The sequence below is a fragment of the Epinephelus lanceolatus genome, chromosome 4 (genome assembly GCF_041903045.1).
Source record: "Epinephelus lanceolatus isolate andai-2023 chromosome 4, ASM4190304v1, whole genome shotgun sequence".
Classification (NCBI taxonomy): Eukaryota; Metazoa; Chordata; class Actinopteri; order Perciformes; family Serranidae; genus Epinephelus; species Epinephelus lanceolatus.
In genome coordinates this window covers 25,276,804-25,333,178 of record NC_135737.1, presented here as the reverse complement: position 1 = coordinate 25,333,178, position 56,375 = coordinate 25,276,804, and the positions used below count along the sequence as shown (strand labels likewise).

Sequence of the window (56,375 nt, the reverse complement as noted above, 5' to 3'; positions counted from 1 at the left end):
GTATATATTTTAACCAGATGAAGGATTTTAAGTAATTGGGCGTCTGGATCTTAAGTTAGCAGAGAAACAAGCTGAGCAAACGTTTCCAGCCCCTGCTGTGCCGAACAGCACCAAAGAAAACACTGCTTTTCAATGTGAAACTGCTTTATTTAGTGTTTTTATTAGTTTAAATCACACGGTCAATTGGTTTTGTGGCAGAAGAATCTTTGGTGAATTACTTTGTTTCCTCTAAATAGCTCCTTAACGTCTGGCTTTTCAGTTATCAGAGAAAATAAGTGAGCAAACAGTAGCAGATGCTGGGCTAGCAGCCCCTCCATGATGTGCCGAAATGAGTCGGAGAAACACCTGTTTGTAACGTGAAACTGCTTTATTCAATGTTTTTACAGGTTTAACCTCTGCGGATATTTCAGCTCCTTTTAAAAAATGTCTCAACGGTAAACGCTGAAGGAATTCTAACCGGGAGAAACTGATTGCAATGCAATTGCTCCCTCTTTTGATTTTGTTTCGATTGAAAGTGGAAAAAAATTGCATATTGTGCATTTTTAGTATTTAAATTTTATGCCACGTTTTAGTTTTACTCCACATTACAAAGACAAATACACCTAAGATTCTTTTAACTTTACTACATTCATCTGACATCTTGAATTAAAAGTGTTGCAGATTATAATTGTGAATTCAGCTGCCAGGCTTTTATCCAGACCCAAGAGACGTGATCCCGTCACCCCAGTTTTAGCCTCTTTACACTGGCTCCCAGTATGTTTTAGAACAGATTTTAAGATATTACTGATGCTTTTTAAGGCTCTTTATGGTCTCTCTCACAGCTATACCTCTAACCTCTTAGTGCTGTGCATACCAGGATGTACTTTAAGGTCCTTTGTCTGTTCCAGGGGCCTGGCTAAAAACTAAGGGGACAGAGCGTTTGCTGTCAGGGCTCTGGAACAGTCTGCCCAAGAAAATCAGGTCGGCCAAGTCAGTGATATCTTTTGAGCCCCTTCTTAAAATAAACTTTCATTGGAGAGCTTTTCCTGATTTTAAATGAGTTTTAAGTTAACTTAGACTGTCTTTATTTCCTCAGTTTTATACACTAAAGTGTTTTTATCAGTCCTTTTAAAAGTTGTTGTTTTCATGTCTTCTGTTTTAATTATTGACATGTAAAGCACTTTCTTAGTCTGTTTTGAAAAGTGCTTTATAAATAAAGATCATTATTATTATATCATTATCATTATTTAGAATGGACCCAAGACCACTTTTGGACCGTGACCCACCGGTTTGGAACCATTGCTTTACAGGAACAACTCTCAAAACTAGAAACCACAGGTCTCAAATAGCAGAATTAGGATTTTCTGCACACATCAGCCCTAAAGCTATAGGTGTGTTCCCTGGGCTCAGTGATTAAATTCATAATCAAATCATATCATTTCACATTTAATTTGGTGTCAGTGAGACCCCCCCTTTTTATATTTGCACTCTTCCCACTTTGTATAGCAGCTGCTGCACAGCAATTTCCCTCAGGATAAATACAGATTCATCTTATCTTACAACCCAACGTTTATGTTCTCTGGTTCCTGAATTACTGTCACAGAGACAGATGAAGCAAATGCTACGCCACACACAAAAAAAGGGCAAATCATGATGGCTGAAGACCAGCTGGTAAATGATGCAATCTAATTGATTTTTCAAATAAGTAATCCGTCTCAAAAGCACAAAGGACAAATAAAGATCAGATTAGTTTGGGCATGTACTGTGTACTTCGAAGCACAAATTAAAAGACTTACAAGCAGGAGGGATATAATGATTTGTATGGAGACCACAAATCCTCTGAACAAAGTGATTAGAGTTTCTAATAAATACAGGACTAATGGATTTTTTTTTGTCTGAGGCTTAAGAATCCAATTTTCTAGAAAGTCTCATTTTTGTAGAAAATATGTGCAGCTGGCAGTCCTGAGATTGAGTCCAGCCCAGGACTTTTGTTGCATGACATCGATGCCCTTCTCTCCTGCTCTCCATCCTCTTTTGAACTGCTCTGCTGGCTAATAGAGACAATTATTATGGTGAGTCGAGATAGGGCATTTTTAAGGGAGAGCAAAAGGTGGAGGAGGGGGTTAGGAAAAAAAGAAGAGGAAGGTCAGCAGAACTGCCTGGATCATAAGTATTTAAAACTTTCCATTATATATTTATCTTAGAAATCTTGTATCTCTAATGCATGTAGCATAATGCCTGAGCAGGCATTAGCATGTGTATTAGTCTGCATCACCTGGGGCTCAAACTCATAACCCTGAACACCAAGGGCAAGTCATGACCTTGCTGAGCTACCTGCCAAGTGAGAAAACGTCAACCGTCTACCCAGTATGACTTGGACACTCAGCAGAATTGCATGTGAAGGCAAATTTAAAAATGGAGTTAAAAAATGAGGTAACAAAATTCTGAACATTTCTGCTCTTCATCTATTGAGATGTCTATAATTTATTAAGACTGATGACTGCATAAGTGACAAACTGCTTTGAGATGCTCGCATTTCCACTGACTGCTATAGTTTACGTGATAGAATTCAAATTTTGTCAGAAACTCAGACTTTAAGATACAACTCTGAAATTTGCCACACTAATTCAACCATAAATGTTTTGTCCCTTTGTCAGGAATATTGGGGATTAATTCAGCAAAAAATTGCAGATGTTTACAGTACTGTTTACATTAAAGCATTTGATGCACTGTGGACTCAACTTTAAATATTTAAAAAATCTAGCTAGTTTGTTTGTGCAGGACTGTACGAAGACAGTGTATAGCAAGTTTGGTGTCAACTGAGCAAAAAATGTGTGAGGGGAAAGGTTTAATTAGTTTAACAGTTTCTGAGAAAACAATAACAGACATCTTGATTCCTGCAGCTCAGACGCATTTGAGGATTTCTGCTCAATTGAGGCTACTGTTTGGTGAAAGTTGCAAAGTCATAGCAACGTTTTAAACTTTCGACGGTGGTTGTAGTGCCAACGTCATGACCATAATTAGTCCACAATTTTAGGTGGGGCACTTTTGCTCAGGACTGGATGTATGTGCAAAGTTTGGTTTACTTTCATACATGGGAAGGCAGATTTTATGGTAGGGAGAAGAACATAGGCAAAAACAAGAGGAGACCTGCCCGGCCCCTAATAATTGTGATAATTAACTTAATCCTACTGGGGACTGAGAATTGTTCCAAGAAAAGCTACATGTCATTTCCCCAAATTATTCAAACATTACATCTTGTGTTCTTGTCTATGGTTGTAATAATCTTCCATATCACCCCTCGCATAACAGATTATGGCTAAATACTCTGAGTTTAAGCAAAATGGACAAGACCATGGAAGAGGCCAAAATAATGTGCACAAGTAAGAATACATTATCAGTTGGGTTGCTCAAAAAACTATTTACTGTTTAAGATGTTTAGTCCATGCATCCCTTTAGCCATCTACCCCTGTGCTTCACACCTCAACATCAGAAATAGAAGAAAGTAGGTTTGTAGCACCATCTGTTGGCCTGAGACAAACTCCCACTGCAACACACAGCGAATAAACATGGAAAAAGTGAGGCAGAGCACGGTCTCAAATAAAAGTTTTAATTAAAAAAAGAAAAAAGCTCCAGGTACAATGTCTGGTAGACCAGACCCTGGGTGCAATGCTTTGTGACAAAACAAAAACAAAACAGATGACACATCAAGTTGCTTGTGGATTTGAATATAAATCCAAAAAAGGGGGAATGAGCAGCGACACTGATCAGCAGGAGGAAGAACTCCACTATAAATTTACCTGAATGTTATTTCATGAAATGCTCCGTCGGGGTGGAACAATAAAAAACAGCAACTTGATGCAACAAATGTATACTTACATGTGATCCAGGAAGAAGGGTGAAACAACAACAACAACAAAAAAAAAAGCCCACCGCTGCACTGATCAGGAATCACCAATTTCAAGAAATGTTTCAGTTTGGGCCACTGCTGTACATTTATAAAAATATCTGTGTGTGTGTTTATGTAAGAAAAAGACCAGCTTTGAGGTGTTATTTCTTGGCGAATGAGATCTTCATGGCGTTCGTTTGTGTGATCTTAAAGCCTTGTAGTGCGTCTCGTGCAGCGCCAGCCTGCACTTCATTCTCAAACTCCACAAAGGCGATGTCATGGCGACCAGGGACCAAACGCACCTCCTTGAATCCAGGGAACCTGAATACACAACAATACGTTCACGTTCTGCCATTCCACAAATAGAAAAATATATAAATGCAAAATCAAATGCAGAGAAAGAGTTGGTACTGACTGGTTGAAGAGCATGGAGAGCATGAGTTCGTTTGTCTCCTCTGGAAGGTTGGTGAGGAAGAGGATGTGATTTGGAGGATTTTCTGCAACCTGTGAGGACAAAGGCAAAGAGAGATTAGAATAAAAATACTATTAGACAAAATTATAACATTTATTTTTTTCAAATGACAACATGCTCTGTCAGAACACACTACCTGTTGGGGCATTTGTCCTGGCATCTGTCCGGGCATCATCTGGCCAGGAGGCATGGCACCAGGGGGTATCTGACCAGGCGCCATTCCCGGAGGAGGCATCATACCAGGAGGGGGCATATAAGGTGGCTGGCCTGGCATGTGCATCATACGAGGAGCTTGGGTCATGGGAGGCATTCCCTGAAGAGTGAAGAACAACAGTGATGAGCATGTCAGCAGCTGTGGTGACATGTTTCCACCAACTTAAACATCTGTTTTCCCTTTCTAACACCATCAATGATCTCCACCCAAATCTGGGGAGCCCACATGCTACTGCTGCATGAAAGTCTGGTACGAGTTTTAGATTTAACTGTTCTCTATCCTATCTGTCAGCATAGCTCGATAATGACCAGTGTCAGTGAGAGAGAGAAAATATTTTTTGTAATTTGCCTCTTTTACTGTCATTGTTCATAGTCTTACAATGTTAGTCCAAATCACACCGGAAGTGTGTTTGGAAACACATACTTTGGCCACATTATGAAAGAAATGAGACACAAAATTTATAACAGCTAGGTGTGAAAATACAGTATCTCGGTTTCAGTCACAATTTCTTCGTAGAGTTTGCTACCCTGTCTACATTTATATGTAGGGTCACTAATAACGACTTGGATGTCACAATAGTTTACATGCCAGCAAAGTTACTGGATTACTACAAGATGGCCCACCTACAATATACTCCCATTGTATGAAATGGTATACATTTCCGGTCTCCTAAGTAGGCGTTGTCCCCCGTACCCCAATCAAAGACGATGGAGAACCGCCAATCAAAGACGAGTATCCCCAACCTTGCTTCTGTCAACACGTGTGTACCCTTACTGGCCGTAAGCTAAATAAATAAACGGTCCGTGAAAAACATATTTTTTTCCAGCAGATGTCTCAGTTACAACATTATTGAGCTAACTGGAGTAGTTTCTTGTCGTATCCGACAACGGGAGGCTTTTAACAGATGACGTCCTGACGTTAGCTTTGCTGCTGCTGTTAGCTGTCCCTGTCAGCTGCAGCCACTGATGCTTTCTAGACATCGTGATCTCCCAAAACTGAATAAATACCACACATAGCAACACAAAACTGCTTTGCTAGCCCAGTCATGTTGTAACTAAGATATCTGCTGGAAAAAAATATTTTTTAATCCAGTATCTTTGGCGAAACTGCACTGATTTCAGCACCAGTGAGGAGATATCTGTTGCCAGATCTCGCGAGTGTGTTGTTGAAACTGAGACAGGTCTTGAACAAAGTAAATTTTCTCCTGATTTGTCCATCTGAAATTTGCCATTTTGGTGTTGGAATGATATGTGGCTTGTGATAGATGTGTCCAATATTTGCTTCCGTGACTATGGGGCGAAAGAATCGGCCATAATCTGTAATCACGTTCATTTCTCCCATTGAAGTCAATGGACTCAGGACCTGCTGTTAGTCTCCTAAAGGGGCGTGGTGGTCGCGAACCCCACGTGACACTGATACAGGAAACTGACTCGCAGTGGACCGTCTTGGTTTATCCACCGTCTTTGATACCAGTAATTAAATCCGTTACCAACGTTATTCCTACTAACAGAGGAACAATAAAACACCCATTACTTACAGGCATGGCAGCCGGTACTCCAGCAACCATGGGTGCAGCAGCGCCCGGTACACCCTTCTTAGCCCCGGCTGTGTCAGCTCCTTTGATCTTCTTCTTCTCCTTTTTACGGTCACGCTCCACATAAGTCCCCTTCATTTTAGCTATGATGTCTGAGTCCGTCTTGGCATACTGGATACGCTGTAGGAACAGTAGGACAGTTGAATCTCGGTAGGCTACAGATTTTATGCCTCAAAAGTTGTTTAACTGTGTCAATCGTGTGTGTTATAGGAACTTTTACTCTCTGTAAAGCTTCTCAGTGATCTTGTCTACACTGTGTGATTCACCTACCATGGGTTTGTCGTAGAAAGGAAATCCCTGCATCGACCTCAGAGCATTAGAAGCGCTGTTAACCTCCTTGAAAATAACAAAGGCCTGACCCTTCATCTTTATGTTTCGTGCGACCAAAATGTCCAAAATCTGTCCAAACTGTGAGAAGATGGCGTACAGCGACTTTTTCAACTCTGCAGAAACACAAAACACAAAAACACACAACACAAAAAGAAAGCATGAGTTTGATTAGATGGGCCATCTGTTGGCTGTGTGCATTCAACCGAAGCTAATAAGGCGAGTGTAAACTTACCATCTTTCTTAATTTTCTCATTCAAATTGTTAATGTAGATTGTATGGTTGAGCCGTACATCGGGAGTGGCCATTTTCTACTCTGTAGATGAGTGGCTGGAGAGAAAACAACTGATTATTTAACAGGTAAGAAGCACAATTCTTCATTAGCCGCTAGGCAGCTAACTAACGTGTGGCGAACGTTAAGCTAAAAGCTAACTGCTAGCTATAGCTAACATTATTTAGTCTACAAAAGCCATTTATCGCTAACACCATTGTCACAAAAAACGACTAAAGAGGCAACATAAGTCCATAAATGCTTTGCAAAAGAGCTTAAAACCAAAAACAAAAGATTTAACTAATTACCTCGATGGAGAAAGAAGACCGAAGGATCCTCACCTCGAAGTAATGAATGAAAACCCCAGCCAAAGACGATGGTCTTTGCCCCAGCCTTCACAAATCCCGTGCTCTGTGTTCTCGCGTTATTAACAAACAACACAGGGAGGCATTTCCGGTTTCACGCTCAATTTTATTTTATTTTATTTTTTTTAAGCATACTTTCGGTATTTTAATAGCTGCTGTTACCAAACACGGTGACATGGAGATATTTAGATATCACCACATATTTTGATTGATCAGTCTTTTTTTTTTTTTTTTTTTTACTTTAAAGTCAGTAAATGCAGTGGAGGGCGGTGTGGCCTTTTAACGTACGTGTGTGAACCGACAATACACACGAAGAAGAAGAGCAACCTTGCCATGCCATATATGGGTAAAACACCGGGCTGTTAGCTAGCTGTGCTACTCTGAAAAGTGAGTACAGGAACTAACGTTAGTGTGTGTAAAATATGGCAAGCTAATTACTTTACGTGAACGACAACCGAGAAGACTGTCGTACTTAGGTTTCTACCCAAAACAGCTTTCAGCGCCTAATGAAGATAACTAACTTTCCCCCACCGAGCTTGTTGGCAACAGAGCTAGCTAAGTTGTAAGAGGTAGGAGAGACTGAAGAGTGTGTTACAGTGTTGATGATGAGTGTCATGTGCTGCTGTAACTTACCCCCTTACAAAGATGCACAAAATATTGACTAAGCTATCACTTCTGTCAGGGTCAATGCTAAAAGAGCTCAGACAAGATGTCAATGGAGTGTCCCCCATTACCTCCACCACCACCTCCTCCTCCTCCACCTGCTCCAGGTCCTCCACCTCCTCCAGCCTCAACACCCAAGAAGAAGCTGTACCAGACTATAGCCAGTAACAGGAGTGCTGTGGAGGGGGACTACACAGAGGCCTGCTTACTGCTCAGTCAAAGGGAGAGCAGGTAAGATATACAATGAAAAGACCAACTTTATTTGCACATTTAATCTAAAAAAATGTTTATTTTGACCATCAGATGTTGAAACAAAATATTCCCTGATTTCACATTGGAACACAAACACTCAGTTACCAGATTATTAGACACGATACAATCCAACCCAAATGTTCTGCAGTAAATCCTACCTGCGTGAAGCTTATAATGCTTACTTTTCTGTTGACATTGTCCCAGAGATTAATAGTAATGACTGATTAAAAACCCACAAAAGATTAAACCTGCCACTATTGTTATAATTAAATTAATCATGCAAGTCAATTTCAAGGACAAATGCTAAATATTTTCTTTCTCCAGCTTCTCACTTGTGAGGCTTTCTTACTTTTCTTTGTCTTCTGTGATAGTTAATTGGATGTCTTCAGGATTTTGACCGTTGATCGGACAAAACCAACAATTTGAAAAGGTAGTCTAGGGCTTTCGGAAATTGTGATGGACATTTAACATCATGTTGTGACGCTTCATAAACCAGTGATTAATCAAGTAATTGAGTTGTAGCTCTCGGGGTGTTTATATTAAAAGGTATTACGAATATTTTGCCCACTCTATTTACATATTTAAGGTTGCCACAATATTGGTAACACCTTAATACAGCGTAATCCTGAATCAACACTAACTGCAGCCTCAAAAAAAAAACAAAAAACAGTTGAATCAACATCTCTCTCAAAGTCAACAAAAATGGACTAATATAAGCCTCTCAAAGAATTGATAAGTACGCCTTTTCACAGCAGACATTTTGACTTGTAATGGCAGGAAAAGTGCAAGTGTTGCTAACAACATTAATGATGGCTCTGTTTTAGGAGACTGAAGCCAAAGTAGTTAAATAAAAGACAGAAGACTTGTGCTTTTCTTATTGTGACATGTGAAAGTGTCTCAGATGAAAAATCTCCAATCAGGGCTGTTGAATTTGATTGTACTGGAATAATTTGTATTTATATTATGCTCTTTTTTTCATGCTTCAGATTTAGGAAGGACCTGCAGTGGTTGCTGGTGAACACATATGTGCCCTCCCTCATCCAAAATGGTCCACAGTAAGTCAGTACACTTTGGTGTATGTTAAGTAACACTGTGATCTTTATTTAACTGAGAAAGCATTTGTATAACACACATAAAACTGTAACCACAGTTGTTAAAGGTACAATGGGGCTTTGTGTTATTAGTGTGACCTCAATGCTTTTATGTTTAAATCATTAAACATGACATATTTGCCAGGGTGTGACTGTGTTAGAGTGTTATTCAATTACCTTTCAGGTGCGGTCTGGTGGCTTTGTGGATGTCCACTCACCTTCGACAGCCACAGCTAAGTGTTGATATGGAAACTGTTGTTCAGACGGCACTGAGCAGGGGATACACGGCACAGGGTGAAATGTTTTCAGGTAACAAAGTTTGTTAACTGTAGAAAAAAACAGAGAGGGGTGTTTTTTTGTTATAATGGTTCACCCATTTTTATTTATGATAACATGATTAAAAGTTGAATCCTCCCAAAGGGAAACACATGCCTTGACATCACCAGGTGTCGTCAGAAGGGCAAATCTATTACATTAAAAACTCCAGATGTAGGATGTCATTAAAATGTGGACGGTATAAAAACAGTTTTGCAACTAAAATTGTTTTTTAGTAGTAATTCCATCTTTATGTTTCACAAGCAACTAATACGCAGTTTCACCCTGTTTATGGTGTTTGGTTTCTTGATGTTCTCATTAAGACTTTTATTTTGCCAGCTGACAACATGGCCCTTCTGGCAGAGGAGGTTTGTGGCTGTAAGGCAGAGCTGCTGTCAGGGGGTTTAAGTGGTGATAATGCTGCAGCCATTATCACTCACCTGTGGGGGAGACAGCCTGTCCTCATCCCGTATCCTGGACCAAAATAACACTGCCATGAGAGGTGTCCTGAAGGAAAAGATTTCATTTTGTGGTTGTTTTTGTTCTTTATTTTAACGCTACTTACTTCATAAAAGAAAAGTTTATAATTCAAGGACAGAATTCCTTGACAGTATGTACAGATATGATGAGGACTTCAACCACGAGCCGTGCCAGCGGAGTGGCCACAGGGCGCATTGGGCAGTCGCTTCAGGTAAGACTGGAGAGCTCACTCTTTGAAGACCAATAGAGGTGGTCAGAATGTCTTGAATTAACTAAAGAAAAAGAACCAGGATCAGTCTGTTTTAATAAGCTGGTTTGAGACATTAATGTGAGACATCAAGCACAGCTCAGTTCACAGTGAAGACAGTGAACATGTTAAGAAAAAACTGCCAATGTTCTCGGGCACAAAGCAACAAATCTGAAACATGATGTGGAGAGAAAAATGTTGCGGCAACACTAACACAATCACTACAATGAACAGAGCCAAAAAGGACTATTGGCAGTAGTAGTAATTAATCAAAATATTATGTAAATCACAATATGGCCAAGTGCAATATAAAAATCGCAGGAGCTTCAATTTTTTGATCAACATGCCATTACAAATGAAGCATTTTGGTGCTACAGAGATGCCCTGGTCCACAAATCAGATTCTAGATGTAAGGGAGAGAACTATTCTGGAGGGATATGTTTCCATGGTAACTGAGGTCAGACTACAGCGCTATAAGCATCAACTTGCCACACAATAACCACATCTGTTTGTTCCAGGTGTTCTCCTTGGTTTGGACCAGGGGACTGTGAGCAAAGAGCACATTCAGCCTGACCCCTCTCTGCCCTGGCTCTACCTCGCCGTGGACGGCAGCTCTCCTTGTCCTGTCAGTACCGCAGCAGTCAAAGAGGTTTACATCCTGGCTAAGCAGGGTAAAAGCCTGAGCTACCAACTGTGGAGTATGGACAGTGTGGCTCAGAGCAACGAGCAGCTGAAGACACTGGACCCTCGGAGAGCAAACGATGGGACCCCGTACGTCGTTCCTCAGGGAGGCGTGGAGGCCGGACTGGCTGGACAGGCGGTGTTGCTCCACACAAGGACCCAGAAGGAGTAATGAGTGTGACGGATACAGGGTGACTGATCAACACTGATCCGTTGAAGAGGCATCACTGTGAACTCTCATGCTCCAATATGACTGATATCACAGTTTAACCCAAAGTCTTAAATACAATCTGATGTCTGCGTGAATTGCACAAGTTTTTGAATTTATCCAAAAGTGTTTCAAAGTGTTGTGAATGTCTACATTACAGTATTAATACTGTATGTGCTACAGCTTTGATGCTGGGACATTTTGGATCCTGTTAGGGGTAAATGGTGTAACGATATGAGATGATATTGAATCATTAAGTGTGTACATATTCTGATACACGGGTAGCTGTCTCTTTAAAGGTCTTGTTTGCAGCATTTAGTGGCATCTCACTGAGGTTGCATAACTGAAATTTCTCCAGTGTGCTAAGCCTGTAGGAGAGCTACGGCGGCCGACGCAAAAACGAGAATGCACCTATCTAGAGCCTATGTTAGATTTGTCTGCTCTGGGCTACTGTCGAACAACATGGCGGACTCTGTCGAGGAGGACCCGCTGTCTTTGTAGATATAAACTGCTCATTCTAAGATGACAAAAATACGATTCTTATTTTCAGGTGATTAATGAAAACACAGTAATGATTATGACATACCATGTCTGCCAATAGATGCCCCTCAATCCTGCACACTGGACCTTTAATATCTTCAGATGTATGAGGCCTTTTGTTGGAACTTTCTGGGCAAATTCGTGGGTTATCAAAAATATTGGATCCACAGTGTTGTTACATCAATATGATGGGAAAAAATACCTTTATTTAATTTAGAGAACAGAAATTATCATCTTATTTTTTATCCTTTAAGTTTCTGACTGAATTTCTGGAAAATATACTGCAGTGCAGAATTATCCATGTCGCCCTCCCATGTTATTTAAACTGAGTGCTGTTTTTATGGAGAATTATATGTTCTGTCCTGCAGGTTTACAGTGTGACAAGTCTTCGTTTACCTCTTGGTGCTGCATACAATAACGACTGAACGGATATTATATTTAACTTGTTTATATTCTCATAATGTTGTAGTACTCAAGTTTGGTCTCAAAAGCAGTCTCAAGACTACTACTGGTCATGTCTTGGTCTGGGACAAGGAGGACTCTGGATTACATTTTGAGATCTCAACTGTGTGAAAATTCTGACACATTAAGTTCAACTCTGCGCTGTCTTTTGTTTGTTTTATAAAAATATTTCTCAAAGTACACGTGTACATGCACACATACATTATACATGACAGTAAAAGAGGTGAATGACAGCGAATTGTCATTTGTTTTGTGTGGTTGTTTTTATGGAAATGTTGATGTTTGTGCCTATGATTTGCACTCAGTCATGCACCATTGGCCTCACACTGGTCTGTTTAGTCTTGACTCGGTCTCAACCCCTGAAGTCTTTGTCTTGTCACAGTCTCAGTGCACTCTGGTCCTGGTCATGACTTGGTTTCAGTTAAGGTGGTCGTAACTTAAATTAACGGATATTCAGTAAAAGAAATAAAACACTCAAATCAAGTGTTTGATGTGAGGTGTGTGTTTGAAGAACAAAAAACTCTGAAAGTTCTTATTTCCAGTTTATTGCAATCCATGACTTGGACAAAGTAAGGAATTAATATCAATTTTAACCAGTCTGTGTGCTTTACAATTTTAAAATACACTGCCTTTTTAAAATACAAAATGTGGTTATGAGCCCAGTTTTCTTACTTACAAAGCAGCACCCGGTTTGAAAACCTGATCATTTGCCATTTTACAAATATAGAGGATTTGTGGGCAAGACGTGTAATACTTTGTAAACACCATATCATACCTCTCTCCCAGCATGTTTACCTTTTAAGAAATGGAAAAAAAAAACTTAATTTGAATTCCAATTTCATGAGGTCAGATAACACACATCCAAACAGTGCTGCCTGACACTGTCCAAGACGTCTGTCTCAAGACTGTTACATTCACAGACCTGCTGCATTCCAACCAAGGAACGACAGATATGCTCAAAAGCAGTGACTTTAAATATAGCAATGTTGTTTGTAAACTCTCCATCCTCATACAAAAAGTCAACCCCACAAACCTCGTGTTTAGTGTAGTTAAATGCGAATGACAGCATTGCCTCGTGTTTAAAAGTGACACTGTTGTATTCGATTCGTCATCCGTTGAATCATAAGACACATTAAAAATTTCCAGTCCGAAGATCACATGTAAGCTCAAGTCACACAGACTTATCAGTTTAATCAGGTAATTCCAGTTTCATTTCACCAGTGACACCGCTGCTTTGCTGTGAAACTCCCTGCAAATCTGAAGCAATACTGACTTAAGAGAATGAAGTGATCACAACAAATTATATTCATGTTAGAAATGTCCGCATTTGTAAACCCAGTACTTGACTGCTGCTTCCCATCTTAAGACACACAGAGGCACCGCTTGATTTGTTCAATGGCTTTGTGAGGATCCATAGTGCAACAAATTCCAGACAAACATGGCTGCCAAGCTGCTTACTGCACAGATAAACGAGCAAAAAAACTCACTGCATATCATACAAAAAAAAAAAAAAAATTTAGAAAACACTTTTCTGCAAGAAGTTAAACTTTGGGATTATATGTAGGGTGAACTCTTTGGAAGAAAAATAGCAGGAGTCCACTGCACTGGAATGATCAAACAGCTCTTTAAAAATGCTAGGCACAGAAATTGTACAAACAAGGTAAAGAGGTTATACCAAGGCCAAAAAAATAATTAAATAAAATGATATTTACACACTGAGTTAGTTAACACCTGGTCTGACCAGTGTTTTAGTGTTGCTGTATACTTAAACATCAAATGTAGTCCATCACAAAAATACAACCCAATGCTCCTGAAAGGCTGCGTCAAAAGGTTTCATACCTCTGGATCAAGTTCGTGGTTGTGAGAGTGCTGTGTGCGACTCTAACCAACAGAGGGCGATGTTGAGGAGGGAGATGAGCAACGTTAAGTGTGTCTTTGTAGAAAAACTGACTGTCAGAGGTCTGTACGCTCCACAGTACATGAGATAAACGTTACAATTCTGCATTCAGTTCTCCCTCTTTGTCATCCTACTACTGTTTGCCTCAACTCATCGCAGGTCATCTGTCCCCACGAATGGAGCATTAATGCATGAAGTTGGCCTTTGGCATATTCCACTTTGCAATAGAAATCTTGCGCTTTTCTTGGTTCATCTCCTTCTCACACATGTACAATAAGATAAAGACACTTGGATCATGGCGTGGGTCATAAATATCAAACTAATGGCCCTTTTCTAATCCTTCCTCTGTCAATCTTAGTTTGTGTAATCATCAGTCCTTTTCTTTAACCTCTCCCAATCTTGTATCTCTTCTACCATCTGGAGAATGTCTCATCGCAGTCATCTGAGTCACTCTCAAGGTGTCTGCGGGAGCATACTGCTGAAGATGTCTATGAGGTTGTCCAGTCCCCACAGGTAGCCGTCCTCCCTGTTGCCCTCCACCCAGGGAGTCCTGTGGTCCAGAGTCTGAGTGTCCGGCAGGGGTACCGTCTTCCCAAAGTCAATCATCCACACTCTGGCCTTCCCCGAGGCGTCGTGCACGAACAGCAGAGAGCTGCCCACAACCTGCAATTGGAGAAACCGGTGAGACAGGTGAGTTTAGATGTGCAAGTGATTCGGTACAGGAGCTACTGATGGGATCCTAACACAATATCTTCAACTCGGCCAACGGGTTTGTTTAGAAATGATGAAACTGAGTGTGTGTGTGTGTGTGTGTGTGTGTCTCACCTCGTGTGACTTGAAGAAGTGCGACTGCTCAAGGACTGAACGTAGTTCCTCCAACCGCTTCAGGTAGAGTTTCTGAGAAAAAGAGATGAAGGGCATCAGAAAAATACATATTTTGTTGTACTTCTCTCCTCATTAATTATTAGTCTAAAACCTTTTATCCTCCCTTGATGCAGTTGCTGCTCAATAGATTTTAAGAAATGGCAGCACAGTAAATATGAAGCTACCACCAGCAGCCAGCTGGGAAAAAGGTAGCCTAGTTCCCTCGAACTTCACAACTTCCGTCTACCAACACTTAGAAATATTAGAGCTGGGAGTGTTTAAACATTTTTGATACCAGGAACTTTAAAGTGATACCGATACCAATAGAGTACTTCATTCAAGACCTATCATGGGAATAGAGTGGCATGTAGTATAGCAATACTTTTGAATGTTTTGATGGCATCTCGGCACACTGAACTGCTTCAAATACACTGCGCTTGACTTCACCTCACCACAGACTGTATGGGTTGTAGCTGCTGTGGCAGGAGTGTGAGCTCTGCCACGAAGACAGCTGGTGAGAGTTCGCCAGGCCGCATACACAGTGACAGGGCTTACTGTTCGGAAATGTTAGCTGTGTGATGCTAACTGTTATTAACAGGTTTAACATCAGAGTTGAGCCGTCTCGGCATTGGTGGGACTCTTAAACTGCTGCTGCTGTGTTAGCCCATGCTAACTAGGCAGACATTGAACCGACCATTAGTCGCAGAAAGTGGCTCCGCTGATGGCTGCAACAGAAAGTTTGCTACTCCAGATGGGAGTCAGGACGTTCCAGAATCAGATCCCCGATTACAAAAAGGATTAAATGCAGTATCATTTGACTGGAAATGTTTTGATACTACTTGGCGCTGGTTTATTTCTGTCAATACCTCAAAGGCCCTTCTGTATATCAAAAAGTAACACATATCAGCACATATCTTTGTGTCTGTCAAGTATAAACAACAGTTAGCTGTTATGGGGGAGGTTACGCACCAAACCTAAGCAGGGAAAGATCAAACTTTTCCTTGGGAAAAAAGCCTCCTTGCTGAAAAATTGAGCAGTGACAGCAGCAGAACAAGTAACACAGTCACAAATAGTAACATACCAGAATCTGAGTGTTCCCAGCTACAAAGTCCTCCAAGGCCTGCATCACCTGCTCCCTGTGCTTTGTCTTCTTAAAGTTGGTGTTACAAGTTCCATCAGCTTTCTGTAGAAATAAAAAAAATAAAACGTAAGATATCAAGTTTTGCTCTCCCTTGATTATTTTTTGACCTGCACAAGGACAATAATTAAGTAATTCATTTAAACTTCCCGATTCATCTTGGCTGCAACAAGTTGTTGCCTGCAGAGTATTCAGTGCAGTATTATCAGTATTAGATTTAATCAAAGTTTGTGTTTTGCGAAGGATGCAACAGGAAACAACAACAAATACCAACAAAAATATAAATTCCAATGCCACAGCTTAGTTGCTGTACTTGTTCCACTGGAAAGTAAAGCAGCTGCTTTAAATGCTCGCTGAGTCATAAGATATTTCCATTCATGACAGACTTCATGCAAATCTCCAGTTATTGGTGCGGCCTGATAACCAGCCCTGGATTTATTTTTGAAAGAACGAACAGTCCCCTTTACGGCCACGCATTCAGACAAAAACTTTAACAGACTGTTTTCCATTTCCTCTCCAGAGTGTGTGGTCCATCTAGTGAACAGGCTGATAAATATTTACTCCCACTGATTGATTTATATCTTGTAGAAGTATGTGTTTCTTCACTAGCACTCAGTACTAAAGCCAGGCATGCTCATAGGACTGCGTGTCCAGGACGGCCTCTGACCTTAATGCCTTCGATGCGGAAGCCCAGGGTGGCTGTGGAGCTGAGCGTCTCCCTCCACTGCATGTATCTGGGTTTAAGGACTCCCTGCTGGGCCCTCTCCTGCTCTGTGGGGGCCCCGGGGTCCACTGCCACCATCTTCTCATACATGTCCTTTCGCAAGCGAGGACGCTCTCTGGCTTTGATCAGCTCCTCCTCCAAGTACGTCCTGAAAAAAAAAGCATTAATATTTAATTACAGTTTTTATTTCATTTTATCATTCTGTTATGCCCCCCCTTTCCTTTCTTTGCTGTTTTAGTCAGAGTTTTTCTGTATTCATTTTATGTCTTTGTTGTGCATATTTGTAATTTTCTGATTGATTTAGTCTTACTGTGCTCTTTAATCGTGTGAAGCACTTTGTTGACTACAAATACAGACATTATAAATATTCTTATATACTGTAAATATGATAAAGAAGCAAAAAACTAGTAGGGCTGTCTCCTGAAAGTCAAAGATACCAATCATCAGCTGGAGACCCCTCAGTCAACTGAGAGTCCTTCAGTCAGTGTTCAGTGTACTTCTCAGGACGTTACAGTGCCCAGATTTAGCTGCAGAATGAGCGCTCCTCAGTTTCCCATTACAGGCAGCTGCAGACCCAGACCTAGGGTGAGTCTGAGCGAGATGGAGGCAGCTGCCTGGAGGAAAAGAGATAACATTATCTTCTCCCTTCTGTTTAGAAGCAACTTAATACGGTACAGTCTGTGGCTTTCATTTGATATCTAGTGTCGGCAAAAAATGCTGCACATTTTTGTTTCTGACTAACTTGACTTGTTTACTATATTACGTGAGCATCACTGTCACACTGAACTTCCTGCTGAACCCTGTTCAAACTCTCAAACTCTATATGGAAAAAAGGAACAAATAGTCTCGTATTGACCAGCAAAATATGATTAAACTGACATAATTCTGAGTTGGAAACAGTCCTAAAAACTAGTGTGTATAAAGCTCTGATAAAATCACCACTGCTGTCAACATGATCTTGGAAAATGTTTACCACACAGTTATGTTTTTACACCCTGGATTAAGTCTTACCTGCTTCCCATCTTACAGTCCATGATGGAGGGCGAGTCAAAGTCAGCCAGCAGGTCATCCATCAGGTTATAGTCCTGCTCATCTCTCTTTACTACACCATAATAACCAGGCACGTAGGGGCGCAGCGTGTCCTCCATCAGCTTCTGTAGGCACTGCTGCTCGCACTCGCAGTATCGCTTCAACAAGCGCCCATACTCCCCAGCCTGGAAGTTACCTTGGGGAAGGCCGCAGACAAACTGAAGATTAAAGACTGAAAATAATGCATGTGTGAGGATGTTGTCCACAGCCGTGTATTTATGCTTACCTGCGTGGCCAGCTAGCTGCACCCATGGGTAACGCTTCTTGAAGGACACAACGAAGGGCGACCAGTGAACCATGGTCTTCAGTTTCTGCCAGGACTTATTCTGGGAAAAGGAAATGGACAAAGAACGTCATCCTCCTTGTTACAAAAAGGTGTGGGTCGTCAAGCGAGTGACAAATCTGCAGCTGTGACTAAGCAGTGCGAGGATTTCTTTTCTGGTCACAACAAAAGCAATGAGCTAAATACAGGCAGGAGAATGATTACTCATTAAAGGAAAACATACCCTGTAGTGTGCGCACACACACACTGACACACACACCTCAGTAGACATTGGACAGATTCTCCCCTTTAGCCAAGGCCAGGTGCACAACGTACGTGCACAGCCCATTCATAAAACATTTACCAAAGCCACCACTGTAGTGTCGTAAAACAGAGCCTTACTGTCTGAAACTGTGTATGAAACTGTGTGTGTGTGTGTGTGTGTGTCCTGGTTATCTGCGTTGGGAAACACCAGAGTGGGGACAGTGTGCAACTGGGGCTTTGACGCAAGCACTCTGAGAGGAACATACCATCACTTGATTAGAACATCTGTGTGTGGGAAATCACAACAAACACAGCCAGGTTAGGATGGGAATGTATGTGTGTGTGTGTGTGTGTGTGTGTGTGTGTGTGTGTGTGTGTAATCTTGTCCTTGGCTCCTTCTTTGCAGTCTTTCTAATCACACCATCCATCTGTTTTTGTGTGGTACATTCAAACATACTTTATATTTAACACAGAAAACAGTAGCGTGACAGCGCAAATGAAGGGTTAATGTGAGTAATAAAACATTGGAACAAGAGGCTATAACAATAAAAGTAATCTTTTTATAACTAAATGACTTGTATGAATGGCTGTGCTGCTCCCTGCCAAGCCTATCTCTGCCATGTTTACATGTCAGCCTATCTCTGCTCTCCTCACATGCATTCTTTCCACAGCTGCTCTGTTGAAACTCTGTCACAATAAAACAGTCTTAATGCAACAGAAACTGCAGGCTCTGTGTTTAACTTAGTAGAAGAAGAAAAAACAGACGTTATTTGAGTTTGAGGAGTACTGCTTTGTCAACTCCTGCTGTTTTAATACCCAGAAATTGAGCCTCTCAATCAGCTTCTTACTATAAGCAAAGGAGTTCTAAAAGTTTCTTATTTAGTAAGCATTACGTCATATGTTATTGAGAAAAACCATTTAGTGTTGATTCCTTGTGATGGGAAACTGTGCAACATGCTCGTGCTTCGTCAGACAGCTGGTCAGCGTCAGGATTTCAAAGAGACACGAGGCAGAGAGGAGAGAGTGAGTACGAGACACCTGTGACCTGAGACTTTTAATCCCATCAACAGATTAACCCTAGCATAACCTCTGCCACTGCCAGCGCACTGGATGGTGATGAAACATGGGAACGCCAACTGCACTTCATCACCACGTTTGAAATATGAGATAATTTCCTCTCACTCATTTTGACATGTTGCACTGAACTAACAGGACGCTGTACTTGTGATCCATGCATAAGCATGCCAGGGCATTAAAGGACTTTCAAATTGATCTGCAATTTGCCTGTAGAGCTGCAACAATTAGCCAATTAATCGACAAGGCGATTAAAAGAAAATTAGTTACCAACTATTTTGATAATCGAATGTCATTTTTTCAAATGAAAATGTCAAACATTTGCTGGTTCCTGCTCCTTAGATGTGAGAATTTGTGGCTTTTCTTTGTCATTTATGATAGTAAATGAGGAGTTTTGGGGTTTTCGACTGCTGGTTGGACAATTTTTTCACAATTTATAAATGAAACAATTAATTGATAATCGTGAAAATTATCGGCAGATTAGTCAGTAATGAAAATAATCTTTAGTTATAGCCCTATTTGAAATTCTTAAATGAAAATCAGTAGGTTTTCCATGGTAGGCAGTATGAGTGGGAATCACCAGAGGCCCCATGACACGATATTATCGCGATACACAAGTCACGATACAATATTATTGTGATTTTAAATGTGTTGCAACAAAATATACTGCACTACTACAGTGCAATTTATTACCTTTTTTCAATGGCAAATTATGTCCCCACAGGAAAAGTGTTTCAACATCAACAGTTTTATATAATAAAATAAAGTAGTTACTCTGTTCATCTCACTTCAGTCATTTTAATTGCAGCAAAATGTATCTAGTAGACTTAAAAAGCAAATGATTATATAATTCTAGTAGGCTACCAAAAGTTTAATTTGTATTTGTAATATAAATAATTTATGTAATTAAAAAATCAATACTTGGTGCCTGTGTAACAATACGATATTGGCACACAAAAATATTGTGATATTATGCTGTATCCATTTTCCCCCGCCTCTAGTAGGGCTTTTTTAAATTGTCCACATTCTTCTTTTGCCTTCAGCAGCCAATTTTGGCCTGGTTTGGCCAGCTCCACCTGGAAATCAAATGGCTATTTCCCCTACAATCCCCCCTCTGCATTGATGGGGAGTGTTTTTTTTTTAATGCATACCTTCCTTCTCACCTTTAGATCCAGCTGTATGACACTGCAACCTTAACTCTTGAGAGACTGAAAATAGTCTTCAGAAAAAATATATAAATGTCTTCGCCTTGCCAGCTTGTATCATTTGTTCCCTGCCTAACCCTGTTCCACCTAAAGGTCAACGTGCAATCCACCTTCAGACACTCCACTTGGTCAGTACAGTAAAACTGTCGTCAGCGCTTGGCCTCCAAAGTGCTGCAGTAAGGGATAACGATGAACCTGTTATGTAAAGTTCATAACACAAGAGTCTATAGGACAGTGAGGACACTCCTCGCCCTCTTCTCACCCCTGTGTAGAGGGGGCGAAATACTTACATGTACTGTAGATATGTTTATGTGGGGGTGATTTTCCAGTTTATTTAAGACATGTTTAAGTAGTATTTGGCTCTGAATTAACAAACATATGTTAGCTTTGATCAGTGTGTTTAAATTTGAGGTCTTCTGGGGGGTGCTGGATTTATGCAACTATCAATGAACGTCATATTACTGCATCAGACTGATGCTTCCTGCCTGCTGGACCAACATACTGCACAAGATCAGTTATTAGAAACCGCCAACACTGTAGTCTAAAAATAATCTTGGAAGGTAACATCTGTTTGTGGACAAAACACAAACTGTGTTTACCTATCAGACCACAGTAACCTGCGTTTCTCTTCCTATTTTTACTATTATTAGCTCCATTCCTCCTCCTCAGTGACAGATGAAAGTCCAGCGGGGGCTGACAGGAGAGGAGGGTGAAGCAGACACCCTAAATCTACAGCCTCTCTTCTTTCACTTCTCTTATCTTCATGCCATCAGGCCCTCTCTCTCTAATTGCTTCGAGTTGACAGCTTAATGTGTTGCCTCTGTGGGGTCAAATGTATCCAACTAAAATTACCAGTCACAGCCAGAGCTAATGTTGCTCACTGAGGTGTTTGGACAAGAGACAACCCTGGAAATGAAGTGTAAAAAAGCCAGGACTGTTGTTTCACTTCGAACAGAACAAACTGTGTACCAGTACTGCTGTCTCATCCTGCCTCCTCATCCCACACGGCCCAGCTTTTTAAAACACTGAGGTCATATTTCACCTCTCACAGTTCATCCTACACCATTTCTTTCTCTGTTATATAACTCAGAGATATATAACACAGAGATCATTTCATCATTCTTTGTTTTATAAGCTTCCTCTTCACTTCCCAAAGATGTTCCTCCATCGCGGGATTTATATTCCCCCCACTGCTGCATGTCGCCACCACTTACTCTCAGGCAATCATCATTTTATCCTCCCAGCGGAATTCTCTAGTATTTTCTTCACTGTTTCTTCACATTCTAATCCCCTTTGATATCCATCTGGGAAATGTCTCTGGTGTTCTGGTAGGATCCCAGTGTGGTGCATCAATGGTCATGGAGGACGTCAGGCTGACCACAAGAATGTCTCTTTACAGTGTCCCTTTCTTCACCTTCCCTAACACAGGCATAGACTCATGATCAAGTAGGAGTAGGAGGTTTGAGTAATGTGCTTTGGTGGGAAAGTAGGAATCATTACTGAAAGTATATACTATGTTATTTGCCCCCAAGACTGCTGTAAGTAGTGCTCATGCTAGTTCTTGGTAGCAGTCATTATTAGCTGAAGCTAATCTTTCAAACCATTTGCTTAATAACTTGGCAGCTCAACATAAATACAGTGGATTTTTTTCTTTCTTCTAAATTAGTTTTCATTACAAGTAACTCATTTCTTAGCCTGTAACCAAACAACACTGAATATTAAATGTAATATTTTTGGTACAATCATCTTAAAGTTACGTTTTATATTTGAGGACAAAAGCTAAAGCCTTCAACAACAACATAACTCCACATTACTGACAAGTAAATTTAGCAATTAATCGCTTCAGAATACCTGAACCTGCTTCTGCGGTATCGATATGCTGGTACCAACTGCGCTTTCTCACTTTCTCTTATTGTTAATGTTGGTTACAGTCATTGTGCTGGTCTCTGCTACTGTCCAAGAAAAGAAAAGTCGGCATTGTCATGATATTCTACTATACTAGGGCTGCAACGATTAGTCGACTAATCGATGACTAATAGACTATTAAAATAATCGGTGACTATTTTAATAGTCGACTAATCGGTTTGAGTAATTTTTCATAGAAAAGTACTATAAAAGTACCCCAAAATACTCTTACTGCAGCTTCTTACGTTCAGATATTGGCAGGTTTACACACTCTCCCATGACGATGAACTAAAACCCTTTGTATGAGTACGAAACAAGACATTAGATTTGGGGTTTGGGAGAGACAGACTGACATTTTTCAACATTTTAACACATTTTTCGATAAAATGATTAGTCGGCTAATTGAAGAAATAATCAACAGATTAGTCGACAATGAAAATAATCGTTAGTTGCAGCCCTACAATATACTATTATATATTAATCAATGTTATGCCCTCAGTGTTTAATCTTTTTCCTGTGGTAATTTACCCTCTGGAGTCCACGGACGTGCCGGTGTGTCAAAATCACATGACCAATTTAAGATGATGTAGCAGCAAGACGCAGCCTCGCTGAGTCACCTTGTGTCAAACTTCAAACTATATACCAGTTTTAAATTGTGTTGATAGGCCAAGTAAAACCAGACTTATGATAAATAATTTACGCCATGCTTTTTCCTGAATATTGTTGCCACGTTTGGTGCACATTTGGTGCAGGAACAAATGGTAAAAACGGGCTACTGGTGGTGTTTTTTGTGTGATTTTAGGCCCAAGTGTTAAGTATGTCAAAATGAAAAAATAACTGCAAAGTCACAGAGGTGAGGTTGTGCTGAAAAAAATGACACCGAACAAGGCAAGGTCAACCGTTTTTAAGGTGAAATTTAAAGGTACGATCAAGTCAAAAACGGGTAATTGTACCCTTGACCACAAAGGGTTAAAATGATATTGAATATTGATCTTTTTAAGGTATTTTGAGATGTTGCACTGGTAGGTTGTGGACACAGACCTCTGAAATGTACCTAATAAGCTCTGTCATTGATCAGCTGGCTGGTTTTGTAAACTTAAGAAAGGACTATACTCGGTTGCCAGTTTATTAGGTACACCTACCAACTTGTAAATTTCAAGTTTGAGAATTTGACTGTTTGCATAAAGTATTACATACACCCTGAAGCATGTTGATCCTGCTGGTTGGCTTATTGGCTTCTTAACCCAGATAGAGAGATCACCACAGTCACACAGCACTACCTCCATACTGCGTGCATAACAACAATGACATACTGTCACAGCCACGAGAGACTGGAATATCTATCACATTTACATTTGAATACCAAAACTGCTCACCCACGTTTGATATAATCTGCACTCATTATCATGAGCGTATGCACTCGACAGTCTGCATCACTGCTCTGGATAAAATGTGCCACTTTCTATTTCTTACCTGGCAGACAGAGCAGTAGTGTAGGAGGAGGCAGGCACAGACACAAGCACACACAGCCCCGGAGACGAAGCGGGAACGCAGCCAACACAAAATACTCTGCACCATCAGCACAGGGTCTCCCCAGACGAGCTCGTCCAGGGCCGTGTGCCTCTCTGTCGGCCTGAGATCCTTCACAGTCATCTATAACCTTCTTTGCCGCTAGCTCTGAGCTAATGCTGCGCCTTACTCCAGGTATTCAGCTTCAGTCAAGTCTGTAAACCCTTGCTGTAAACCGAGGCTTGTGTCGCCTGGTAAATAATCCTCTGTTATGAGCTCACACTAATTTCTCACACTGACCCCCTTCTCCCTCACACAGCCTCGTTTTGTCATCCCAATTCACTATTTCTCCTGTTTCGACATCCTATCACTCCTCCACTTCCTCTCTTGACTTTCTCAATGTATCTCCTCCGCTGTCATCGAGTGTATCCACACACCTAAAGCTGTCATGTCACTCTTTCTCCTTCCACCGTCTGCCTGCTTGAACTAGTTCTCTTTCCTTATACTCCCTGCCCTAAATCACTCACTCACTCTCCCTGCGGGTACAAACCTCTACACAATGAACTGTCTTCTCTTTCCCTTCAGTCTCACCTTTGTTCTTCTCCTCTCTCTCTCATCCCCTAATCCCCACGGGGCCTAGCCTGAGCCCCACGCTGAGCCAATCTCCTGCCAGAATCATGGGGGTAGGGACAACAGGCCTTCCCATACCCTCCCAGTGCTCTCCTTTTGTCTCCGTGTCAAATTCCACAGGACTATGTAACCTGCAGAGGTGTGCGTGTGTGTGCGTGTGCGTGTGTGTGTAGAACCTGTCAGACGACTATCATCGGCTACAGGAGTGACTACATGTGCATACACTGAGGGTGTTTTCAGGTACTGTCAGAGCTCTATTTTCAAAACTACTTCACTGCTTTAAAACCACTTCCCGTTCCCTTGATTCAAGTCTCCAGCGTTCAAACAGCTCGGCTGTGGTGGGCCACTGAGCTAACAGAGGGTGGCACGACTTTAAAACACACCTTCAGAAAAGACACTTAAAATAAAAGTGTATATTTATCTCCTCTGAGCTTGTCCACGTGTGTCGTCTCTGTCTAATCCTGTATGTGTATAAGTGCTGAAACAATTAATCGGTTCATCAGAGTAATGATTTGTGTCATTTATCAAGGAAACACATGACATTTGCTATAAATAAAATAATTTGGGGTTTACAGCTGGTCAGACAAATAAAAGAAGGCATTTCATGATGTCACCTCAGAACTCTTGATGGCCGTTTATCATTTCTAGAAATTATTTTATACTATTATTTATGGATTAAATGATTAATTTTATAAATAACTCACCAAATAATGATAATCCAATGATAAAATATATGATAGTATAACACTCTCAGGGTCTACAAACTGCATTGAGTACCATTACTTTTGATAGAAGTACACTTTGCTAATGTTACCTACATACTTTTACTTAAATTATATTTTGAATGCAGGACTATTGCTTGTAAGTCAAGTATTTGAATAGTTCCTCCACCAGTGATTCACGCTGTCACGCTGTAAAAATACAGTTGTTAATAAATATAATGGAATTCTTTTTTTTTTCTTTTGCTTTGTATCATGGATTTTGTGTAAGTGCCGACTGTGGGAGTGATGTGTGGGACTCTGTATAATGCGTGTCACGGAAAACAAGTCTGCGATTGTGGCTCATGTGAATAAGCACGCATAAATAAGGAGAATCATCATCACGTGTAGGCTACATGTTCAAAGTTTCAGTGCATGTTTTTGTCTTGTTTTTGTGTCCGCTTACAATCATTTTCCTCTTGTTTTCTGTTCCGCTGTGAGTCCCACAGGGTTTCGGGGCAAAAAATATCAAGGGGGCAGAAAGAGTGTCTCATAATATGACATTTATTTATAAAATAATATGTGCTTTGTTGGCTGAGCAGACATTTGTAGGGAATTAACATCTAATAACATTCAAATGTCAGGGACAGAGTAGATACTGTGTGTGTGTGTGTGAGAAAGAGAGAACAAGACAAGGAGAGAAAAAAAGTACCATATATGGCAACAATGTTGCCTAGCAACCGGCTCTGCCTTCAGCCCAATTTTCCATGACACACACTGAACTCTGAATGCAACACGGCATCGCTGTAAGTGTGTGCGTCTCTTAGAGTATGCATGTTTGAGCAAGTATCTGCTCACCTCACCGAGCCTACAAAATGTAACTGGTTTGGCTGGGAGCTTACAGCAACGTGGCCACGGCTCACCTCAAACCAGTAACAACAAACACACACCCTCTGCCTGTTAATTACTGTATGACGGACAACACAGCTTTTACTCAACTGTGAGAGGACAAAACGTGCCCATTAAAACACAGTCCTTATCAGAAACCACGGGCTAACGTCATTCTGTTTGTTACAAAAGCTCAAGTGCAACTCCTGGGGTTGCTCATTTCCTGGCTGACGGTGTAATAGCCAGGAATTGACACTGTCCACTGACCTGCTGGTTCAGATGATCATTACTGTAACCGGCAGCCGATCTATAAGTCTGCCATGTGGAGGAATGTTATGGTTAGAGACAAAATGATAGACTGATCCAGGGGAGACATTTCGAATGTTATAATGGGAGATGGATTCTTACTGTTTTTATCTATTATAATTTCCCCTGATACTCTCTGGCACGACAAAGCTGGGATAGAAATGACATCTTTATATGAATAAGGAAAAGACAGTAGCCTTCAAAACCACAGGGTGAAGTATCACAATATGTACAAAGCTGAAACTATTCGTCAGTTAATAAATTAATGGGGAGCTCAGTTATTTTTGGGGTTTTTAAAAGTTTCTGTATTATTCTGTAGTTTTCCAGTCGTGTTCCTGATGATTCAAATCTGAAAATTCAAGTTTTGGTTTAAGTGTACGTCTTCTTCTTAAATGCTGTTTCCAAGCCCTTCTCAAAACTTCTTCCCACAAGACCTGACGTAGGTTTCAGCACAGTGTTGTTGCTACGTATAAACCCACGTACTGCTGGAGACATCACGTTAGTTCGATCTGAAATTCACACTGTAACAAGCAAACAATTGAGTTGGCGATAGACCAGCAAGTCCCAAGTGCTGTGAGGTAAAAGGTAAGGTAGGGATCAGCGCTATAGCCTACATCACCACTTACTGGTTACAGCTAAGTGGGTGTTTCCATTTGAATAACAATGTTGATGCTACATGTAAGCCCACGTACTGCTGAGGAGGCCACGTTAGTTTGGTACTGAAATTCACACTATAACAAGCAAACAATCAAGTCAGTGGTAGACCAGTAAATCCTGTGTGGTGGGGCAAAAGGTAAGGTAAGGATTAGTGCTATAATACGTCACTGCTTATTGCTAACAGCTAAATGGGAGTTTCCATTTGAATAACAAAGAAAATAACACAGACGGACCTGCCCTGTCACAGAGAAATATTCAGCAGCTATGTTAATAATTGGTTGTTTGTTTCAATAACTTTTAAAGCAAAAACTCCAAATGCTCTCAGCTTCTTTAAGGTGATGATTTGCTTATTTTCTCTGTTTTTATAACATTATAGACTGAATCTTTTCGTGTTTTAGACTGGTGGATGGACAAAACAAGACATCTGAAGAAGAGAATGTAACCTCAGGCTCTGGGAAATAATAATGGGCACTTTTCCAATATTTGCTTCTTTAACACATAATAAGCAGAATAATCAGGAATGATAAGACATTAAAAATAATGAGGCCAGAATTGAAATTATCCAAATGTTTAAATGTCAATTGGTTAAGGTGTTCTGACTACACACTCTAAAAAAGACTTTTAACAAACTTAAAAAAATTAAGTTAACAATGTGCATGCATCTTCTTAAATATATCCTATGAGTCTTTTATAATCTGACAAACTCAATTAGCTTAGTACAACCAACATGATTTGCTTGCACCCCAAAACATTTAATCCAGTTGAATCAACTTAATATTCATCCAAAGGTTGTGTTGATATTTAGTTGTTAAACTAACTTATTTATTTTAATTCCACCCTACTGAAAATAAGCTGTCAACTGACTAAAACACATTTATGAAACAAACTTAATTTTTTTAATACTGAAAAACCTGTTCATTTTAAGTGTCAATAATGTAAGATTTATGTTTAATTTATGTTTTAACTATGCCAACTGCACTAACATAATATTAAGAGAATGAAATTTAGCCTGTTTGTTGTTAGAGTAAAATATTTTTTGATGATATGTGATATATTTATGTTTTGCCTGTTATATCTGGGTTATAAGTGTTTAAATTTTACATGTAGACAAGAGAATAATGCTGACCAAAGTGCATTGTCCCTTTAAAAATAAATAAAACATTGATTTGGGATATTTAAATAAATGTTATATGTAAACGAAAGCTACAATAGTCTACCCTGCTCACTGTATTTTGAATTTGGGGGCTTTTTCCACCTCACAATGATATTTAAGTGTTCGGTGCAGCTGCCAGTTATAGCATAACGGTGAAAATATGTAAGAGCGGGGGCTCTGGGTGGTCTGAACTGCTCTGAAATTAGACTGAAGTCACATTTTGTCTGTGTCATGTCTTCCTCTTTCTCTGGAAAAAAAGAAATAAAATACCAGACGAGGGCGGAGCGTCTACTGTGGAAACATAACTGTGGCTTCATTATTAAAAAATATGAGTACAACTTCTGCCAGGTTCATATGATTTGAGCAGCACAGTATGAATGGCATGCTGACGGTTGAACATCTTTCAAGATGCCTGCCTGGTGACGTGTCCTGTACAGAAAACCTGGACATTCAGGATTCACACGCTGCGGAGAAGAGAAGTGGAGATACTGGAAAACTGAAGTGGAGACATCCTGTTTTTAAGACTTGTCTCATTCCAAGCATTTCGAGTCGACATCAAAGCCTCCTGACTCAGGGGGGAAACAGCACAACTTCCTACTTGGAAACTTTAAACTCTCCCGCTGATGTCTGGAGGAAAGGAAACCCCAAAGCCTCTGAGGCTGCAAACTAATTTCTAAATTGCCATGACAGCATCTTTATTCATACACTGTACAGTGCTGAAGTGGTGGCTGTAATGGGATGACAAATAATTCAAATATGTATCTAGATAGTGTCTAAATGGTCCTCGCTCTGAGCTCAACAGAGCCATGTGACCATGAGCCATGGTACTAAAAGCACAGAGAAGTGGGGGTTGGAGATAAGAGGCGGTTTCCTCTCCCCTGGTTTAAATTTGTTATATTGTGGGTTATTATCAGGGTTTTGCGTGAGTCCAACTGTTCAGGCTTTGATGCACATGTTAGAAAAACTAAAAGCTATTTAATGTCGTCACTGACATTTCAAACCATGAGACACACACTGTGCAGCAAAGCTCCTGACTGGGGCTACTTTTCTGGCATTTGCAGAACAGCAATAAACTACCCTAAAACATCAGTATGACATATTTGAGCAGCTTTCATGTATCTGACCCCTGATGATTTGACTAAGAACAGTGTGGCTAAGATGACATCTGGCAGCCTATATCAACACACAGTGACTGATGTGACTGACATTGTGCATGTGCATCTGAGCACAGCAGCCGTGCATCAGTAGATAAGGAAATACATGTTTGTGGAGTGTGTCTTGGTTGTTGGCCTGCATGTGTCCTGCATGCTGTGTGTGCAATGTGCATGGAGCTGCACACACTACTTTCTGATCCATTGTTTATCTCATACCAGCTCTTTTGTAACAGTGGTAGTCATGCACCTGACGCCATGGTTTGTTCAGCTGAGGAATGGTCACGCACTGTATACCTGTCATGATGGTCAATTGTGCAATATTTGCATTTGTAATTTTTTGGTAGCCAGAGCTGTAAAACCTGTTTGCAGCACAGACAGCGGCTCATATTGTCACTCCTGTTAGTTGTGTAACTGCACACTAAATTTGAGGGTTTGTTGTTGAAAACACTTGGAAAAGACACTCACCCCTGTCCCATCGTCCGGGCTGCACATGGACCGGGCAGGAGACAGACTGGACTCGATGTCGCTCCCGGTGAAGTCGTCCTCGGACTCCTCGAAGGATGAAGCGGAGGACAGGCCGATGGAGGAGGAGTTGGACAGCTTTCTAGGTGAGCGCATGAGCGCAGGAGACCCTCCGCAGCCGCTGTCCGAGCAAGGGGACTCATCGTCGGGGTGAGGATCCAGACACGAGCCGGTGCTGAGCTCCGTGCGGACGGTCAGCTGGGTGGGTGTCACCTGAGGGCGGGTCGGACTGGGGTCTCTGGTTATGATTAGTTTGGGTATGGTTCCTAGATAACTTTGCCCCCCTGTGGGACCCCGAGGGGCCTCATTAGAGTCCTCACTTTCAATAGGACAACAGTTGTTGCTGTCACCAGCCGCTTTGGGCCGACATGACACGGTACTACAGTCACTTTTTGTCATCTTAACCTCCGCGTGGTCGTCCGTTCGCGACAGCCCCGTGTCCAACGGTTGATCCGGGGCCAGGCGAGAGAAAGTCCGCTTAGAGTCCGGGACAGAGGTGAGCAGCGGGGCTGCACTCACACTAGTCCCCGTTAAATCCTCAGACACAAAGCGACCCTTGCTGTTTCCCCCCAGAGGCTGATCATCCATGGCCCTCGTCGGGGGATCCGAGGCATTGTCCTCCCGCCCGGGTTTCGCCTCCTCGCAGCCCGCTCCGCTGACTTCACCGGTCCGCGTTTCCAAACCAGACGCATCGGACGAGCCAGCCGCTGCCTCTCGGTTCACGACGCCTTGGACAGCCTCGACATTACCATCCAGGCCAGATGGGGTCTCGAAACAACCCGGGGATGCTCGATGTTCCCCAACCGTCGATACAACCTCGTCCCTGGGCAACTTTCCTACTCTGTGATCGCGGCGCGTTGCTGGATCTCCGGCTCCGTTTCCGCACCCTAGATCCGCTTCAGTTTGACTGGAGTCTCGCTTTCTCCTTCCCAGACACGATAACACTTTATTTTTCATCGGATTCCTGTTTAGCTGCTCACCCCGTCGCTTCTCTCCGCTCCTAAAGCCGCAGATACCGAGTCGCTGCTGGGCTGTGTCTCCTGCTCTCCACTTTGCTCTGCCGGGGGTGGCGGTGCTGTGCGATAGATCCGAGCGAGTTTGGCCCATCCTGCATGCCGTAGCCTGGTAGTAACGCTGAGTCCCTGACACACCCTCAGTGCTTCAATCTGAAAAGAGTTGAAACCACTTAAACCGTGACTCCTACAGTGAACAGTAAGCCATTAGTCACACAATCCATGTATTACGCCTGGGAAAACTTCAATTGCTCCATCCTCTTTTTCCACCTTGTTCAAATCTGTGAGAACAAACAGATGAATAATTTATCACACACTGGCTTCATGCACAGTTTCATACCACAACAAACACACCCTCTTAGTCTACAAGTCCATTAATCAGACTGATAGTGTAATCATTAACAGCTCACATAAAGGCACCTGCATATTCTTAATAGACACAGTAAACACTGTCTGTCATTAATCAGAGTTTCTGACCAAAGAATGCCAATTAATCTGTGATTTATGATATCAGTTTTGATAAAAATCAGATATTATTTCCTGGAGCAGGACATAGAAACTGGCAGGGGGAAAATCAAATCACATGCACTGGCACATAAAGTATATTCACAGGAAAATATGACAAGAGGAGTGATTTGAATGTGACAGAAATTCAAGATGTTCACGAGTTTCAGGCTCCGTTTCATCAGAGTTAGTCAGAGTAACACTGCCCTCCTGTGTCTGGACACTATGTCAGAGTAGGCTTGTATCACCACAGCACTTTATTTAGAGCCTAATGGCTATCTGTTAAGTATATTGTCTTATAAAAGTGCAAAAAAGTACATTAAATATGGTGAAAAAGCTGTGAAACAAAGCATTAATGTGAACAAGTTAAACTACAGAGGCAACATTGACTCAAATATACATGCCATGTATAATTGAGTCAACGCCTATGATAGGCCTATTTCTTTTCAGCCAATTCTGTATTTCAGAACAACTAAGGATTCTCATTATTGACTGAACTTTATCGATTAATGTTTTACTTTTACATATTTGTTCCAGTAATAGATGAATCATTAGCTGAAGAAGATGGCAGAAAAAAGAAAATATGTCTGTCGCCGAGCCCAAGGTGATGCCTTCAAGTCTTCCAAAACAACTTTACATTAAAGATGCTTTTTAAAAAAGAAAATGTTCACAGTTAAATACCTGGAACTAGCAAATACTTGGGTGTTTTTGCTTAATAAACTACTTCAATCAGCACTGAACAAGTGTCAAACACAGGCAGGCATGTCAAAACACAGCAATACAAACAGCAGGTGGGGTTAACATCTATTATTTGGTCCTAACGTCAAGGTGAATGACACATTCCTCTATGCATGGTCACAAATTCCAGCCTACGGACACCTATTTCCAAACTGCTGTTTTCACACCACATTAGATTCCAGCTTTTCTCCTATTAAAAGACACGTCATCATTTTATATGACATACAGTCGAGCTGCTGAGTGTTACACACTGTCATTTACTGTGACGGCACGACAGTCATCCTGCTGTCAGGAAGGAATGCTCAAAGAAAGGAAACAAGACAGGAAGGATAACAATGGAAAGAACAGCTCATAGCGAACCACACACTCAAGAACATTCTTGTGCAATGTAAATCATAAATAATCATACAGAATGACTCACGACGGGAGCAATGACTGACTGAGAGCCTTGAGCCATGCTGACACCGAACAGATTCTTTTAAACACCAAGCGTGTGCATACATGCACACACACACACGCTCCAACAGTGACACACAATTTATGGGAAGATGGTCCCTCCCTGGCACACATATAAAACAATAAAAAGATCTGTGATGACTTAACGGTTGAATCAATGAGTCACACAGTGCCTATCTTGTTATCTCAAGGACACACTTTGTGGCCACAGTCAAAAATAGTTTTGCTTTACTCTAGAAATTAACTTTAAAGAAAATACATGCATTAAGGGTAGGTTAGTGGGCAGCAAAGTAAGCACTAAGATATTTTGAGGATGGAAATGTTGCCCAATAACTTTTGACTTAATCTAGCCTATATGTTTAGTGACATGTAAGCCTGTGGCAATACAGTGACACCCAACACGACTTCCTTAAACTCATTTTAAAGTGGCTACAGATCAAACAAAACAGACTAAGTTTCTGTATTAACTGAGATTAAGTTCAATAAATAAATAAGATGTGAGCTGGTAGACAGCTAAAACCACGTTACACATTAAAAACTATCAGTCAAAACTTACCAGACGGATCCTGAGTTCCTCTTGAGGTGTGTGTGAAGCTGTGTGTGAAGTGTGTGAAGCAGCTGTTAAAGTCTCTGACGGAGATGTGGAGGTTTATAACGTTACAGCAGGGTGAAGGGGATGTGTCTGTGGCTTATCTATGTGTGTGTGTGTGTGTGTGTGTGTAGTATCAGCATGTGGTCAGAGTGAAAGAGGAAACGCTCGTCAAAACAGCAGCAGGTCTATGTAACGTTCAGACTCTGAAATACGTTAACTCACCTGAACTGACATAAGACTTTAGATTTATTCTGTGGCTAACAACACGTCTGGTGACTACTTGACAGTACTACACATGAGGGTGTTACAGTGCTGCCTTCAAATGCTCCCCGAAATTTCCGATTGTAGTTCACAAAATGCGTGTTTGATGCCTTAAAATGGGATTACTAAATCGAAAAAGTTACCTGTAAAGTTAGCAAATTTACATAAACAAGCTCTGCTGGCCTGGAAAATGATTTACAAACCTTATTTTCACCCACTATTTACTACATTTGGAGCAACAAGAATATTCAATATAACATGAAATCTCTCTATTATGGGAAATGGGTTGACAGTGATATTGTAGCTATTGGTTAGACAACTTGTTGATACTGATGAGGGAGAAATTAATGTGTAGTTTCGCCCAAAGAGTAGTTTTTGAGGCTTTAACTGCGGTCATGCCATCTACACTTCGAAGAGGCGATTTAAATTTTTAAAAAAATCATTGCGCGTCTACATTATGTTGTATGGTAACTTGGACAAAAACTTAATGGTGCGTTCAAATACCCCATCTCAATGGCCACGAAAGTGGAACAGGGAGTTTCTTTTTTTTCCCCCTTTGTTGAAATACATATATTAGACATTACTTTATTATACTTTTAATGCATCATTTCAATGATTATATGCGAAAATTATTACAGTATCCCACTGATATACATATCAATAATCAGATGCTAAAATCATATTAATATCCAACCAGCTACATGAGAAATTAAAAAAAAAAAAATCCATAAAAAAAAAATCTTATTATCAAAGGCTTGACTGCACTCTTTGACAAGGGGGATGCTGCAGCTTTTGAGAGGTTCAGTAATCGAGGATGCAATCATCGACACATCTAACAGAGGTGTATTCCTTGGAGAAGTTGACGCTACCAATAATAGATATTCAAATAAATACACCAAGAATCACATACAAGTTGTAACTCTGTCCCCAGTAAGATTCATTTGGGGGCTTCGCTGTATGGGGAAATTAATTCAACGACAAATTCTGCCTTAATAATAAAGTTAAAGAGGTTTCCTTTACCATTTTGCATCCAATATAGCCAGCATATATTAGACATTGGAGAGATTTTGACTTGATATTGAATATTCTTGGACCTTCTATGAACTACAAGAAGAAATAAACCGCCATTTTTTTTTTACTGTATAAATACCAGAATATGCTGGGTGGGTGTTCAGCTTTATATAAAGGACAAACTCTAGGTAAAAATTCAGTTACAGGATAAATACTTTTTTTATGTGTTTTGAAGGTAATGAGGTGGGGAAAGTAATTATTATTATTGTTATTATTATTATTATTATTATTATTATTATTATTATTATTATTATTATTATCATTAGTAGTAGTAGTAGTAGTAGTATTAATAAATGTATTTTCTACAGTTAATTTTATCATTGGGGAAATTCCATATGAACAGATGGTACATTATTCTGGCTTTATATTACATTTTCTTTATTTTTCTTAGTTATTATCATTATTATTATTATTGTATTATGTATACAATTTCTTATCTAATTTTGTCTTTTTCTTTTTGTATGTACCGCTGGCAGGACAGTTGTATGTATATAATCTTAATGTACCTGTTTGTTCAATGTATTAAAGAAAATGTTGGCGGCCTCAATGTGTTTCGAGTTCTCTGACAGCACTTGAAGGCATCATGAGCCTTTTTTTTTTGTCCATGCGCGTTTTCTCGTATATTTTTAATTTGTGCTTCAATGTTTTTGACTTTAAATCCCAAAGTCAAGAAAATGAAATCATCCATAAATTATATATACATTTTAATTGTTCGACGAGGTTTTTTTTTTTAAGTGGCGTCATTTATGTTCAATAAACGCAAACAGTAGCTATTTTGGTACATCTGGCTTTCCGTAGAGGCGGAAGTAGCGTTTCACAACCAGCAGCAGGGCTCCGGCGTGACATTCACCGGGTACTCAGGGTTGTGTAAAGAAGAAATACGAGTACCCTGTGTCCGAGCCAGTAGTTGTCAAAATGAGAGTATTACAGGCGAGTCTGTCTTTGGCTAAAACGCATATTTTGGCACCAGGAAGCGTCACTCTTAAAAAGGTATCCGGAGCAGTCTGCAGTTTAACCGTTCTGACATTATACCTCTTCATGCTGCTCTACCATGACCCTGCTGTGTTTCACAATCGGTAAACAGACAGTAAGAGCTTTGAATATTGACCTTCCTCTGTTACAGGTGCTCATCAACAGCTGTCGGACATGTTCCTCTGGGATCATTCCCAACGAGAGGATCCGCAACATCGGCATCTCTGCTCACATTGACTCGGGGAAGACCACTCTGACCGAGCGTGTCCTCTATTACACCGGCAGGATAGCAGAGATCCATGAGGTGAGCTCTGGGACGGAGCTGCTGGTGTCAGGTGAGGTCAACAGCTGTACCGTTTGCATTCATGTGCGGTTTCCTCTCCTGCTGTGTGTAGGTGAAGGGGAAGGACGGTGTTGGAGCCACTATGGACTCTATGGAGCTGGAGAGGCAGAGAGGCATCACCATCCAGTCAGCTGCTACATACACCATGTGGAAGGATCATAACATCAACATCATTGACACACCAGGTACTGAGAGACCATCTGGGGTCCTAGGGGTCAAATGATTTGCATATGGGCCCCTGTTTGTGGTGATTTGGTTACATACACACAGCTGATAATGCAGGACTTTTCTTAAAGGGCTACTGAATGGTTTAGTGTTGCATATCAGTAAAGTTTGGAGATATGCAAGGGTACATTTAACACAATAATGGTCAGAATCTGAGCAGCAGAGGCTGAGATACCCTGACCTTTAGTCTCTAGTATGGGTCAACCTCCAACAGCAATGGATTGGACATTTCCCATGATCATACCTGATAGTGTCTTTCTATTACACCCTACCTGCCTGGTAAATGTACACGTCCTTCAAACCAAATGTTTGTAATGCAGGATCCCTGGTACAAATTTGTAGTCTTAAAGCCCAAGCCAAGATAACACTGATGATCGCAGTTCTCAGGCTTTGAAAGTAATCAGTAAAAAACATAGATGGAGGGCCCTTTTAAAGGTCCATACCATCCCAGGTAATACTGTGTTGGTGTAGAAGTATTACAGTGTCTAATACAGTGCTGCAGGGATGACATTTATTTGTAGGCCTACCTGGAAGTTAGCATCACCATAATTACCTTGACAAAAAGCGGGATTTTGCAAAACTATTGCAGAAGATAACCTCTGTCGCAAGCAAAAGTTAATGATACTTACATTTTTTGTTCAGTGAGATCATCTTTACAACTCAACACCACTTTTATGATTTCTTTGTGAAGTGTAACTTCAGTTGGCTTAAGTAAAAAGCTAACACTATAAACAAACTACACCAAAGTTGCATGACTTCAACATTGCCGCCACAATGAGGCTGTAAAGCTGTGTTCAGTGTGATGACGCTCTGTTGTCTCTCTGTAGAAGCGCTTAAATGATAACTAAAAGAGTGCCCCAGGAATGAGTCCTAAGTATGAAAATAAATTAGCATTTTAACACTCACGGTTCTTTGTTTCCAAATCAGTGGGTTTTTTGAATGGGTTTTTGGTGAGATGCCTGAAATATGGTCTGTGGTTAACACAAGCTTAAGAGACTCTCATGTTTTGTTCTACGACACAAAATTCATCAGTAAATACCCTATTTGTGAACTTCTATGTGTCTTAAAAAAGGCCATTGCTAACAAGTGGCTAAATGAGACTACAGAGTGTCATCACACTGAGTCACACTTCCGCGTTGGCCTACACAAAAACATTATCCCTGGGGCACTCTATTTTAAGGTTTTAGGATTCATTCACTCTGTTGTACCAGAGCTGCTTTGGTTTCCCTGACTTAATTTAAGTAGAAGTAATTGCACTTAGTTTAAACCTTTAATAGAGGGAAAACAAAAAGTTTTTAGTAAAATAACTCTTTCCTTTTGAAAGGAGAACATTGCATGACGTGTACGTCATGACTTAAAAAGGCAGAGAAGTCCCATTTCAAAATAAGTTGTTCTAAATAAAGAGGAAGCAACAAAATAAAGTGGAAAAAAAAAGTAAAATGCAGGTTTCATGTCTTTTCTTTACTGACTGTCCGTTCACTGTGAGTGGTCTCACATTATCCAGTCCAAACTGTAAGGGAAAGCTGTCAACATTTCTACCTTGTAATGTATGAATGTGTAGCTGCAGTAAATCAGGTATAAGTAAAAAAAATGCTGCAGAATGTGGAGCGTCGTGGTGCTGCTCACCATGTTATTGCAGCATCCTCGGTTTGACCCTATCTGTCTCAGTTTTTGTTTTTTCAATTCTTTGCTGTTTGTTAACGGCAGAAAACATTTTCACAGAAACATGTTTAAATGCTACAGAAAGTAAAAGAACAGACAAAATTACTCAACAGCAATTACGGCTGTAAATATAAATAGTTAGTTATAAGTCTGCTATCTCTAACCGTCCCTGTCCCTGTTGTTTCTCCAGGTCACGTGGACTTTACCATTGAAGTGGAGCGAGCGCTGCGTGTGCTGGACGGAGCCGTGCTGGTGTTGTGTGCGGTGGGGGGAGTCCAGTGTCAGACCATGACCGTGAACAGGCAGATGAAACGCTACAACGTCCCCTTCCTCACCTTCATCAACAAGCTGGACCGCATGGGAGCCAACCCTAGCAGAGCCCTGCAGCAGATGAGGTACATTACACTAACAGGGCACATGTACTGTCATGCATATGTACCAAAGTGCTCCTGATCAGCTACACATAGAGTCATGTCCTTGACATGTTCTACCTACCTAAACACTGTTGCAGACCAAGTACATCCCCTCATGGCAACAGGACTACCCCATGCAGGACAGTGCGCCATGCCAAAGAGCTCAAGGCATTTACCTCACCCCCAAAGTCCCCAGATCCCAATCTGATCGAGCATTCGTGGGATGTACCCGTGCCAATTCAGTACCACCAATCCACAACAGGGCCTCCTTGGATCATTCTTGTCTCTGACATGTCAAGGCATGGACACAGGACCTCTGGGGCATGTCCTGTAGTGGCTGGCACCAGGGTGTCAGCAGCGGATCCTTTGAGACCTGCAGATTGTGAGATTTGTGCCACCATGTTCTATGCATGCTCTATCAGAATGGGATCTTGGGAATTTGGAGGCCAGGTCGACACCTTGAGATCGTTGTCATGACCCTAAAGCCACTCCTGAGTAGTTTTTGCAGGGTGACATGGTGCATTGTCTTACTGTGAGAGGCACTGCCATGAAGGGGAGGGGTACTTGGTGATGATTAATGTTATTCACTTAATCCCCATGGTTTTAATGTTTTGGCTGATTGGTGTATCTCTCAGCTTTTTAATGTAACTTCTGCATGTGTCCTGTGTGCCTCTCCTAATCTTTTGCTAATTTACTAGACCAAACAAAAGATGTGGATGCAAGAAAAGTAGCAGGGAGCCTGGCTTCAGACTCATGCAGCTGTGTTTTACAAACAGTAACAGACTGAAGCTGACATGAAATCATCGTTCCACAAACAATGTTACAGTCAGCAGTGGTTTTCCTTCCTGTATTTTGTTCTCACCTCATCACCTCAGACTTCTTCTTTGCCTTCCTCAGAACCAAACTAAACCACAATGCAGCCTTTGTGAGCATCCCCATTGGCCTGGAGGATAACATGCGTGGCATCATCGACCTTGTGGAGGAGCGGAGCATGTATTTCGAGGGGCCTTTTGGGTGAGGGATTCCCCTTGTGGTAGCTTTATCATAATGAGATCTGTTTCTGTTTAAGTGTAAATTGGTCATTTTCATCTGCACTGTAATTGATGATGTAAATGATTCTTGAGCAGAGAGAATAATTTGCCATAAATGAGACTAACTGAAGCTTGGTGGCAAAAATCCTCAAGTTAATTTCTATCCCTGTTTCACAACTTCCAAGATTCTGTTCCTGATCAAGATGAAGCTGATTCACACCGTTTCTTCCTCTCTGCAGTCAAACTCTCCGCTATGATGAGATCCCGGCAGATTTCCGCGCTGAGGCTGCAGACCGCAGGGAGGAGCTGGTGGAGTGTGTGGCTAATGCTGATGAAATCTTGGGAGAGATGTTCTTGGAGGAGAAGATTCCAACTACAGAGGAGCTGAAGGTTTGTGTCTTTAAAGAAAGAGAACGTGTGTTTTCAGATAATTATAAAAAAAGCCTTCAGTGTTTATGGAGACATGCTTGTATTTTTGTTTTCAGTGACAAAACTGAGCCAAACGAATCTTTCTCAGTACAAGGATTAGCACTTCACTTCCTGTCATGACTCATAGTTGACACATCATAAGTATAAAAAAAAGCTTTTCACAATAATTTCTTGACATCACAAGTAAACAAGATGAAAGACTCTGCAGCCACGCTTGAGCTAAGTGCTAACATCAGCATGCTAACAGCTGGTATAATGTTAACCAAGTTCACCATTTTAAGCCCCTTTTACACTGCCTCATCTAGGCAGCAATTTTACATGTAATTTTGCCTCGCCGTGCTGTGTTAACTGTAGAGATATCTGTATAAAAATGCATAGAAGGCAAGTTCTTGGCAATCTGTCTCATAGTTGTCAAGACATTTCATTAAAAGCCAAAAATATTAACTAATCCAATCAAAACTGAAACGGCAGTCCGTCACTACTCTCTGAGATATAACAATCTGGACCAAAGTAGTGACCCTAGCCATGCTAATAAAGATAAGGCATCTGTTAGGGCGACCTCTGCCTCATCAGGTAGAGTGTGCGCCCCATGTAGGCTGCGTCCTTTGTAGCGGCCTGGGTTCAGTTCCAACCTGTGGCCCTTTGCTGCGTGTCATCCCCACTCTGGCACCCCCTTTCCTGTCACCTGCTAGCTGTTGTGTAATAGAGGCAAAAGCCCTGAAATTAATCTTTAAAAAAAGGCATCTAAGATTTAATTTTGACCAATATTTTCTTAAAACATGGCATTGAGCCTCATTCACAAATCTGTGCTTTAACCATGCGTCTGAATGTTTACCACTCAAATCTGGGATTCATCAGTATTTTCTTACCTGAATTTGTTCATGCTTTGCAAACAAATTTGACTTGCCTTGTCACAAACTGGCTCAGTATGTGACAAGAAGGGAGTCCACACAAGATTTACTTAAAACAAGCTGAATTTATTAGGGGGCGTCACACCCCCCCTCTTAAGATCAAGGTTCCACCTTGACATCTGAAACACAAAACATACAGAACTTGAAACAACATTTCCACTTTTGACTTGAGTCTACCAAGTGTCCCCCTTTACATTGGACGAGCCATCATACAAACTTGCTTCCGTGTTAACAGTGACCTAAATCTCCACCCACCACCAGCTATCTTACCAGATCAAATCCCTCACCCAGCAACCTTGGATCCAGAGGAGTAATTTAAGAATGAGAAATTTACTGGCATCAGAAGCTATTGCATGGGAAAAGGGTCACAACAGAACCAATGGCTAGTTACAAAGACTTATGGAAAACGTTTGGAACAATACCCACCTCAGAATGCAGATTTGTATCTTGCAGGAATTCAGTAACGTGGGTACAAAGCAGTGAGGTAGAGTCAGCAGGAGATTGTTAAACCCACAACCTAAAGTACACATCAAAATGTTGCTTTCAGAATGAGCACCAAAGCTCATCACATTCTTACAAGGTGGCCTGCAACCAGACAAAGCACAGGTCAGGATGCTCTGCCTATTCAGAATTACAGCTTCTCAAAGCACACTGAACTGGTATTACATAAGTGCTAAACCAAAGTAGCATACCCAAAGGTTCCTCTAAACAAAAGGCTCACTAGCCAACCAAGTCATCCCAAGACGCACATAAAGAGAACCAAGCTACAACAAAGCTCACATGCAAAACCAAACAAAGCATGAGCTGTAGCACTTATCACCAAAATTAGCAGGCCAAGCTACCAAATTGCAGATACGAACAACAAAGTTAGTCAACCATTTACTCACTGCCACTGTTTCTTACCAACCAAATTCTACCACATACCTAGCAGCATGCCCAGCTTAAACAGTTGATAGTGCAACTTACCATCAATACCAATATCAGACAGAGGACATTTATTCAGCAACACTGGCCACAATTTAAGATTACAAACCCACAAGAACAAGTTCACAGGAACATGTGCAATGGTGAAATCAAATAACCACAGAGCTCAGGCTCCCCAGCTCTAACTGGTCACACTTACTAGCTAATTAATCTCAAACCTAGTCTTCGGACAGATACTGGTGGTGGGTACTTATGCACTGGTTCCACCGGAACCCAAAAGGCAACCAGAAACTGACGACCCTCAGGAAACCAGGGAAATGCTCAAGACAATGTCTTCAACCACATTCTCCGCCACACTAAGTGAAAACAACAAACTGGTTGATCTCCTGTTGAGATCAACCACTTCAGCCTACAGAGGGGTGCGTGGCTCTTCAAACTGATGTGGCTGTATTCACCAGTTACATGCACCAGTACTTTTGTTTTTCAATTTTCCAAATACATGAGTTTGCAATCAAAGAAAGGGGGAACCAAATGCTGCCCCCTTCCAACATCCCCAAAAATGAACCACACAAAGAACTAAAACAAAAATCCTTGTGTGATACTCCCAAAAGTCTCAATCACAATGCTAATACCAAAACACTTTAAACTGTACTACTCAAAAGTGCTTATACTCATTTTAGCATTCATAAACTACAAGTCACAAACCAGATTGATCATATATAACAAATCAAGCCTAATGTGTAACACTAAGGCAAGATTTAGCCTTACCAAACGGATCGGACGAGCCCCCATTTGTCACAAACTGGCTTAGAGTATGTGACAAGAAGGGAGTCCACGCAAGATTTACTTAAAACAAGCTGAATTTATTAAACTAAAATTAACTTAAATAATCAATGGAGTGTGTAGATTAGCAAAGTCAGTCATGAAAGCCATGCATGGGTGAGTGTCAGGTGTTCTGTGGAGGTGTTGAAGGTGCAAACCAAAACCAAAGATGCTCAGTGGATGTCAGCTGAAAGGAAGGGAGAGACCAAGTGAACAAATGAGGCAGCTTTTATAGCTTGGAAGCCCAGGTGAGCCTAATCAAGGTAACGACCCTCCCACGTCAGCCAGCTGCTTGATGAGACTGGCTGAAACATTCTCAAAGACATTGGGAGGGGAGTCACAGCCTCACAACATGTGTGCGCACAGATGATAAAAGCCCGGCTGTCTGGGAAAATAAATACACCTTTTAGTTAGATGCACAACATGTTGAAACAGCATTCATTTAAAAAAAAGCTTTAATAGACAGCAATATTTAAAGCTTTCAATTTCCTAACCCATCAGTCAAATGTATTAAATAACTATGAAATTATCTTTAATTTCTAAAAAATGAATCCTCATCTGTTATTATCATACAGTGAGGTATATGGAAATGTCTGTATTGAAATGAAACAGCTTTGGTTTTCATTATTTTTATTTACTTTGCCTATAATGATCGGCTGGTCCCACCAATTTCTAGTGCCATGAAATTATTATTATTATTGTTGTTAACAGGCATCTAGGTTATGTAATAGATTCTGATCAACCTCATGAACCAATTGTATTTTCTTGTGGAGGGAAATAGGGATGTGGCGGTATGCTGATTGCAAATAATGGCCAGGTGTCTGTCAACATACAGATGGTGGTAATAACAGAATTGCCCCATGCACATGTATCATGAATTTGATTGAATTTGTATTTTTGACGTGCTCACTCATTTTATGTGCAAAATTAGATCACTTCTACGCACTTATTATTGAATGAGGCCCAATGTCTTTTCATTTACAGGTCCAGTGTGTAGGAGATATAATGACTATGTTTTCATTAGTTTATAATCACCTGAAAATGGGTATCATTGTGTGTTCGTTACCTTAGAATGAGCCTTTTATATCTACAAATGGAGCAGGCTCTCTTCCTTAGAGTCCGCCATGGTCTTCTACAGTAGCCCAGAACAGCCAAACCAAACACTGGCCTCAAAGGTCACACATGTTGAGACCTTAATTTCAACAGTGGAGACCTTCAAAAACCATTTAAGTTCTTTTATTGAATATGTCTAAATTGGGACATGAACGCTGTGTATGAATAAAGAATAAACATAATTTTGTTGCCCAACACTCAATCTCTCGTTATGTCACTGTCCTCCAGGCTGCGATCCGCAGGGCCACAGTGCAGCGTCTCTTCACTCCAGTGTTGGTGGGCACAGCGTTGAAAAATAAGGGGGTCCAGCCTCTACTGGACGCTGTCCTGGATTACCTCCCGAACCCCACTGAAGTCAAAAACTATGCTATCCTCAATGAAGAGTGAGTATTGACCAAAGTTACTCTATATTATCTATCATGAGGATTTTTTTTTTTGCACTAATGCCGGTGTGTTTGTGACTGTGTTAGAGATGGCAGTGAAACATCAAAGATTCAAATGGACCCGACAAGAGACTCCTCAAACCCCTTTGTTGGTCTGGCCTTCAAACTGGAGGTACGATACTATTCCTTTTCTTTAATTCTGCATTTTAGCTTAACAGGAAGGTCTTAATCTGCTTTGTTGTTTCCTGTTGTGTTTCTCATTATCAGGCGGGGCGGTTTGGCCAGCTGACATACGTGCGGGTGTACCAGGGCTGTCTGAAGAAGGGGGAGTACATCTATAACACACGCTCGAGCAAGAAAGTCAGAGTTCAGAGGCTCGTGCGCCTCCACGCCGACCAGATGGAGGTGAGAACAAGCCGTACGTCAGCAGGCTGTCAGAGGTCACAGTTTTCCATCCGCGGTTTGCAGTTTAAGCAGCAGAGGAGCATGACTGGTCAGAATGGTTAGGTTCCTCTTTTGGCGCCAGTCAAGTGTGGAGATAACAAACCACATCCCCCATGGCACCAAAGTTTCCATTCTTCTTATATCAAAACAAAACATGAAGCTGTTTATTATTCAGGCCAATATTTCAGTCATCAAGTATGACTTTTAAATCAACCTAGTCTTGAAACATAAGCATCTTGTCCTCTTATATATTTTTTTTTATCTGTGCTGTTTTCAGGATGTGGATCAAGTTTATGCAGGAGATATTTGTGCTCTGTTTGGGATTGACTGTGCCAGCGGAGACACTTTTACATCCAGGACCAGCGCCAATCTCTCCATGGTGTGTAACTTAATAGAAATTATTCTTCTTTTGTTCTTCCCTCTAAGATATGAGGAGAATCTTTTGTTCAATTGTTATTGTGTCTACAGGAGTCTATTCACATCCCAGAGCCTGTCATTTCCATGTCAATGAAGCCCACCAACAAGGTAAAAAAACACTTTAATTTACTTATAAGTCTTGTAAAAATCTATTCAGCCATTAACTCTTCTCTCCTCTTGTTATTCTTCTTCCAACCAGAACGATATGGATAAATTCTCCAAAGGCATTAACCGTTTCACCAGGGAAGACCCGACGTTTAGGGTGCATTTTGACACTGAGAGCAAAGAAACCATCATCTCAGGCATGGGCGAGCTGCATCTTGAAATCTACTCCCAGGTAGTTAGAAGATGTTCTGCACGTTTAAAAGTGTACAGTGCAGGAATTGTCGTCTAGTCGGCTCGTGCTTTTTATTAAGTCTGAACGTCACCTGCGCGCTGTGCCCAGACACGTCCCAAACACGACAAAATAAGAAGAAAATAAGAGCCTCTGCAGCAAAATACACCACCACACTCTTCTAGTGGGTCATAAGTGATGATTGAGAGGGATTTATGTGAGTCTATACATTGTTTTTTAAAGGAAAATCCTGCAAAGTATATCTTTAATACATGATATCCTGCAATAAAGGAGACAAATCCTGACATGTTTAATCGTTCTGATGGTGCTTTGTATCCAATTAGTCTTGATTTGTGGAGGTTTGGAGCTGTCAGGTGTAACCAGGGTCTCTGCAAGTCCTTTGAAGGTCTAAAATCTGATAAATATTAGGCCTTAAAAGTCATTTAATAGTTTTAAGTGACGTCTTAATTGCCTAAAACATTTTATCTAATTTAATTGGTCTATTTTTTAATTTCCTTTTGTCAAAATGATTTACATAAAGTCTACATTTCAGATGTAAAAAGTCTTTAGACCTACCACTAAACCTAATACCTGGTACTTACCTGTCTGCAAAGTATATATTAATAAAACATATGTTAACCTAACACACCCTTGCACAGGACCATATACATACTACTTACCTTTGTACTTAGGTAGGTGAAATGTCTTTAAAAGCATTACATTTAATTGTTTGACACCGCCATTTGGTGCTACTTTGTCTTTGGCAAGTACCAAAAAATGTTGATATGTCTGAGGTTCAGTGTTTCTGGAGTGAAGCTCTAGCTGAGATCTCCAAGCCGTCTCTAAATGGGATTTATCAATCGTGAAAAAAGCTTTTAAGTCATGTATGAATAAAGTGTGACTTTGAAGCTGATATATCTGACCCATGTTTTTGTTGTTTCAGAGGATGGAGAGGGAATACAATTGTCCCTGCATCATGGGAAAACCCAAAGTGGCTTTCAGAGAGACGATCACCAGTCCTGTACAGTAAGTGCTGATCTCCTAAAACACACACACACACACACACACACTGAACAGTGTAAACTGAGGCAACAGTCTGTATAAACAGTTTATTTTGGCTAAAATACAACAGCAACCAAAAGTATTACAAACACAGCACCATGTAAGCACGTCCTCATTACATGTGATGGCTTTCTGCTTGCAGCCTTTATGCTCCAATATTTGAATACAAGGTGTGAACATCAAGATGTTGTTTTTGGTTGTTAAAGCAGTGTGATGGATGTCAGCAGTTCAGTTTGTGTGTGGAGGTTTTTTACACTCGTGGCAGTGCGGCAGCTGCTCCATCTGCAGCACTTTGACTCCCTCTGGAGGAGACCAGGTGAACAGCAGCTTCCAGTGAATGATTTCCTGAAAGAAATAATGCAGATTGTCAGATTATCAGGGGGTAATAATTATATTATAATAAGAGATATCAGACAGTAAAACTGTATCACATTGTGCATATCTAGCATGAGAGTAAGTGTCCCAAGATGCCACTAGTGCTGAAGTTATTACCAGCTTTAGTAAAGGATTATAAAACAAGTGTTTACCTGTGACACCATCTCATGCAGAAGTGTGTGACAGTCAAACTTCAGCTGGTTGTTCTCACTCGCCTGCAGCAGATAAAGGAAAAATAAGCCAATATTAGGCACCAAGTCCAATACAACTGTTACATCCTCGGTTCATTTGCAGCTTCCTTTATGTCATTATTATCCATCTCTTTACTTATCAGTCGAGGATTAATGAGCAGATTTAATGACAGACAGAAGAAACCTACCAGCTGAGTGATGTTGGCCACCTGAGCCATGTTGTACACAGTGTTTTCAGTGGATTCATTCAGCATGACGAAGCTGGAGGCCACGGTGCAGAGGTGCCAGAAGGGCTCCATGTCGGGCTCAATGTGACCATGGCTGTCTGTCGGTCAGAACGTCAGTGTGTTACATACATATAGCTACTGTAGGCTATGCTTGTCTGTATCCTGGAGATTTCACCATCAGGGGTCAAAATGTCAGCCATTTGTGTTGCGTTAATATTTTTCAGAGAGACACTGAGGTCACTCAGAAACCACAAATACTAACAGTGATGAAATTCCCAAAAGCTGCAATTTCAAACTGCCGATGTTGTGCAAGATGTGACTTTGTGCGATGACTAGCAGCAGTTTTGTTTTCCTGTACATACCAGGTAGATATTCTGCAGACACTGGTGTTTGGCTCCCCTTGTACTTTTGGTATAAGGCCTCTTCTTGAGCTTTACTGTTATTTGTAAGGAGATCCCCACACGAGGCCTGGACCTCTGGCGAGCGCTGTGGTTCTCCCTTTGGAAACAAAACCTCCGCAGAGCATTTCTCTGTAGTCTGGATCAGTGTTTTAAAAAAAGGAGGGGTTAGTGGATTAAAAATGAGCAAATAAAGGAAAGGCAGGTTTGGCAATAAAAAAAGCTGCTAGTATTCCTCATAAAGGCGTAGTCCATGTGTTACCATGGCAGCCAGTGAGTCAGGGTTTGACCACATTGCCTCATTTTATCGTCTGTTTAGTTAAATCTCGTAAAACCTGTTCACTTTAAAGTCAGAGATTATCTGCTTTAAACAAACTGCCTGAGAACCCGGTGCAATAAATAATCATATCTTACATTGCTGATTCTCTCTCGCACTGAAATCTCCAGCTGATACTTTCTCCCAGAGTCCACATCCTATAAGAGAAATCAGAAATAACCACAGTTGACAGAAGATAGAAAATTCACTGTGAAATTAACAATAACAGTTGAACTTCAGCTGACCTCTGCGTTTCCCCTGTGGACTTCATGCATGCCGAACAGCCTGTATGGAGAGCCGTGGCGGGTGTTGAGGTAGTGCTGGACCACCTGGGCTGCCCTGCGAGCCGGGTAGTGATTAGGGTTCAGCTCTCCAGTCTCCATCACCTCTTCAATCTCTTCATCCACTAATACTTCCTGATGTTATTCCAGAGGAGACAAGAAAGCACAGTTAGTGAGAAAGGAAAGACAGTGATGGGCTTCAGATCCCTGGGGGACTTTGCCCTCAGGTGTCTGCAGGGTGGAGCTATTTCTCCAGTTGGTTTGTCTCCACATAAAAACTAAATAAAAAGCTTTAGACACAAGGACAGCTTCACTGAGCAAAGTGAAAAGGATAGTAAATATGAAGAAGCCTTGGAAACAGCACATGGTGAAGAGGTGCACAGCTGAAAGATGAATTAAATAAAGAAGTCTGATCTTGCCTGTAACTGAAATGCTCCAACCTCCCAGCCTGTAACTTTGTCAGGTGGAAAGTTTTATCTGACCAGCGCTTCTCATGGGAGGGGAAAGATCACTTCCCACTTCCTATTACACCAGAGCTCTTTGAGGACTGCCCCCTGTTCTTTTAAAGAGACAGAGCTCTTTCCTGTTTGCTCTGCTCCCCTTCGAATCAGCTTTACACAACAGGCAAATGTGGATCAGTGCTGCAGCCGTCCACTATTTCAACTGCAACAAAATTATGAGGGACATTTCAAATGTCAGTAATTGATGAGCAAGAGATTTAATATATTTTATGACACACACCGATGTGTTTTTTTAAAAGGCAACACTGATGAGGTCTAATACTTTTCAGCCATACTGGTAGATGCCAGAGTCTTTGTGTAACTTTCTATTCAAGAAAAACATGATGCATGTTTTTTTCTGTCGCTGAAGTTACAGTTGTGGCATGTGATTTACTTCAAGAGAAAGACCAAGATGCCAAAAATTGTCTTTAATAATCGTGCACTAATGCCTGTAATTCTTAAAGTTACTATTACTTGTACTTTTTGTAGTACCGATCAAAATTGTAAGAAATTCAAAAGTTTTTCTTGGCATTTATATTCATTCATTCATTTTCCCCCTGTTGGGGTTGGCAGGGGCTGGAGTCTATCCCAGCTGACATTGGGCGAGAGGCAGGGTACACCCTGGACAGGTCACCAGACTATCACAGGGCTGACACATAGAGACAGACAACCATTCACACTCACATTCACACCTACGACCAATTTAGAGTCACCAGTTAACCTGCATGTCTTTGGACTGTGGGAGGAAGCCGAAGTACCTGGAGAAAACCCCACGCTGACACTGCTGCTGTGAGGCGACAATGCTAACCACTGCACCACTGTGCCGCCCATTTGCAGCTATAATGTCGCCTAAATTAGGTGTCATTTAGGTACTGACAGATGATGGTGCTGTAATTTGATTGGTGCATCTGTTTTTGGTTGCAACTAAAGACTGTTCAATATATCACTTTGGTGCCAACAGCAACACAGACAGTGTGGCCTCCATCACCAATAGAGTTGCTCAAACACCCCTAAACACTCAGGACTCTGCTGCCCTTTTCTCTGCAGGTTTGACTTCACCCATAAGAAGCAGTCTGGCGGCTCTGGGCAGTACGGTAAAGTTATTGGAGTCCTTGAGCCTCTTGAGCCAGAGCATAGCACCAAGCTGGAGTTTGAAGACCAGACCGTTGGAACAAACGTCCCTAAGCAGTTTATACCAGCTGTTGAAAAGGTTTGTTTTTTAACTTAAATGTTGTCACAGTGAAAGTACAGCTATAGGGATGTTAAATCGAAGTGATTTGAACACAAAGTGAAAGCCATGCTCTTGTCTTTCATGGCTTGTTTCTTCCCATCGTGCTGCAGGGCTTCAGGGATGGCTGTGAGAAGGGGCCACTGAGCGGGCACAAGATCTCAGGAGTCAGGTTCGTCCTGGAAGACGGAGCGAATCACTTGGTGGACTCCAATGAGATCTCCTTCATCCGGGCAGGAGAGGGTGCTCTAAAGCAAGGTGAGGGTCATGTTAGATCACACCTACTCTACCATTCATCTCTTTTGTTTTCAGCGTATATTAACGCTGGTTTCTATTTGTTCTCCTCAGCTATGGAAAAGGCCAACGCGATCATCCTGGAGCCGATCATGTCTGTGGAAGTCGTAGCACCTCAGGAGTTTCAGGGAGCAGTCATTGCTGGTGTAAACCGTCGGCACGGTGTCATCACAGGACAGGATGGAGCTGAGGGATACTTCACTCTGTACGCTGATGTGAGTCCAGTTTGTCCACGCTTCACATACAGCTTCACACACAGCATTTATCTGCAACCTTTTAGCGTACAGCATTTGTTCTCACATACTTCATCACCATTTAATTTCATCCTGTTTTCCCCAACAGATTCCACTAAATGACATGTTTGGCTACGCCACAGAACTACGCTCCTGCACTGAAGTAAGTTTGACCTCACAACACCCTATATGTGCAGTATAACGGTTGTCCATTATAGTCTACGTAGAGTGAATGCTTTTCCCTGTGTTCATCAATCTCTAATTTACACTTTCAAAATTAGTCTGATAACACAAGTTAAGACAAAGTGCTATTTAAACTCCTGTTTTAATAATACACAATACAGCACTGGCTTACACTGCTGAGCCAGAAGGCAGAGCTCTCAATTCACCAGTCCATCTGCGTTCTGACCCTCATCTGCGGTTGTGAGTTTTTGATAGTGACCAAAAGAATGACATTGTGTATACAAAGGGCCGAAATCCGTTTTCTCTGCAGGGTGGCTGGGCTCAGCCTTAGAGATAGGGTAAGGAGCTCAGACATCCACAGGGAGTTTTGGGGAAAGCTGCTGCTCCTTCTCATCGAAAGGGGTCAGTTTAGGTGGTTCAGACATCTGATCAAGATGCCTCCTGGGCGCCTCCCGTTAGGCCTGGTAGGAGGCCCTGGGCAGACCCAGAACACGCTGGAGGGATTATATATCTCATCTGGCCTTGAACGTCTCGGGATCCCCCGAGGAGCCTCAAAGTGTTGGGAAGAGGAAGTACCTTGATCAGCGTGCTGACTCTGTGACTCGGCCCCAGATAAGCAGATTAAAATGAATAGACGGACAATATGTTTAGTCTCCCTGATAGAGACCTCACACTTTGTGATACATTAATCTTGTATGGGTGTGTTTACTTAGCACTGTGCTTTACTGCTTCGGATGTTCAGTTCTAGCATCTGTTGATAAGAACATTGATTGGAAAAAAATACAGGGATTTGCATTGTCCCCCATATAGCCTGAGACTCCGCAAACCCCTCTCTGCTGCTCAGAAATCTTATTGTTTGGAGCTCATGGTATTAACTGAAGTAGACTCAGATGAGTATCCACATGGTGATACTGTGAACTGCTCAGAAAGCTTTTGGTGAGGGAATCAAGCGAGCTGGATGTCGTCAAAAGCAAGATAAGTATAGTGAGAGACTGAACGAACACCCCTACACAGAGTGCCTCTACGCCTGTACGTCACAGCCTGCAGAACAGCTCTGCTCCAACATGTGACTTATAAGTGAACCTAATCCAGACAATCACAACCAAATTCATACAAATACCCAAATATTCAGATAACACTCTTGAGTTATGCAGTGATGTAGTTTTCAGAGAAGTTAACAGGACTATCTTATGGCTGTGTTCATCATTGTTTCCATGGACACCATTAATAAACAAGGCTGCACAGCCACACCATGTAAATTATTTTGACTTTTTCCTCACTTAATTACATTTTGTTTTGTTTTTTTTTAATAAAAAAATAATAAACACATGTGAATAACAGTAATATAACATTATTACTTTAAAATTTTAGGGTAAAATAATATTAGTATAGGTAGCACTGGTTCATTTACTTCCTCTTTGGGCAGAGATGTTTGACAGTAGAACGTCTTCCATCTTTCTTCATAGGGCTTAAGTTCTCTTTTTTTAGTTCTTTGGTAAACTGTACAGGAAATCCATTCTGTTACTGTAGGGTTACAGGTATACAGTTATTTAAGCAATATCACACGAGAGGGAGTGATGTTGTACTGTGATATTGTCACGGCTGTGATTCGGTCGTAGGCACGAGGCTGCAGTTCAACAGTTAAATAAGCAAGGCTGATTAAGAAATGTTGAAAAATGAGGACAAAATAGATCATTTAAGCATTTTATTTGTCTTCTGCCAACAAAAAATAGTTCCCTCAGGACTCCGCTGTCACCGTTGCTATGTAACGCAGACATGGTGCACCAGGCACTTACTCTTTATACACATTTATCTGCATGTTTCCATTAATTGTGCAGCCGGTGAAATAAGTCTCTGGTGACTGCATAGTGGACTGTCGCTTCACAGGCACAGCCGACTCTGCCTTCTGATTTGACAGTATGTTGCTTTTCTCCAAGTCATTGAGCTCCGCTGATGAAACACTGACAAACCTGGATGTGTGCTCAGATGGATTCAGCTTCTCCTCTCCCTCATCTTCCTCTGATGACCATTCATAGTTCAATTCAAAACTTATTTTAGGAAATAAATCCATATTTTTGGCTGTTTGACAGTGGATGAATTAATTAGCCTACAACGCAACTGCTGACCTAACTGACACTAACCGTCAGTTTTGATTTGATTGTTGATTGGAAACAGCTGTGAGGCGGAGTGATACATACACAGTGAAATAACCGTGATGTTGTACTCCAATATCGTCACGGTTTTACTGTCTCTCGACCAATCAGATTGCATACAACAAACTGTTGTATAATTAAAAATAAATGTCAGAATCTGAAAAACATTGCACTGTCTCAGCAGCGCAGCTTGAATATTTGAAGTTGTCTGAGTTTGATGTTAATTTTTATGAGCTACAGTACCTAGCTACAATCGTATGGCAATTATTTCGGTACTCTGATGTCAAACATGGTCTGAAAAAGTGGCTGAAACGTCTGGAATAGGGTTGCAGTAGTATAACAGTTTCACAGTATACCACTGGTAGTAAAATGAACAGTTATCATACTGTCTATATTTGCTCATCTATGGTATTAAAAATAAAATGCAACCGAACAGAGTCTCTTATTTTCAAAAGGGCGACTTGTCACATAAATGTCCTTAAAAAATGGTTTCAATTATAAATTATAATAAAGAGTCTGTTCAGCAAAAAATATAAATATATTTTCATTCTTTTAAAAGGTACATTGAAACTGATACCACTACTACTACTAATAGAACAATTGTGTAATACCATGACACGGCAATATTTTCATTGTGCCGTCAAAATCTCATACCGTTGCAACCCTAGTATTTTGATATGAAACGTGTAGGAACCCTGATTATGGAGGAGTCCAAACAACTCTTATAGTACATTAGAATTTCACAAACTAACATTGGGATTGTTTATCCAGGGAAAAGGCGAGTACACCATGGAGTACAGCAGATACCAGCCCTGCCTGCCAGCCTCACAAGAGGAACTCATCCACAAATACTTGGAGGCGACAGGACAGCTGCCTGTGAAGAAGAACAAGTGGAAGAGCTGAAAACTGTCAAATATACCCAGATGTGTACTACTGGACTTTAACATGACCGCCGACCCTCATCTTTACACACATTTCCTGCCCATCATCAACCGTGACTCGACAATGAGGCTTTGATTTGTGGAGCCATGAAAAACTGACATGTTACTCGTGTTTTGTAGTTGAAGCTACTTTTTCCCTCCCTGATGTTTGACCCCTGTTGGAAGCATATTTATTATCTTGATTTTAACACCATTTGACCTTGTTGGTAAGGAAAGCTCAGTGTTTTGATTTGAGCTTGTTATGGCTTTTGTACCATGTACAGAACGGCCCTGATCTAAGAATGAGTGCAGCAAAGATACGTCTGTCTTTTAAAGTTTGGTTCTGTACGGATTATTTACATGTCAAACAACTTCTTACAAACACTTGATTCTTGGAAACGCACTTCTTTTCTTGTGCAGCAGTATTCTGGTCATTTGTAGATCTTCTACATGAGCAGTACATTTGCACACCAGGACACACGATTACACACCAAAGTTATTGCAGCTAGTTCCTCCTCACCTGTCCAGTGATCTCATTTTCCTCCTCCACCTCTGGTACGCTGTTTGGATGAGCCGTAACGTCCACCGAGTCAGCTTCAGGCATGACCGTCACAATGGGGCTCCCAGTTACCCCAGTTAACACAGCCAGAACGACGACAACGATTCTCAGGCTCATCATAGTAAGCTGTAAAACACAGATGCTGTGGAAAAGGGGAAAAAACACTTCTGTAAAGGAGCGCAGGAAGCAAACTGACCTTCCTGTCAGTATGGAGTTATGTAACAGAGGAGGGAGGGAGCAGAGGGAAGAGGCTGTCCAGATCTTCCTGTCTTCCTGGCACAATCTGTTTATTTTTCCCCCCCTCTTAACTAAACAAACTGCTTGGCTTCATCTGGCTCTGTTCTTCGTACGCTCTCGTGCAACTCACTTAAGCTGTCAGCCCCGAAATGTTTCAACAGCCTCACAGAAGAACTGATTAGTTTAGGAGCTGTTATCCCATTAGAGCAGCTGTGATTAATATGTGAGCTTGATGGGTTGCAGCCTCGCCTGGTCCTCAGTGTGCTGGATCTAATGTAGCAGGACGTTCACGGAGCCAAATTAAACATGTCCTGGCAATTAAGGGTAGTTAAAACGCAAAATCTACACAGTTTAAGATTTAAGATTATGAAGGAGAGTTGTGCAACATTTAGCTAATGCAGCGCTGTTAGGAAGAAAGCTAGAGTAGTCGGCTCATCTCATGGTCAAAACAACAATATAATTTATATGTTTTATAATTGATGTCAAATCTGTTTGGTCAAAGAGGTAAATTGAGAGAAAGAAGTGAGATTCAGAGTTCATTCTTGACTTTGGACAGAGAAGTTGACAAAAACAATCTCACCATAAGGTCTGTTAGCAGCTGTTCTGGAGCAGTCATTCTCCTTATTTAACCTGAACAGTTATTTATTTATTTATACAAAAATGTGTACGGTGTTCCAACTTTGCAAAATTCTGGGAATATTCAAGGTGGCAACTTTCCATGGGAATTAACAGGAGATAAGTGGAATAAAATGGAAATATGGGTGTAATCTGCTCAGGCTGCTTTCACGTTATACGCAGTTAGAAGCAAACCTTTAAGCATTGGACAAGCCGACATAGGTAAAGATTTCAGAGGGGACGCAGTGGACACATCCCCCTCAATATTTAGAACATGTGCATTTGTCCCCTCCCGTAAAAAGTAAAAGTAGCGGCGGGCAATTATTTTTGACAAATTTAAAGACAGTCATACCATACACTGATGCAGAAAAGGCAGAAACTGATGCAGGAAATAAAGTGTGACACTTAAAATTTCCTAGGGAAATCCCAAACTCCTGGTTTCATATGTGCCCACCCCATGGTGAAACCTTTGCCCTTGAAGCAGACATAATTGTGAACCATTCTCATAGGACATAACAATCAGCAGTTTAGTTGTGCTGAACTTGAATTAAATAAGTTTGCTAATTTCACTTTGTATTGAACTAATTAGATTGCAACAACAAAACACACCCCTGTTCCCATTTAATGTGATGCTGCTGGCAAATGATCAGTACATGTGATGAGGAGTGCATGGTTACAAATTAATAAAATGAGAATACTTTTCAAGTCAAGTCAAACTTTATTCTTTGAGCACATTAAAAAACAACTGCAGCTGACCAAAGTGCTGAAGAGGCACCAAATACCAAAACAGATGAGACAGAAGCCCAAAAACAATAAGAATACAGGAAAACAATAAACATAATAGAGAACAAAATGCAACACCACTGAAGATGAAGTCAGTTAAGGTGTTAGGCTCAATTGTTCATCAATGAGAAGACGTTGGTCTTCAACAGTGACTAGTTTGGTAGCCACTGCTTTTGTGTCTAGTTCTGGAAACATCCAGCAGCATCTGATTGGTATATGTCAGTGCTAAAATTGGAGTATGAAGATGCAGAAGGTCTGAGAGATAAGGTCGCACTAGTTTGTTTAAAACTTTAAAAACAAACAATAAAATCTTAAAATCAATCCTATGACAGACAGGAAGACATTTTTATGTGTATTTTCCCCCAATATAAGTTCACCACTACAAGGTACAATTTTAATAATTAAATTGAGCAGAATTTCCAAAAATACCTAATGTTTTTGGAAAGTTTCCAGAAATTTACCAACCCTTCGAAACCCTCGGTAGTGCTTCATGTTTTCTAAAGCAGCGTCAGACTCTCACCTTGGAACATAGAGCCTTGAACCAGTCTTTTCCAGACTGATATTATTCTCTGTTCTTGTTTCTCCTAAAACCTTTTCTCCTGAACTTTTGCCAACTGTTTTTGGAGCACCAAAATAGTCCCAGCAGATAAGACAGGAAACTTTTATGACACTTAATGTGTTCTACAAAATTAAAATTAACAAATGATAAACATGAAAACAAACATATCGAACAAAAAGGCTTTTTATCATTACTGGGTCGCACTGTGTTGCAG

General features: G+C 41.1%; 5 protein-coding genes across 7 annotated transcripts; 2 read left to right on the top strand and 3 right to left on the bottom strand.

Annotated features, from left to right (window-relative positions):
* Positions 1-353: 353 nt before the first annotated feature.
* Positions 354-7,185, bottom strand: snrpa (small nuclear ribonucleoprotein polypeptide A). 2 transcript variants are annotated; one of them, XM_033630745.2, is made up of 7 exons: positions 7,055-7,185; positions 6,711-6,805; positions 6,419-6,591; positions 6,092-6,268; positions 4,477-4,653; positions 4,284-4,372; positions 354-4,189 (listed from the first exon to the last, which is right to left on the bottom strand). In XM_033630745.2, the coding sequence occupies exons 2-7, from the start codon at positions 6,781-6,783 to the stop codon at positions 4,030-4,032; spliced, it is 849 nt and encodes a 282-aa protein (XP_033486636.1). In that variant the 5' UTR covers positions 6,784-6,805; positions 7,055-7,185; the 3' UTR covers positions 354-4,029. The 2 variants fall into 2 exon arrangements, with proteins under 2 accessions (XP_033486636.1, XP_033486637.1); XM_033630746.2 differs by having other exon boundaries at positions 7,088-7,132.
* Positions 7,186-7,361: 176 nt separating this feature from the next.
* actmap (actin maturation protease) lies at positions 7,362-12,282 on the top strand. The gene is made up of 7 exons (XM_033630744.2): positions 7,362-7,680; positions 7,794-8,005; positions 9,013-9,081; positions 9,302-9,426; positions 9,772-9,901; positions 10,053-10,123; positions 10,678-12,282. Exons 2-7 carry the CDS (start codon positions 7,821-7,823, stop codon positions 11,010-11,012), a joined length of 915 nt encoding a protein of 304 aa, XP_033486635.1. The 5' UTR covers positions 7,362-7,680; positions 7,794-7,820; the 3' UTR covers positions 11,013-12,282.
* A 297-nt stretch (positions 12,283-12,579) lies between these two features.
* On the bottom strand, positions 12,580-33,415 carry itpkcb (inositol-trisphosphate 3-kinase Cb). 2 transcript variants are annotated; one of them, XM_033630743.2, is made up of 8 exons: positions 33,257-33,415; positions 29,933-31,283; positions 17,989-18,088; positions 17,685-17,898; positions 16,617-16,821; positions 15,893-15,994; positions 14,773-14,844; positions 12,580-14,610 (listed from the first exon to the last, which is right to left on the bottom strand). In XM_033630743.2, the coding sequence occupies exons 2-8, from the start codon at positions 31,094-31,096 to the stop codon at positions 14,401-14,403; spliced, it is 2,067 nt and encodes a 688-aa protein (XP_033486634.2). In that variant the 5' UTR covers positions 31,097-31,283; positions 33,257-33,415; the 3' UTR covers positions 12,580-14,400. The 2 variants fall into 2 exon arrangements, with proteins under 2 accessions (XP_033486634.2, XP_078023206.1); XM_078167080.1 differs by having other exon boundaries at positions 29,933-31,155; positions 33,257-33,411.
* Positions 33,416-35,417: 2,002 nt separating this feature from the next.
* On the top strand, positions 35,418-53,807 carry gfm1 (G elongation factor, mitochondrial 1). The gene is made up of 18 exons (XM_033631235.2): positions 35,418-35,614; positions 35,748-35,900; positions 35,992-36,124; positions 38,017-38,221; positions 39,137-39,253; positions 39,510-39,660; positions 43,698-43,852; positions 43,940-44,024; positions 44,120-44,257; positions 44,574-44,675; positions 44,765-44,821; positions 44,913-45,050; positions 45,991-46,073; positions 49,445-49,607; positions 49,739-49,883; positions 49,974-50,134; positions 50,262-50,315; positions 53,260-53,807. The coding sequence occupies exons 1-18, from the start codon at positions 35,540-35,542 to the stop codon at positions 53,389-53,391; spliced, it is 2,247 nt and encodes a 748-aa protein (XP_033487126.1). The 5' UTR covers positions 35,418-35,539; the 3' UTR covers positions 53,392-53,807.
* lxn (latexin) lies at positions 46,142-54,179 on the bottom strand. Its single transcript, XM_033631237.2, has 8 exons — positions 54,164-54,179; positions 53,929-54,093; positions 47,862-48,032; positions 47,715-47,774; positions 47,265-47,439; positions 46,864-47,000; positions 46,637-46,699; positions 46,142-46,454 (listed from the first exon to the last, which is right to left on the bottom strand). The coding sequence occupies exons 2-8, from the start codon at positions 54,085-54,087 to the stop codon at positions 46,338-46,340; spliced, it is 882 nt and encodes a 293-aa protein (XP_033487128.1). The 5' UTR covers positions 54,088-54,093; positions 54,164-54,179; the 3' UTR covers positions 46,142-46,337.
* Positions 54,180-56,375: the final 2,196 nt, after the last annotated feature.

Excerpts from the sequence above, each read along its gene's own strand:
- lxn (XM_033631237.2), bottom strand. The coding sequence starts at position 54,087 with ATGATGAGCCTGAGAATCGTTGTCGTCGTTCTGGCTGTGTTAACTGGG. Across the intron at positions 48,033-53,928 it reads AAAATGAGATCACTGGACAG|GAAGTATTAGTGGATGAAGA; the intron begins GTGAGGAGGAAC and ends GAATAACATCAG. Across the intron at positions 47,001-47,264 it reads GTCTGCAGAATATCTACCTG|ACAGCCATGGTCACATTGAG; the intron begins GTATGTACAGGA and ends TCTGACCGACAG.
- actmap (XM_033630744.2), top strand. The coding sequence starts at position 7,821 with ATGTCAATGGAGTGTCCCCCATTACCTCCACCACCACCTCCTCCTCCT. Across the intron at positions 8,006-9,012 it reads CTCAGTCAAAGGGAGAGCAG|ATTTAGGAAGGACCTGCAGT; the intron begins GTAAGATATACA and ends TTCATGCTTCAG. Across the intron at positions 9,082-9,301 it reads CTCATCCAAAATGGTCCACA|GTGCGGTCTGGTGGCTTTGT; the intron begins GTAAGTCAGTAC and ends ATTACCTTTCAG.
- gfm1 (XM_033631235.2), top strand. The coding sequence starts at position 35,540 with ATGAGAGTATTACAGGCGAGTCTGTCTTTGGCTAAAACGCATATTTTG. Across the intron at positions 36,125-38,016 it reads CAACATCATTGACACACCAG|GTCACGTGGACTTTACCATT; the intron begins GTACTGAGAGAC and ends TTGTTTCTCCAG. Across the intron at positions 43,853-43,939 it reads TATGCTATCCTCAATGAAGA|AGATGGCAGTGAAACATCAA; the intron begins GTGAGTATTGAC and ends TGACTGTGTTAG.
- itpkcb (XM_033630743.2), bottom strand. The coding sequence starts at position 31,096 with ATGGGCCAAACTCGCTCGGATCTATCGCACAGCACCGCCACCCCCGGC. Across the intron at positions 18,089-29,932 it reads GCCCGGACGATGGGACAGGG|AATAAGTCCTGGCAGAAACT; the intron begins GTGAGTGTCTTT and ends TCCTTTTCCCAG. Across the intron at positions 14,845-15,892 it reads CTGGGAACACTCAGATTCTG|AAACTCTACCTGAAGCGGTT; the intron begins GTATGTTACTAT and ends TCTTTTTCTCAG.
- snrpa (XM_033630745.2), bottom strand. The coding sequence starts at position 6,783 with ATGGCCACTCCCGATGTACGGCTCAACCATACAATCTACATTAACAAT. Across the intron at positions 6,269-6,418 it reads CTTTCTACGACAAACCCATG|CGTATCCAGTATGCCAAGAC; the intron begins GTAGGTGAATCA and ends CTGTTCCTACAG. Across the intron at positions 4,190-4,283 it reads CTCTCCATGCTCTTCAACCA|GTTCCCTGGATTCAAGGAGG; the intron begins GTCAGTACCAAC and ends TTGTGTATTCAG.